Consider the following 72,089-nt stretch of genomic DNA (forward strand, 5'->3'; position numbering starts at 1 on the left):
AGTTGATTTCAAGATATTTTGATATGAGAAATCGGGCCTTAAAGGTCGAAATAAGACATAATTATGGTTTATGATTAAATGATTTATTGAAGGACTAAGATGAAAAAGGGGCACACTTAAGGTAAAGGGACCAACTTTATAACATGTGAAAAGGTAAAATATAATTTAGATTTAATTAAATTAATTAATTAAATGCTTAAAAGAGAATAGAAATGCAAGATGCAAAACACACTAAGGTGAGTGCTAAACTAAGTGTTAAATTGTACCACCCTAGCAAGGGTGTACAATTTATGATAGTACAACAACATGGTGGTATTGTGAAAACCTGTCAATATCGCCCAAGGAGATCGCCAAAAGCTTCAACCTACAAGAATTGATCCAAAAATACCCAAAGATCCTCAAAATGCCTTCCAACGGGACATAGATATAGGCTCTAAAAGAGAAACCAATGTCAGTGGGCGCATGCAGAAGTGTTACTTTTCCTTCCAAGCACAAGCATAATGCTCAAACGATCACTTATAGACTGCCAGATTCGCAGGATGCTAGCGCATCGTACAGATGTCTTCGCGCTGCAATAGGGTCTCGAGGATTACAAGTCAACAAAGTTAGTAAGATTCTAGTTTGAAGTTGACAAAGCGATCCAAGTCGACAAAAGGGAAATGGTGGAGGAACATGACATTTGATGATGTGGAGGAAGGTGTCATTTGTTGTGTTGAATTATACAAGGTATGATTTTTGATATTACATTTTGCCCCCACTTTAGCAAGCATGTCTGTGCTAAGAGATGCAAAGCTAAAGTAGAGGAAGATAAAGAAAAGAGTCATGATGAGAACGCAAAATTTCTTTGATCAGATGATGTTTCCCCCAGTGGGATGAAGCTAAGATTTGAAATATATATGTGCTAACTATTGCATTGCAAACATTCTAGCTACAAACTAACATGTCAGATGATAAGATAAAAGATAGATTAAGATAGATAATAGATAAGATAACATAACAGAAAAAAACCTCGCTTTGGAGGAAAGCCCCTTATTATGAAAAGATATAAGATAAGCAACCACCATCATATGAGATGCACCATTATGGATAGCAAAGTGTGTTATGATAGATAGTCATACAATAGGGCAATGATGTATGCCAGTATGGGTAATCATATGATAGGGAAAGATTTTGTCGACATGGGTAGCGATATGCTAGATAGCCATGTGATTGGTTGATCAGAGAAATATTTGATAAGTAGATAGATTGGCCCCTACAAAGGTAGACAAAAGAGATAGATCAAATGGTTTGGCCTTGATGGGGATTACCTAGCCTGCTCAACACTCCACCTAGCTGGTGTTGCTCAACTCCACCAACTCACCAAGCCTAGTTGCATTCTATACCTCCAAGTCCTTCTCAATCTCTACTAAAACTTTATTCTTGACCTTTCTAAGGTGTTTTCTTTAGGTGTTTTGGTTAGCAACCCTACCAACTCACTCTGCTTCCCAGGTGCTCAAATCTGGCCTCCTCGCCTCAACTTGAAAAATTGACCTCCAACTATTGTGAGATGTTGTAGAGGTGTAGAGAGGTCTTCTAACATGTTTTTAGTGCATTTGGAGTCCATTGGTAGTTTGTAACCTTGAGGTTTCTTACCGATTTCACAATCTTGCCTTGAAAAGGGTTATAAGGAATGAGCCCTGATTAGGCCTCCAAAATCGGTTTTCTAGGGCTTGAGGGGAAACGAATCAAAGGAACCCCAAAAAATTTTGTATTTTATTCAATGATACATCTATCCCTAAAGGATTTTTGTAGTTTTAGGCCCTGGTCTAACCGTACAATGTCTGAGCCCCAAAATGAGCATTTGAAGGGTTTATAAGGCCTTTAACTGGCAGTGAATGAAAACATTGGGGTTTTATAATTAAATGGATTTTTCAAGGCTCCTCCCTACATATAAAATTCTTCCCCAACCCCATGGACTCCTCCAGACTCTGAAATAGTGATCTTGCACTCACCCCTCCACTTTACACCACTTTTTCACCTTATTTTCTCTAGTCGGGTTGCTCATGGACTCACCTAGAATAAGGGGGCAGTCATGTTTAAACACTTCTCCATCACTTGAACTTTCATATGTACAATGTATAGGAGGTTTCCAACCATGTCCCAACTAGTCGTGATGGCAGCACGTGTGAGACTCATGGGGCAACCATATTTACAAGAAAATTGCTAGTTACAAGCCAAAACTGGTTGTTTACAAACTTGAACAAGAAAACACCTATGTACATTATTTCAAAAGCTCTAAAATGAACCAACAGTACAAAAAAACACAAGAGTAACTCAATCCATTTCTGGATCAATGGATTCAATCCATATTCTATTGCAAAATTGAGTAAAACAAGCCAAAATGCTATCAACAAGACTGAAAATGAGTAGTTTCAGTTGTTGAACTTACAAAACACACTTCACCAACCTTGGTAAATGTGAAAGAGAGGGTTTATATATATTTCCCATGTCTAGAGTCCTTTCAAGGCATTGGGAAATCCCTAACTCCACTGCTAACCAATTTCAAGACAAAAGTTGTCATGACAACTTTTTGCAACTTTGTGATTTTTGCACTTTTGGTCTCTTCAACCTATGAGACCTATTTCAAATCATCACATATGAAATTTCAAACATGTCTAAGACCTATTAACCCTCTCTAATGATTTTACCAACATTTGACACTTTTGACCAACAAAAAGGCCAAATACCTACTCAAACTAACTATTTACACAAAAATGCAAACCTAAGTAAAATGAACTCAACCTAGGCCTATATTGACACAATATACTCACTCTTGGACCCTCCTAGAGTCCTTATTCACCACTAACTTTGCTAGGATCAGTACAATCCAAAATTGTGAAAGTTAAATTTCCTAAGTCCTAGGTGCTCCTGCACCATTCTCCCAACAAAAGAAGTTCATGTCACCTCTTTGGGAACCAGATTCTGATCAATCCCAAGATTCTTAAGCTTTGAATCAAGTACCCATGTGGCTTCAACATCATCCATACCCTACCATTTGATGAGGTGCTCCCAATAGGTTTGATGCATTGTCCTCTTGGCGATCCTTGAACTCAACACCTTCTCGGCCTTTGGATTTGGTTTGGCTGGTAAATGAAGGTTATTCACATCATTTGAAACCTCTGAGTGATTGCAATCTGAACCTTAAATTTTTCCCTTGTAGGCAATCAAGTCTACTATATTGAAAATTTGTGACAATCCTATGTCACTAGGTAGATCCACCTTGTAGGTATTTTCTCCATACTTGGTTAGAATGGTACATGAACCTATCCTTCACATTTGTAACTTGTTAGGCACTCCTTGCTATAGCCTTGCTTTGTTTAGGTGCACCATAACAAGATCTCCCACTTGAAATTGTAGATTTTTCCTCTTTTCATCCACTTTTTGCTGGAGTTTGCTTGTGTTCTCCATCAATGCTTGCTTGACTGATTCATGGACTTCCTTCATGGATTGAGAAAATTCCTCTACGTATCCACTCCTTGTTGCTGTACTTCCTAAATCTCTCAACTCCAAAATGCCTCTTGGGTGCACTCCATAGACCACTTAAAAAGGGCTCTTGTCGATAGTCCTATTCATGGTGCCATTGTATACATATTCAACTTGTGAGAGTACTTGATCCCCATGTCTGACCATATTCCTTAGTAAGGCACCTTAATAAGTTTCCCAAGCTCCTATTCACCACTTCGGTGTGCCCATCTGTTTGAGAATGATAGGCTGATCCAAAAGAGAGGTTGGTGCCAAGCTTTTTCCAAAGTGTCTTCCAAAAATGACTCATAAACTTTGAGTCTCTATCTAAAACAATGTTCATGGGTAAGCCATGTATCCTTACTACCTCTTTGAAGAACAATTGAGCAATTTGGCATGCATCATGAGTAGTCTTGCAAGGCACAAAGTGAGCCATTTTGCTAAATCTGTCCACAATCAGATAAATGTTGTCATATCCCTGGTTTGTCCTTGGCAAACCTACTACAAAGTCCATACTAATGCATTCCCAAGGCCTGTTCAGTATGGGAAGAGGTTGGTATAAACCGGTATTTGTAGAAGTACCTTTTGCTTTTTGGCAAACTATGCAATTCTCCACATACTTCTTCACATCTTGATTCATTCTTGGCCAACAGTAGTACCTCTGAACCAACTCTTGAGTCTTATTCCCTCCAAAATGTCCACTAAGGTTTCCATTATGCTTCTCTTGTATGATATTTTCTCTCATTGAGCCTCTAGCCACACAAAGCTGCCCACCTCTAAACAAGAGTCCATTTTGCAAGGTAAAATCAGAATACTCACTATGGAAGTGATTTTGATATTCCTTACACACCTTGTAGGCATTTGAGAAGTCTTCATCCTCTTGGTATAAGCCTTTAAAACTGTCAACACCTATCCTTTTCAATTGGATTTTTTGGACTGTCAAAAGTCTTCTACGCAATGCATCAGCTACCCAGTTTAGCTGCCCTTTCTTGTGCTTAATGGTGAATGTATAGGATTGCATGTACTCCACCCATTTCATGTTTTTATGACTGAGTTTGTCTTGTGAGTTGAGAAAACTCAATGCTTGGTTATCCGTATAGACTACAATTTTTTTAGGGAGGAGATAGTGTCTTCTTTTTCTCAAATCCTGCACTAAAGCATACAACTCAAGATCATAAGAAGAGTGTTTCTTCTTGGAATCACTTAGCTTCTCACTATGGAAAGTACTGGTCTTTCTTCTTGGCTTAGGACAACACCTACTACAACATTTCTTGTATCACATTCCACAATGAAAAGTTTCTCAAAACTAGGCAACACTAGCACCGATTAAGTAGCTATCTTTTCCTTCAAAGTTTCAAAACCTTTGTTTGCTGCTTCAGTCCATTGAAATTTTTCCTTCATTCCACCTCTAATGGTGTCTAACATTGGTGCACATATAGCACTAAATTGCCTTATGAACTTCCTATAGTACTGAGCTAGTCCATGGAAGCTTCTCACCTCTGTTGCTGACTTAGGAGTAGGCCAATTCACAATGGCTTCAACCTTGCTGGGATCCATCATGAGGTTTCCTTGAGACAACATAAACCCAAGGTAAACCAACTCCTACTTGACAAACTCACACTTATCCAAGTTCATGGTTAGCTTTTCATCATACAATTTTTGTAATACATCTTGCAAATGAGAAATATGATCTACCCTATCCTTACTGAAAATGAGAATGTCATCTATATATACCACAACAAATTTACCTATGAAGTCTTTCATCACCTCATTCATGAGCCTCGTGAATGTGCTTGGAGCATTAGATAAGCCAAATGGCATTACAAGCCACTCATAGAGGCCCTATGTTGTCTTGAATGTTGTTTTCCATTCATCACCCTCCTTAATCCCAATTTGGTGATATCCACTCTTAAGGTCAATCTTGGTAAAGTACTTGGCTTCCCCTAAACAATCCATGAGGTCTTCTATTCTAGGAATAGGAAACCTATATCTGATGGTGATCCTATTTATGGCTCTAGAATCAATACACAAACTCCAAGTACCACCTTTCTTTGGGGATAACATGGTAGGGACAACACAAGGACTAATGTTTTTCCTAATCAAGCCTTGATCTAAGAGCTCTTGGAATTGTTTAGCAATCTTAATGTTTTGTTGGGGAGTCATCTTGTACGCTTCCTTATTAGGTAAGGATGCTCCAAGAATGAAGTCTATTTGATGGCTTATGGTTCTTTTAGGAGGTAATGTGGCTAGTTGCCCATCGCTTACTATGCCTTTGAATTTCTTCAACAAATCTTGCACCTATTTTGGAAAATATTGCTACTCTTTCTTGTCTTCCTCTTTAGGCTTCATCACTAGTGCAAACCGTACTCCTTCACCTTCCTCAAGTGTCTTTAAGAACTATTTTTCACTTACCAAAAGAACATTAGGCCTTGCTACCCTTTTTTCACCTTCCTCAAGGATAGATAGAATCTTGAATGCGACTCCATCTTTCTTGAATGAGTATGCATTATTGGCTCCATCACGGATAGCTTGTCTATCAAATTTCCATGGTCTTCCTGTAAAGCAGAAAAATCAAACCCTAGTCGTTCTCCCCTCCCCAACTCCAAGGAGAGAGAAGGGAGAGTCACTAGGGTTGATGGTTTTCACTTAGGAGAGACTTTACTTTCAAAAGAGGGGTTGAAACCCACAAGATCCAATCCCACGCAATGCAAGATTGGATGCTAAATGAGTTTCAAGGGTTAAGACATCAAGGATACCCTCTTTTGTAAAGAATGTAGATAGAAAGATTGAACTAGGAATGCATGTAAAGCAAGAAAGATTCTCTTATAAATAGAGATAGAGATATGGGATGAAGCTGCGGACCTGGAATTAGCAGTAAAATGTCGAGACGGTGCTGTTCTGCAAATTTGAGCGAAAGTTGATGGGACGATGGCACTCGGCGTGCACAAGGTCCTCCGAAAAATCCACGAAACGAAGGGGGATCTATTCGTCTTTACACAAGGATTCCAGATCTTCAATTACAACCGCGTACCTGCAACCTACACATAGAAAAGAGAGGATGATTGGGGGGTTAGGGATGAGGGGTTTGCCTTTAGGTCAAACCCCGATTTTGGAATTAACCAAGAAATGAGAATGCAGTAAATGTAAATGTTTGTAATGTAAACAAGTACTAATACCTTGTTGTAGGAATTTTTGTATTCTTACATGCGAAGGTGTAATGTATGTAGTATGTGATCTCCTCTTCAATGGTTGAATCCTTGTCTTGAATGCAACACTTAGCCTTGAATGGAGACTTAGAATGCTCAATTGCTTGAAGGAATGCTTGAATGCTTGAATGTTTGAATGTTTGAATGTTTGAATATCGCTTCCGTGTCTTGTACACATATGTCCTTCCCTCCCAAAATGGGAGAGGAAATTTAGTTTATATACTTGTCAATTAGGGATGATAGACTGATTTTCCCGACCTTAGGCCGACCAGGAAACATTATTTTCCAATTTGCAAACTTAAAGACCCGATGCCCACAAGAGACTAGGCCCAAAATAGGGCCAGGGACCAGGGCACTGGGCGCCATGGTCCTGGGGGACCAGGGCACTGGGCGCCATGGTCCCACCTCCCGGGATAGCAGGGTGCAGAAAAATGCAGTTTTTGATGTCATGAACAAGTTTCGGGGTCTCCATTCAGATTCTGTGTTGCATCACCATCGTGAAGACCCAAATGCAGTCAAAATTGCAAGTGTCGCAATTTTAGGATGCTACACTTCCTAATAGGAGATGGCATGCATCCATGGGTAGGACATCACATTACACCTTGTCCTTATACCTTCCAATGGTAAAATCAACCCATTCTTGCTCATTGACTAGTACATGTGGGCCTTTGTTCAACCAAGTGACTCTATAGGGATTTTTGTGAGGTATCCTTTGCAATTTGAGCTTACTCACTACCTCTTCTGATACAATATTGTCTGTAGACCCTGAATCTATGATCACCTTGCACACTTTATCCATAACCTTGCATTTGATTCTAAATAAGGACCTTCTTTGGCTAGGCTCTTCTCTAACTGATTCTTTGATCAAAGTTCTCCTTATCATCAAGTTGTCACCCACTTTTGACTTTAAGGCAACCTTAGAAGTCTTGCTGCTTGAAGTCTCTTCTTGAAGGTAGTTTACTCTTCTTTCACCACCTTGTGATGATGATCCCTTCTCTGGACACCTATATGCTGGATAGCCAAGTTGGTTACAATGGTAACACTTCATTGTTGCAAAATATGAGGAACCTCTACCTTGTCCACTAGATCTTCCTCTGGAACCACTGCTTGATCCCCTTCCTTTATTGAATCCTCCTCTACTTGTGCCACTCTCTTTCTGCTCTATGAGTTTAGACTCACCTTGTGTTCTTTGCTCACTACTTCTTCCTCCAAACCCTCCCCTATGGCCTCTATTGTCATTTCCTCTACCCCTGCCCCTATTGCTACTTGTGTCATTTTTTCTTTTTAGTTTTTCCTCCACCTTAAGGGAAATTTGATAGGTTTGATGGACTTTTTTTGGACTCATTAAGCTGATTTCTTCTTGGATATTCCACCATACGCCATTGAGGTACCTAGCAACCTTGAGACTCTCTTCTTCAACCACATGAGACCTAAGGCTAAGTTTGTGAAACTCCTCTGTGTAGCTGCTGACATCAAGGTCTTTTTGTCTTAGGTTTTTCCTCTTCCTATGAATTTGCACTTCATAGTCATTAGGGAGGTAGACTTCTTTAATCTTGATTAACATCCCTTGCGAAGAAGAGATGGGTGCTTTGCCCATTTTCTTCCTCTCATCTTGCACAAATTGCCACCATGCGAGAGTAGCTCCTCTCATCCTAGACTTGGCTACTTTGACTCTTTGAGCTTCAGTTATACGTTCACATTAAAAGTGGTTCTCCATACCTTCTATCCACTCTAGGACCACTTCTACTTCCATCTTACCAGTAAACAATGGCAATCCTTCTAGTGATTTACCACTCAAAGCTTTCAATGCTTTCAGGAAAGGCTCTTGCTCTAGGACAAGATCTGGTTTAGGCACTTTGTCCATCTCCAACACTTCTTTACCCTTCCCTTATGCTCCTTCAACCTTTACTAGCACTTCATCAGCCTTGGTTTCAATTGCACCAAGCTTACTCTCCAATTCAATCAACTTCCCTTTCAAAAGTCTATTCTCTTCCTCCTGATCAAATACTTTCCTTGCCAACTCTGCATTGGTCACCATGATGTTGTCTCCTACTAATTCCACTGAGGACATCAACTCTCTTAGCCCAAATCTTATAGGCTCTGATACCAATTTGATGGGGATTACCTAGTCTGCTCAACGCTCCACCTAGCTAGTGTTGCTCAACTCCACCAACTCACCAAGCCTAGTTACATTCTAGACCTCCAAGTCCTTCTCAATATCTACTAGGCATTGATTCTTGACCTTTCTAAGGTGTTTGATTCAGGTGTTTTTGTTAGGAACCCTACCAACTCACTATGCTTCCCAAGTGCTCAATTCTGGCCTCCTGGCCTCAACTTGACAAATTGATCTCCAACTATTGTGGGATGTTGCAGAGGTGTAGAGAGCTCTTCTAACATGTTTTTAGTGCATTTGGAGTCCATTGGTGGTTTTCAACCTTGAGTTTTCTTACCAATTTCACAATCTTGCTTGGAAAAGGGTTATAAGGAATGAGCCCCAATTAGGCCTCCAAAACTGCTTTTCTAGGGCTTGAGGGGAAATGACTCAAAGGACCCCAAAAAAAGTTTGTCTTTTCTTCAATGATACACCTATCCCTAAATGATTTCTATGCTTTTAGGCCATGGTCTAACTGTACAATGTGTGAACCCCAAAATGAGGGTTTGAAGGGTTTATAAGGCCTTTAACTGCCAATGAATGAGCACATTGGGGTTTTGCCATTAAATGGATTTTTCAAGGCTCCTCCCTACATAGAAAAGTTTTCCCCAACCCCATGGAATCCCCCAAACTCTGAAATAGTGATCTTGAACTCACCCTTGCACTTTACACCACTTTTTCACCTTATTTTCTCTAGTCGGGTTGCTCCTGGACTCACCTAGAATAAGGGGGAAGTCATGTTTAAACACTTCTCCAATATTTGAACCTACATATGTATAATGTACATGAGGTTTCCAACCATGTCCCAACTGGTCATGATGGCAGCACGTGTGAGACTCATGGGGCAACCATATTTACAAGAAAATTGTTATTTACAAGCCAAAACTGGTTGTTTACAAACTTGAACAAGAAAAAACCTATGTACAATATTTAAAAACCTCTAAAATGAACCAAAAGTACAAAAACACAAAAGAGTAACTCAATCCATTTTTGGATCAATGGATTCAATCCATATTCTATTGCAAAATTGAGTAAAACAAGCCAAAATGTTGTCAACAAGACTGAAAATGAGTAGTTTCAGTTGTTGAACTTACAAAACACACTTCACCAACCTTGGTAAATGTGCAAGAGAGGGTTTATATATATTTCCCATGTGTGGAGTCCTTTCATGGAATTGGGAAATCCCTAACTCCACCACTACACAATTTCAGGACAAAAGTTGTCATGACGACTTTTTGCAACTTTGTGATTTTTGCACTTTTGGTCTCTTCAACCTATGAGACCTATTTCAAATCATCACATATGACATTTCAAATAGGTCTAAGACCTATTTAACCCTCTCTGATGATTTTACCAACATTTGACACTTTTGACCAACAAAAAGGCCAAATACCTACTCAAACTCACTATTTACACAAAAATGCAAACCTAAGTAAATTGAACTCAACCTAGGCCTATATTGACACAAAATACTCACTCTTGGACCCTCCTAGAGTCCTTATTCACCACTAACTTTCCTAGGGTTAGTACAAGACAAAATTGTGAAAGTTAAATTGCCGAAGTCCTAGGTGCTCCCGCACCAGGCCCCCATCTAGGCAAAAAAGATCAAGTGGTTTATCCCCCACCCAGGAAGACATGAAAAATTGAATGATAAGAAACATAAATGCAAGAGGTTAAATAAAAAATGAAGATCATGCAAAAATCTAGGTATGATGGCCCCCCCTTAGAATGACACATGAAAGCTATGTTATTCTTAGGACAAGAGTAGTTTTAGCACATAAACATGGCGAGATGTTTTTGTGCAATGCCACCATTAGGTGGTGACACGTAAATGTCCATGACATCAATGATGAATTCAAGAGGACAAAGGGATTGGATAGTTTGGCATAAGAACCCATAGCAGTAAAACAAATATGTAATACAATTGTGATATGGGTATAACATCATAGTGCCAAAGTTCTCAGATCTAAAGAAGAGCACATGAAGACAAAGATAAAATAAAAACTTGGATCAACATGGAAGAAGGCCAGAAATGTCCCAATGCTTTGTATCATTCCCGAATATCTAAATGCAAGATATGATGAATAAAATAAGTAGAGACACAAATAGAAGAAGATATACGATAGAAAATCTCTAGTATTTGAGTACCTATTGATTAATTTGGGTCTTCTAGGAGAGAACAACAGATAAATATAGTCAACCTCCTGTATCCAAGTACCTACGGAGTGACCTGGGTCCTCCACAAGGGAACAAACATATAAAGAAAGAACTAAGTAACACAATCATGTACACACAAAAAAAAATGGAGATAAAAGATAAAGATCCTATAGGTCACCCCTTAGGAGATCATCATCCTCATAATCAAGATCATAAGGAGAAGGAGGGTGAGATTGAAGTAGGAAAATGACAAGAGTGGAACCAAGTGCTTCACTTGTAGCAAGGGCAGGGGACAAAGAAGCAACAACATCTACGTCCAGAAGCTCTGAGGAAGTAAGGGTCAAAGAGCATGAAAAGATCGTGAACAATGTCGGGTTGTCCGCTAAGGAGTTAAACATGCAACCCTATGTAGAGGAATCAAGTGACTCACTTGGAGAAGATGAAACATGAATAGGACTGTCGGCCTCCGAAAGAGGGATAGTGACAAAATCAAAAGAAGGTGGAGCCTTCTCAACCACACACACAGAAATAGGAAAACTAGCAAGCATTGAAATAGGAAGAGAATGGATGAAGAGCATACCTGTGAGGATTTTCACCATTGAAACTCTAGGACAGGGCCCTACTCAAACTTGCATTTGGGTTAAATAGGAGCAACTGGTCTCCGATCAACCATAGTAGGTTGGAGGGCCCCAAGAAAACTCTGATGCAAGAACACCTACAAAACATGGAGAGCATATAGAGTGGCACTAGACACCACCTGAGTATGCAACAGGTCAATAGGCTAAGACAATGGAGGTATGTTTGGTAGAGAGGTGATGACGAGCAACTCCAAAGAAGGAATGATGAAGACCTAAACCCGCTTAGGGGGAGGTTCATCGATAGGACCCGAAGCACTAAAAGTAGAACTGAAGATGATGCAGAAACATGAGAACACAATAAATAGAAGTTGAAGTGACATAATTGGGTGCTACAGAGGCAGTAGTAGGTTGTAGAGCAGCCTCACATTCATGAGCCATGGCCCATCAATAGTTCTTATGCTAACACACATGCCGATTATGACAAAGATGAGGGCCACCAATGAAAACTTGAGAGCACTCAGAAGAATCATGCTCCATGGGAGAGATCTCTGAAACTTTGTTAGGAATAGGAGAAGGCCCATCCAGGGAAAAATGAGGTGGATCCAAGATAGGCACCACATTCATGGGTAAAAGTACAAAGTTGTGTCACACTTTTATAAAGGATATGGTCAATGTTGATTCAACTTTTTAAATTTAATCAATAGAAAGTGAAATATATGTTTTGAATTTTGAAATGATGTAAACTGATAAAACTTATATTCTTATGTCTATTTTATGTTTTTAATTTTAACAAAAACTTAAAAATTTATTTGAATGTATTTTTTTATAAAGTAAATTGGTGCAGGACCACCTATCGAGCACCCATGAAGACAAGGTGCACTAGAGTCACTGTTAGGCCCTCATGGAGAATAAATGAGTAATGAATTCAAAAAGGTATTTAAGGTCTTAAAAAAATGTAATCATGGCCATTAGAGCCAATAAATGCAATGAAAAGGTCAAAAAGTGTAAAATTGTCAAAATTGGCAATTAGGCCTAGAAAGGGCTAAAATTGGGTTTTGAAGGGTAGAATAGGTTTGTGAGGAATAAAATCATGTAATAATGTTTAAAAAGTTCATTTAAGGACCATTTGGGTTGGGTAGGATGATTAGTTTCCAAAGTATCAAGTTGACAAATGAAATTGTCAATCTTGACAACTTTTGAGCAACTTTTGAGCAACTTTTGTTGCAACTTTGCAAAAAAGGGTAGTTATGGGTAGTTATAAGGTGGATTTCAGTCTTGGAGGCCCAAATACATTATAAAAGGGTGAGAACTGATGCAAACATGGGCGGTGTACATGAGTTTTGAATTTTGATCAATAAAACTTGTATTTTGCTGCACTTTTCTACCATTTTAACGAGACAATCAGATCTCTCATTGGTTTTGATGAATTTCATGTTTATATATTGAAATTTTCTTGATTATAGGTGATAGAGGAATGACTTAAATTTACTTTGGATGTGGTGGCATTCATTTTCATTGTGTTTTATCAAAGTTCTTGGCATTTTACTAAAAACTACCATAACCCTGGCTTAGGGTAACCAGTGGCTTCATAAATGTGATATATTTTGTTTTTATGCTTAACCAATCCTCATTTTGGGTAGAGATGAGGCGAAGGGTGTATACTACCTATCCATGGTGTGTTTAGGGTGTCATGCAAGGGTTTGGTAAATGCTACATGATGGTTTCAGATTGTTAGGACTGTCACAGGTGCAATTTGACTATCACAATCAAGTGAAGAAGGCTTTGTTTTATATGACAAAGTGTGTGATGGCCAGGAGGGCTTAGGGGAGTGTTGGTTGGTGTGTTTAAAACCTTTCTAAGGTGTTGGAGAAAGTGGAGTGACCAAGGAAGGGCTTAAACCAGTGGGTTTCCAAAGATAGTAGCATACTATCATAGTGTGATAGAATGACAATCACAGAAAAATGCAGCGTGATGCGTGGGCCATATCTTGGAGTTAAACGATTGGATTGGTTTAAAGTTTGGATATGTTGTTCAAAATCAAGTTCTTTAGAATCGCACCAAAGCGATTGAGGGTTTTTGATCCGATTCAAAAGTTATATACATATGTGTATAGGTATATCTAAGAGGACAACAAGAAGGTAACTTTGGTTTTATTTAATCAAAGTGTTAAACATTTTTGTCTTGTGAACCTAGTTTGGAGTCTAGTGGATTGTAGGAATTTCTAATACAATGTGGGAAGGTTATACCTTGGTGTTAGGGTATTGATTAGGGTCCAAAGGAGTGAGTAGGTTATCAAACCTTGAGAGGGAAGTCTTAGACAATTGATGAGATGATCAATCATGATCAATAGGAGTTGGAATGGGGAGTTTGTAACACCTAGCATGTAGAAGGATCCTCTGGAGTGTCACCTTGAGTGACCGAACCTTTTAGAGGTCTAGAGTAGGGGATCCCTCTGCATCATAAATACTATAATTTAGTTGTTGAAAAAATGTTGAAATTGAAGTTACACAAGCCACCACACTTTATTTAGTAAATTTTACCTTTTTTTCTTGAATTTTTTTTTGTATACTGATAACTTGAAATTTTAGTGCATCGATATATTTTTTACTATTTTTTATAAATATATATTTTTCAATAAATTTGAAAAGTTGTGTGCTGAAATATAACTCTTTTTGATTCCCACCACCTTTCTTCTTAATTATTTATCTAAATTAGAAAAGAATTATATCAACTTGACATAGCTTCTTTTCTCTACTGCATCATTTTTTTTTTGAATTTTTTTAATAAATTTTAGTATTTTTCCTTGACAAGATAGTCAACCTTATATTTTAGTGTTGATGACCTACTTTCAATAAAAATAAAATATAAAGATTTAAAACTAATTAAAATATTAAAAGATATATATTTTGGAAAAATAACTTATAGATCTATAAAAGGGTATTTTCCCATTTCAAAAAAACTATTATTTATAAGAGTAGGAGTTGTTGAAACATCGAGTTTTATTATTTTTTGTAATTAGACCAAAAGTAGTATAAAATATGCAATTAGTAGACACTTCCAATTGGAATTTTTTTGGCCCATATATAAATTACCTATAATGAATCTATATAGACCATATGTTTGACTAAAATTAATTTTTAGTTAGAATTACTAAAATTCACTTGGGCTGATAAGTTAGCCTGAAACTTGACACAATTTTGTGCTTTTACCCTCACAACAACTAGTTCTCTACTCTGCTTCATGTAGGCAGCAACGGGAGGAATAGAGGGTGCCAACTCGGGCTGTGAAATGGGAACAAGAAGTGATGAGTGAATGCGAGAAGAAAGCCTCTCTTTCTCATAGTGAGAGGGTTAAGCAATATCAGCCATGATTGGGAGCTCGAAGGGAGGGCGGGCCACAGACTTTGATAGCGCAGACACCATTTCTTTGTCTGCACTGGGTGCAGTCGCAGGCATAGAGGACACCACCTGAGGCTATGTAGTCTTAGTCCGATGAGATGGTTTGTTTAGAGGAACATGCTTAGCCTCATCCCTCTATGATGAGGGAACATGGGGAACCACCCACTCCAACATGAGAATAGACAGAGCAGAGGGCGATGCAGGAAGAGGTAATGAATAACTAGGATAAGATGATTTAGGGGCCAACTCCCTTGTCTTGTATTGATAATATGCATGGTACATCAATTCACCACGGGGAAGAATGGACCCCATTGGAGTAGGCCAAGGGTTGATATCTAGTATCTTGGATGACATGAACCAAAACCTCATGAGGAAACTTAAGACATTTATGATAGTCAAGGGACCGCATCCATACCAACCAATCGGGGAATTCCTAGTTTAACTCAAAATAGATCCGATTTAGGGATGATCATAAATATAGAGGACACAACCTTGGGTCCCACAAGGAGCATCAAGGTAATGCTACCCAAAGAAGGTATATAAAAAACATCATTCATCCTCAGAGTTTCTTGACATTCATCATATGTAGGCCTATGCTAACCATTCATGAGTAGAGTCTCCTTTGTGATAACATCAACTTTGCAGAATGGGTCAATCATCACACTTGTGATAGTTTGATGGTTCAACTTCGTAGGGATGTGCAAAGGAGAAAGCTCTCCATAATATAGAGCACCCAGAGGGGTGAATTTGATAGCACTATGTTAGACACGTTCCCCTTCTTGCTAGGGGGTGTATACAAAAAGAGGAGTAACGGTGACCATGTTCACAAATGGACCATCATCCGAAGAAGGATTTGATGCAGAAATTAAATTTATTGAATTTCATGCGAACACATTGGTGTAGATCTACAAGTCCCTGTTAGTTTTATCAACAAATTTGTTCAACTAATGTTTTTGCATATCAACTTTAATCGCACCACCGTCAATATGGTCTTGGAAAATATTCGATAACATCACTCAGTGTCATGACCAGGCACACGATGGTAGTGATAAAATTTTGATCCGTCATACCAATGCAAGTAGGGTCTTTTATTGAGAAGCAATCGAACCTTAGGAAGGGTAATCAGATTATCTTTTATTAATCACTGCATTATGCTTAGGTAGGAGTCATTCAATTTAGTGAAAAATGTATTCTGTTGTGATCCCTAGTGAAAAATATAGACCCTTCCGTGGACGTTCCTGCAAAAGACTCATTGTGAAGGTTCGAAGTAGAATCTCTGAACTATGACATGGTGTGATAGTCGTCCGTGAGTGCAGAACACATATTAGCAAATTTTTGGTACCGATTAAGGGATAGCTTCTCCATCAATACCGACTGTAGATTGGTGATGACAATCCTCTATAGATCTCTATCTAACAAGGAAAAGGGGATCCTAGTAGAGATTGACTGATACCTCGAGATAAAATTTGTAACCTTTTCATTGGGTTTTTACATATAGTGAACAAGGTGAGTGATAGTGACCCTACTGCCAATGTTAGCCTAAAACCGTCTAAGAAATAGATCCATGTGTTGGTCAAAGGTACAAATGGAATGATCTGGAAAGGAGCTATACCACTCTAACGTGGTTAACTTAAGGAATCGTGAGAATAGTTTGAGTAGCACAAAATCCAAGTTGTGGTAATCACTATATATGGTCATGAAAGAATCAATGTGCACATTAGGGTCCCCATAACCATTGAAACTATCAAATGTCAATGATTTAGCCACAGGAGGAAGGATGGTGTTCATGATAGTGATGTCGAGGGGACTTATTCTATAATATGCAAGCATATTGACCAAAAGTGGAGGCTGGGTTTTTGAGCTGCAACTGCAACTGCCCCATGTTCTGTAAGATAGTCTTCAAGACAGGATTAGTAGGAAAAGGAGGTGGAGGTGGGCCAAATACACCACCACCTCCATGAGCACCTCCAAGAGAACCAATGCCACCACCCCCACTAACAGAGGTAGTACTAGTGCTGACCGTAGAGATATAAGTTACAGCAGAGGCAGAGGTCAAACTACTTGACATACCCATATACCCTAAGGGAGTGGTAGAGGCATTGATGCTAGGAATATTAGAATCCACCATATGCTTGTTCAACCTTAGTATGTCAATGTCGATCTGAGAACTAGAGGTGTCAAACTAGCTATCCTGAGGGGGGTGCATATGCCAAGGGAATGTGGCTTTTAATGATCATAGATAATTCCCTCAACATCTCTAGACCTTTTCTGTCCAAGATGAGCATATCTCTCAAGGTATTATATACATTCCAGCTTGAGGGAGGACATTCTCTCAATTAAGGAACCCTTTGAAATCTCTTAGGTTCTCCTCTAGAGATTGAATCCGGTCAAAGTCAATAGTGATAGTGGAATCATGATCAACAACCAGAGGAGGAGAATGTGGTAGAGAGTTCGTCAGGAAGTTGTTGTAAGAACTAGTAGCTGACGAGCCTCCCATGAAAGGTATCTAGGGGGTATAAGAGGGGAAAGGGACACATGAGTTAGGATGAGGCTTTTAGATCATCGCGTTGAGTAGTGGAGGGTTGTAACGATCAAGAGGGAAACTCCATCTGGATGTCCTCCTGACTACAATTATTATGATAGTCTAGGTCGTAAAGCTCATAGACAAGTCTTGCGATGCTGAGACCACACTATAGGGACACGAATGGTTTTTTCTTCTAATAAAGTTTAATAAAGATGAAGAAACAAGTCCAAATGCTAAAGCAAAGATGCAAAGGATTCTTTTTTTTTTGTTAAGTTAGATTTTAGTTAGATGTATGCAATGGTCTAAATGATAAATATACAATGAAAAAATAAAATTTGTTTCACGTCGAGTTCACCAAAATGTAGAGGAGGAGATTTGTTACCCTCAAGGTAATGAACCTCAAGAAGATAACCCACCATTCGCTACCTGATATAAACTGGCACTAAAGGTGAGCCAATGGATACAAATGCAAAAATAAACTATCAAACCACAAATAGAGTTGTCGAACAACTCTGCTTAATGTATGTCTTTAGGACAAGCACATAAAACCAGGACACTAATACAATGTTTTATCGTCCTATACAGATAGAGTACAAAATCCATACAAGAGCAACATATGTGATTATAATATTAAATAAACATGGATACCGATAAGCTAAGCTACCAACACAAAATGAAAATGTTAAAACTAAGTAAAATAAGTGAGGGAAAACTTACAATCGGTCCACGATTAAAGCCTCTCGCAAGATGATAACTTTCCTACAATTATGGACGTGCACACAAACGAGAAAGAAAATGTTAGGGGTTGTGTTTTGGAGTCTTCCTCAGTCGGACCCCCGCTTTGGTGTTTCCACCTCCATGGACAACCCAGATAGTAGCAATGGGGAAAATAAAATGATAAAGATGAAAGAGATATAATTATAATGATAGATAGATTAGAGAAAAAGAATATGAATACACAAATGAATTAGGAAAGGTAAGTGAAATCTCGTTCCAATACTTGTGAAGATGACACTGTGATTTGTTCAAGAGAATGCAACAATGGTGGTGTTGTGAAAACCTATCAATATACCCCAATGAGATCGCCAAAATATTCAACCTGCAAGAATTAATCCAAAAATGACAAAAGATCCTCAAAATGCCTTCCAACGGGAGAAATAATATAGGCTATGAAAGAGAAACTGACGTCGGTGGGCACATGCAAAGGCGTTACTATTCCTTCTGTGTGCATGCATAACGCTCAAATGGCCACCTACAAACTATTAGATACACGGGACACTAGCGCACCACGTGGATGTCTTTGCACCATGCTAGAGTCCCAAGGATGACAGGTTGACAGAGTTGGTAAGATTCCTATTTGATGATGACAAAGTGATCCAGGTGGACAAAAGGACAAAGGTAGTGTTACACAATCTCTGATGATGGGGAGGAAGGTGCAATTTGTTGCGTTGAATTATACAAGGTGCAATTTTTATTTTACATAGGGGAGTGAAGATTATAGTTTATAGGTCTCCCTTTGAGCCTAATTTTAACAATAAAATTTTTTGTGTTGTTCAGCCAAGTATGGAGGGTGTGTTATCAAGTTGGTAGATGAGTTGACATGACAGTAACTTAGAAGTAGGTTAGTTCTACTTTGAGATCAATAGATTCTTGTAAGTTTAATCTACCTAGAGTGAAGATTATAGTTTATAGGTTTGACTTTGACCCCAAGTTTGCTTTGGACAAAATGAAATTGTGATTACAACAATTGAAATTGAGTACATTCAATAGAAAATAACCTGTATGTGTGTGTGTGTGTGTGTGTACACACACACACACATATATAGGGAAGGTCCAATGCTTCACCTTTGTGAGCATCACCTAGATACAATGAGTGTTAAGTGAACCATTCATTCTCATTAGAGATAGGTTCTTGTGAACCACTACTCATGAAACATGAGTCAGTGAATTTCTCTCAAAAATGACCCAGTTGAATCCTGATATCAATATCATAACTTTAATTTTAATTCTAATCTTGAATATATATTTTACTATAGCCCTAATCATAATTCTCATTCTAATCTTACTTTTAATTATAACCATAATCCTAAGTATATAATTAAAAAATAATAATTGTAATCTTAACCAAGTAATTATAAGTCTTAACATTAGAACTAATGTTAACCATTATTTTAATCGTAGTTTGTACGATTTGGTGGCCTTCATTGAGCTAAATAGCATCTTCAGCGTTGTTATTTTGAGTTTACTTCCAATATCAATGGGAGAATGCAGAATGGTCTGTGGAACTACCTAGCCCGTGGACCAAATTGTAAGGTTTATTTATTGTTAGAGCATTTATAGACGCCATACTTTTAGTCTACAAATGAAGCCCTGCCCCAACAACAATGTTTTTTTTTTTGCGAAAAATTATTATAATAGTTTTACAATAATATTATTAAATATCACTTTTAGATCTGCCAATAGTGGCATGTTGTGATGGTTAAGTTGTTGTGTTGTTGTTCTTGCCATCAAGGTTCATAGCTCCGGGTTAAAAGAGTTACTTAACTCAAGGAAATCTAAATAAAACAATGTGATTTGATGACAACAGGCATATATAATAAATTTTAATAGAGCATTCTTTTCTCTCTCTGGTGCACTTCATTTTAAAATTCATGAGACGTTTAGATTTTTTTGGTTTGCTGTGAACTTGCCTTAGTATTATTTGTAATAAAAAATATTTGTTGTGGATGCAAGTAAGGAGAGTGTGTTATTTAGTTGATAGATGAACTGGTATGAGATAGGAACTTAGAAGTAGGTTAATTCTAGTTTGAGATTAATAAACACTTGTAAGATTAATCTATTCCAATTTTAGTAGGGAATGAAGATTATAGTTTTGATTAGTACAATTGAAGTTGAGTGTGTTCAATGTATAATAACTCTTCAATATATTAAATTATATCTCTTAATATTTTTTTAGAAGTAAAATAAAATAAATCTGAAATAAATATTTTTTTTGTAAGAATGACAGCTTTTGAAATAATATGTATTTACTATTTATCTAGATTTGATTTGAAGAACTATTTCTATTTAACTTTAACTCTAATCTTAATTTTAATTCTACCCCTAACTGTAACTCTAGTTATAATCTTGAACCCCAATTTTTAATCTAATCTTAAATATAACTTTAACTATAACTTTAATAATAATTATAATTCTAATCTTAATTTTAATAATAACCATAATCCTAAATCTATAATACAGAAATACAGCTATAATTATAATCCTAACCCTAAATATATGTCTAACATTAGAAGTAATGTTATAGATTTGGTGGGCTTCAAAGAGCTATATACCATCTTCCCGCTGTTATTTTGAGTTTACCTCCAATATCAATGGGCGAATGCAGAATGATCTATACAACTGCCCAGGCTATGGATAAAATTGTTAGTGATGCCTTATCGCCCTTCCATTGGTAAACTTTAAATACTATTTTAACATGGTAAGACAAGCAGAAAATGCTTCAAAATAATTTGTTCGCTTTGTTGGAATCCAGACTTTCTAAATTTTATGGTGGATTGTAGTCAAAGTTTCGAGTATAATAAAGGATGCCATCATTTGTAGGAAATTGAAGATTTTTTAATCTTCACTTTTAGTTGCTCTTTCAAAATATTTAACTGTAATAATGTATTGGGTTTTTGGCCTTAGTTGCATTCCGTTGACTTTAAATGCAATAAATGATCTATCTGTAATGTTGGCAAAAATAGATCGTTCCCAAAACAATTCAGGAATTCTAGCACTTTAAAGTGTCTCACTAATATCAAAGGAAAAATCCAGAGCCATGGCTGGAAGAACGTGGCAAGTAGAGAATACTGTAAAGCTGATTATTTTATTTCCCATGTTAATAATGGTTCCTATTAGACCAGATCCTGAGGCCAGACTTTTAGCCTTCGGATGCAGCACCAGACCCAGCAACAACGCCACAGTCTCTGAAAAAAATATGAACGCGGCTCTGGCAGCCGTAGTGGAAGATGTCGTTCCATCTGGAGTTGCTACAAAAAATGTGGTGGAAGGAACAGATCTCACAGATTCAATATACGTTCTGGCGCAGTGCAGAAAGGATAAGTCTTCTGCTGATTGCGTTGACTGCATAAAGGCTGCAGAAAAACAAGTTCGCAACTGTTTCAATGATAAATATTGTGGCGGCAGGGCAACCTACGACGGCTGTTATCTGCGTTTGGAGAACTCTAATTTTTACACTAAGTACGCCGACACGGGAAATAAAAAGGTGTGCGGTGATACCAATGCACCCACCTCCAATTTAATTTCGGCAATTGGTCAAAGTTTGATAAGCGATCTGTGCACTGCAACTCCAGGAATAAAGGATTATTTGCTGCCCAGACGAGAAAAAGCCCGTCTAATACGACTATCTACGGACTTGCCTCCTGTCTGCGATCTCTCGAAAAGGATTTCTATAAAACTTGCCTGAGAATTGCTCAAACCAACATAAATAAGTGTTTTCCTAGCTCCGAGGGACGGGCTATTGACGCTGGCTGCTACTTGCGATACGATTCCAAACCCATTTTTCTATGGGACGTGTCTATTCTGGTTCTAAAATGACAGTATGGATTGACTAACAAGCGTGTTAATCATGCGTTTTCCATTGTCGATTTTGTATTAAATGACTGTGATTACTTCGACCTTTTCCAAACAATGCGACTACAGAATTGACACGTTATTGTCATCAATTGAAGAGCTTGCAATTTTGTTAACGCTTTTGACACTTTTCCATAGAAGCAAGATTGAGTTTACAATTTCAGAAATGCAGTTTCATAAAATCACCTCATGAATCACTTTTCTTTAAATTATTTGTCAGACAGTTACTCCTGTTTACAATGATTTATTGACAGTTGAGATATTATCCGTTTTGCTTTTCAGTGAAGAAGGTAAGTTTTCGAAAGTCGATAATAATTGGTGATGTGGGAGGGATATTCCTACTTGGCCTTCTAACTTGTCTCGTCTTTGGGAAGCAGATAATGTGGGCGAGCCAGATAAAATGTGAACTCTTAAAGGCTAAATTTGATGTATTATAGATAATGAAGCAATGTCTTGCAAGTCAATTCGATCTTCATTAACTTACTAATATAACAAATATTTGGAACAGCGGATGTTGAAGTAGAAACGGAACTCCGTGGGCCAGAGGATATTAATTTCAAGGTACTGCAAAGGCAACTAAAAATTTTGATGAAGCAAATAAACTTGGAGAAGGAGGGTTTGGTGAAGTATTTAAGGTAAATTATCATTTATTAGCTGTCCATATTAGGCTTCTGCGTTGATGTATTCATATAATGGGTTGCTTGATATTTGCAGGGTACGTTGAAAAATGACAAATTTGTGGCAGTAAAGAAGCTGACATTAGGTCGCTCGGTCCACCCAATTTCTGAACTCGAAAGAGAAGTGAAAGTCATTTCTAATGTTCATCACAGAAATCTTGTGCGTTTACTTGGATGTTGATCCAGAGGATATTTTCACCAAAAATTGAAGTATCTCCAAAGCTCCAAGAATCAGCATCATGGTAAAGTTCTTGAGATCCTAAATCCAATGCAACTTGAATGGACAAAAAAGGAGTCCATACGTCCGAGTTATGACCGGTCAAAGTTTAGTCAAACCATGTATAAAGACTTTCAAAAGGTAAAAAAATAAAAAAATAATCATCCCAAAAGTGATCAACAATGGGTTTCAAATTAAAGAGCTCGTCAAGAGCTTTCCCACGGCGTTTATTTTATCAAAAACGGAGTCCGTATGGAAAAGTTATGACAATTTGAAATTTGGAGGGAAAAGTATGATTTGATGATGTCAGCATGATGTCATCATACTGTTAGGGCGTTTAAAACTATTTATGGGTTTTGAACCCATAACCTCATGCAACCAACTACACCTCTCCACCATTGGAGCCAATGGGAGCTGAACTCCCAACCAACGGTCACCTAAAATCAAAGATAACCACTGCGCTATTAATAGCACATGGGATAATTTTGGAGGCTATTCTACTTATCCAAACATAATCCGCATAACTTTATTTAAATAAGGTTAGTTATTAAAAGAAAACTCTTAATAATGGAATAAAATCAAAACCATAAAATAGAAAAGGGGATATTTACGGGATTATTTTCCCAAGGGGGATTATTTTATAGTTTGAGGGTTTTAGCCTAATTATGGCTAATTTTATGTATAAAAGGGGGTATTAGGCCTTTGAAAAATCATCCAGGTGATGAGAAGGAGATTATGAACTTGAAGGCTTGTTGATTATTCCTGCACATTGGAGAATAATGTTGCCATTGTGCTTGAAGGGAATATCTTGTAACACTTGTAATTGATTTTGGAGCTAATCGGATCGGTCCCCCTATTGGAGCAGGACCCGGAGACGTAGTCCGATCCACGGACGAACTCCGTTATCAATTGTGTTTTGTCTTCTGTCTTTCTACTCTCTTTCTTTCAGTTCATTACCTTTATTATGCTTTGTTCATTTAAGCATTATTATGTTAATTCGCTCAGATTAAAGCTTTGAATTAACTTGTGTAATATTGTTAAGCATTTGTCTGTAATTGTCATAGATCCTAATCAGATCAAGTTTGGTATCAGAGCTTTGTTTGACTAGTATTGCAGAATTGAATGCTAACAAGATCCAGGATTCAACGAGGCGAAGGCAAACTTGAAGAATATAATCCCGAGATCGGAAAATGAAGAACTAATCCACCATCATAGATGGAAGGAAAAGGTGGTGAAGAAGGTTCCGAAGATAAGAGTATTCAGAAGACTCTTCAGAATTTGGAAACCATTGTACAAGTTTTAGTACAGGAGAGAGAGGACAAGAAGCGAAGACGTGCAGCTCGTGAGAACAAAGGAAAAAGACCAGGAGGTGACCCTGAGCCTCCAAAAACACCCCCATCTCCTTCTTCTCCTTCTTCCCCATCTTCTCCCTCTTCTACTCATTCTGAGTCTTCTTCTCTTTTCAACAGTTCACATAAGCCTAAGATTAAATTGGATGTAAAATTTGATCTACCAAAGTATTGTGGGGAATTAAATGCTGAAAAATTAGATGATTGGATTCAACAGGTTGAAGTCTATTGTAGAGTCCAAAACCTCTTAGATGATGCTGATAGGATCCAGTTAGCTACTCTTCAGTTAGGAGGTACAGCTCTAACCTGGTGGGAGAGTAGAATTCGGGATGGGTCCTCACAACATGGTAAAATCAACTTAACTTGGTCAGACTTTGTTAATGCTCTCAAGAAGCAATTCTATCCCCTAGGCCATATGCAATAGCTAATGATGAGCTGGCAACTTTTTAGGCAAGGGAAAGGTCAGTCTGTCCAGGATTACACCCATGAATTTAGAAAGAAGGCTATTGCATTAAATGTTGCATTGTATACTCAGGACACGTTGCTTAAGTACATAGGTGGTCTTCACTCTTATCTGAGACATTCAATTTTAGTCTTGAATCCTAGTAACTTTGATGAAGTCTGTGTCCAAGCCACACACCTAGAGTCAAGAGGTAAGGGTTCTTTTATTGATAAGTCTGATAAGAAGCCATCTAAGTCTGAGAACAAATCCCAAAACAAAGGGAAGGGGAAAAAGATAGCTACAATGAAGAAAGAGGGTGAAAAACCCACATGCTCACATTGCAAGAAAGAAGGGCATGATGATTCTAGGTGCTGGAAGCTGCACCCTGAAAAGAGGCCAAAGAGATATGGTGGAAAAAAAGACAAACAAAAGACTGTTGCTATAGTTCAACAGGATCTTAGATCTGACTCTGGAGATGAGACAAAGATCGTTGCTGCTGGAATCCAAGGTAAAGAAAAAGGTAGATCTCTCTCATCAGCTACAAGTTCTTCTAATATAAGTGCAAGTACAAGTAAAGATTCTACTCCTAAGAATGATAAGCAAAGGAATGAATTATTTCATATTCGGGTTGTTATCAAACATACTAAAGTTGATACATTATTTGATACGGGTTCTCAAGTTAACTTGATATCTGAAGAAATTGTTAAAAAGCTTAACTTGACTACAACACCTCATCCGAAACCATACCCTCTGGGATGGGTTTGCAATGATGCACGATTGCAAGTAACTAAACAATGTAAGATAAGATTTGCTATCACTGCAAACTTTGTAGATGAGGTAGAAGCTGATGTAGTCCCTTTAGATATTTGTGGTCTTGTACTTGGGAGTCCCTATTTGTATGATCGACAGGCTATCTTCTATAGAGGGGAGAACAAATACCATCTTTTTAAAGATAAGGTTGAATACATTGTACGGGCACATAAGGTAAAGACTAATCTTGCACTAGTTAATGCGGGTCAGATGAAAAGGTTAGTCAACTCTAGTAAGAACTTTGTATTAATGCTTGTAAAAGCCAAAGAGGAAGAAACATCTGAGGCATTTAAAGGATGTGATCCTAAACATAAGGCTGAAATGGTCAAAGTTGTTTCCGCTTACGATGACTTGTTTCAGGAACCAAAAGGATTGCCTCCTAAGAGAGAGATACAACATGAGATCCAGTTGCAGCAGGATGTGCCACTTCCAAACATTGGCATGTACCGGTTATCAGTCTTGCAAAATGAAGATATCAAAAAGCAGGTTCAAGAGTTGGTTGAGAAAGGAGTTATTCGTCCTAGTACATCTCCTTGCGGTTCTCCTATTGTGTTGGTTCCAAAGAAAGATGGGACTTGGAGAATGTGCATCGACTACAGGGCTCTGAACAAGATAATGGTAAAGAACAGGTATCCTCTTCCTAGAATTGATGATTTACTTGATCAGTTGAAACATGCTATCTATTTCACTAAGCTAGACCTGCGTAGTGGATATCATCAAATTCAAACTGCAGAAAATTATATTTGGAAAACTGCTTTTAAGACTAAACAAGGACTGTTTGAGTGGTTGGTTATGCCCTTCGGGCTTTGTAATGCACCAGCTACATTCATGAGAGTCATGAATGATGTCTTTCGTCCTTTTATTGATGATTTTGTCATAGTCTACCTAGATGATATTCTTGTATTCAGCAAGTCTTGGGAAGATCATGTAATTCATGTTAAAAAAATCCTTGATGTATTAAGGAAAGAAAAACTTTTTGTAAAGATGTCTAAATGCGAGTTCGCTAAGACATCCTTAGTGTACCTAGGCTATGTCGTAGGGAATGGTCAACTAAAAGTAGACCCTGCAAAGGTCGATTGTATTGTAAAATGGCCTAAGCCAAGTACAGTCACAGAAGTCAGGAGTTTTTTAGGTGCAGTTCAGTACTGGAGGAAGTTCATTACAAACTTCTCTTTTATTGCTTCATCATTGCACACATTGACCAGTACAAAGGCAACTTTTTAGTGGGGAGGTCCACAACAGAAGGCTTTTGACACTTTGAAGGAAAAGTTGAGCACCGCAACAGTTCTGGCTTTACTAGATTTACATCAACCATTTGAGATTGAGATAGATGCTAGTGGGTTTGCCATGGGAGCTGTACTCATGCAAGGAGGTAAACCAGTCTGCTACCACTCTGAAACTTTTTCGGGAGTAGTAAGTAACTATCCCACTTATGATAAGGAACTTTATGCTTTAGTTCAGAGTGTTAAGAAATGGAAACACTACTTAATGGGCAAAGAAACTGTAATCCACACTGATCATCAGCCACTTCAGTATTTGCACTCACAGTCTAAACTACAAAAAAGTAGGCATTTTAGGTGGATGGGTTTTCTTCAACAATTTCATTTGGTCATTAAGTATAAGAAGGGTGCCCATAATAAAGTAGCAAATATTCTCTCTAGGCCTCCAGTTAAGAATGCTTTGATAATCCTTAAAAATAGTTCCATGCTTTGTGAAAGTTTTTAGGAACAATATGCTAATGATGAGAACTTTAAGGACATATATGCAGCTCTAATCTAGGGTAAACATGTAGAAGAAAAAGATTACTATGTGCAGGATAACTTGTTGTACCACTTGGGTAAATTGTGTATTCCTAAAGATGAGCAGGCACAGGTGATTCGAGAAGAACATACCTCTTTGATTGCAGGGCATTTCGAGGTAAGTAAAACATTGGTTCAATTACAGAAGTATTGTTACTGGCCTCGTATGCAAGAAACTGTTACAAAGTATATAAAGGGATGTGTAATGTGTGCAACCAGTAAACCAAGTAACAGGAAATTGGGTTTGTACACACCATTACTTGTACCATCCCATCCATGGGAAAGTGTGTCTATGGACTTTGTGGGAGGTTTACCTATGTCTAGGAAGGGACATGATTATTTGTATGTTGTTGTTGATCGATTCAGCAAAATGTGTATTCTAATGCCTTGTAAGAAACAGGTCACTGCTGAACTAACAGCTCATATGTACTTCCAATTTGTATGGGTTCATTTTGGGTTACCTACTTCTATTGTATCGGATTGAGATTCTCGATTCTTAGGGGAATTTTGGACATCTTTGTGGGGACTCATGGACACCAAGTTAAAGAAGAGTACAACCTTCCATCTGCAGACTGACGAACAGACAGAGGTAGTCAATAGGACAGTTGTTCATCTGCTTAGAGGTTACTGTAGAAAGCATCCTAAGTTGTGGGATGAGAATCTTCATTATGTGCAACATGCTTACAACCATGCAGCACATTCTTCTACAAAGAGGTCTCTTTTTGAGACTTGCTTCGGCTATTTGCCAAAGACACCAATGGACTTTGCTTTTGGAAAGGACAATGTTATAGATGGACACCATGATGCAGAAAGGGCTTTAAAGTTCATCCAGAAGGTCCAAGCAATCCATCAGGCAGTAGAAGCACAATTGGAGCAGAGCCAAGCAAAATACAAGACTCGCCATGACAAGCATCGCATAGATCATCATTTTCAGGTTGGTGACCGTGTTTGGTTACATATCAGCAAGGAAAGAATGCAAGGTGAAGGAAGGAAGTTGAAGCCAATCAAATATGGTCCTTTTGAGATCTTGGAAAAGATCGGTACCAATGCCTTCCGCCTTAATCTTCCTCCATACATGCAGATTTACTCGGTTGTCAATGTTGAGAATCTAAAGTTGTATGAACCTCCAATGATCTTGGATGAAGACACTGACATACAGGTTCCATCAGTTGATGATCTCTCACCAGAGTACATGTCAGAGTTGCCGGAAGATGTTATCCTTGACAAGAATGTCAGAACATCACGAAGAGGACCAATTGAATACCTCCAAGTGGGACTAAAGGGGATGCATCCAAGAAAGGCAAGATGGATGGAAATTGGTAAAGTGAGGGAACTTTACCCTCACTTAATTTCCAAGTAATCAAACTTTCGGAGGTCCGAAAGCTCTCCAGTGGGGAGGCTTGATCCAGGGGATATTTTCACCAAAAATTGAAGTATCTCCAAAGCTCCAAGAATCAGCATCATGGTAAAGTTCTTGAGATCCTAAATCCAATGCAACTTGAATGGACAGAAAAGGAGTCCATACGTCCGAGTTATGACCGGTCAAATTTTAGTCAAACCATGTATAAAGACTCTCAAAAGGTAAAAAAATAATCATCCCAAAAGTGATCAACAATGGGTTTCAAATTAAAGAGCTCGTCAAGAGCTTTCCCACGGCATTTATTTTATCAAAAACAGAGTCCGTATGGAAAAGTTATGACAATTTGAAATTTGGAGGGAAAAGTATGATTTGATGATGTCAGCATGATGTCATCGTACTGTTAGGGCGTTTAAAACTATTTATGGGTTTTGAACCCATAACCTCATGCAACCAACTACACCTCTCCACCATTGGAGCCAATGGTAGTTGAACTCCCAACCAGCGGTCACCTAAAATCAAAGATGACCACTGCACTATTAATAGCACATGGGATAATTTTGGAGGCTATTCTACTTATCCAAACATAATCCGCATAACTTTATTTAAATAAGGTTAGTTATTAAAAGCAAACCCTTAATAATGGAATAAAATCAAAACCATAAAATAGAAAAGGGGATATTTACGGGATTATTTTCCCAAGGGGGATTATTTTATAGTTTGAGGGTTTTAGCCTAATTATGGCTAATTTTATGTATAAAAGGGGGTATTAGGCCTTTGAAAAATCATCCAGGTGATGAGAAGGAGATTATGAACTTGAAGGCTTGTTGATTATTCCTACACATTGGAGAATAATGTTGCCATTGTGCTTGAAGGGAATATCTTGTAACACTTGTAATTGATTTTGGAGCTAATCGGATCGGTCCCCCTATTGGAGCAGGACTCGGAGACGTAGTCTGACCCGCGGACGAACTCCGTTATCAATTGTGTTTTGTCTTCTGTCTTTCTACTCTCTTTCTTTCAGTTCATTACCTTTATTATGCTTTGTTCATTTAAGCATTATTATGTTAATTCACTCAGATTAAAGCTTTGAATTAACTTGTGTAATATTGTTAAGCATTTGTCTGTAATTGTCAAAGATCCTAATCAGATCAGATGTTGCAAACAAAGGCCAAGAAATACTCCTGATTTATGAGTACATGCCCAATAGCAGCCTTGACAAAATATTATTTGGTTTGCTATTCCTTAACTATCCTCTTTTCTTTCTTTCATCTGTTAAAACAAACATGATAGGTTTTGAAAGTCTGATTAATTGTCCTACATTTAGAAAAAAAATATCTGATTAATTGTCCTACATGTAGGAAAAAATAAGAGACTTTTGAGTTGGAAGGAAAGGTTCAACATTATTCTGGGCACTGCTCGTGGTCTGGCCTATCTCCATGAGGAGTTCCATGTCTGTATCATCCATCGTGATATTAGATCAAGCAATATATTACTTGACAACTTTCAAGCAAAAATAGCGATTTTGGGCTGGCAAGACTTCTTCCAAATGATAAAACCCATGTTAGCACAAGAGTTGCAGGAACACTGTGAGGAAACTCTTACTTTATCTACTGTTTTTCTAATTTCAAAGTCTTCAATAGAGATAGTAAGACCATATTTTTGGATTTTGCAGAGGATACACAGCTCCTGAATACTGTAACCGTGGGCAATTAACAGAGAAATCTGACACCTATAGCTTTGGCGTAGTGGTTCTTGAAATTGTCAGTGGTAGAAAAAGCATTGACTTGAAGCAACCACCTGATATGGAATATCTTCTTCAATGGGTATTTTAAAATTCTAATAATATTCTTTTAATCCTTTAATCCCATTATTCTCTCCCTTAGAAATCTTAATCATTTGCTTAAAAAACTTATTGCAGGTTTGGAGCCTATACAAGGATAACAAGGTTTTAGAGGTGGTAGAAAGCGAAAAGGAGATGGAAGGGTATAACAAAGAAGAGCTGTTGAGGGTGATAAACCTTGCACTTCAATGCATACAAGCTTCTGTCAGACATAGGCCATGAATGTCTGAGGTCGTGAGAATACTGTTAAGTAAAGATGAGATTAATTTTCAGAAATCTCTGCAACCATCATTTAAAAACGCGGGGTACGAAGACTACACAAAATGAAATGTAACAATTACAAAATCCCTTACTGTTCAATAAAAGTAGCCATTTCTCTTGTTGATAGACACATGGAGGGTAACAAGGATGGACTGTTAATATCTAATCGATTACATAATTCCTCCTTCCTATTTTCGAATGGCATTTAAAATATTCTAATATATTTTGTCCCTTTAATTTATTTATCTTTATATATAATCATAAAATTTTCTAAAGAGACGTGTAACGAAGTGAGAGATCTTGGCGCTCAGCAATTTTATTTTTATTATACTTACTAAAATTAATTGAGAAAATAAAAAATTGTGGTTTCATTTAAAGAAAAAATATGTTAGAACTAATTTTGTAAAGATTTAGGTTGTAAGATAGTAATGCTATGAAAACTCTATTTCTTATTGATAAAAACTTTTTGACTCAATACAAACTTCATATACAAAGTAACATTGAGAAAATGTGTGAAATTTCTTATATTATAATAGTTAGCATACTGAAGTAGACTTGACATTGCAAATAAAATTGTAGTTGTGAATAGATATATGTCTAAACAAGATAAAAAATACTAGAATAATATAAATAAGGTTATTAGAAACTTATATGGTGCATTAGCTTATGCAATTTGTTATGAAGAGAGAAATGTGTAAAATAAACTTATGAATTTATAAAAAAAATTATGAATTCTAATTAGGATGAAGATCAACTTGTAGATATGTATTTAATATTTTTTGGAGTAGTAAGTTGGATGACAAAAAATGATAGGTAATGGTTGCATTATATAGAACATATGCTTAGTACATCGTAGCTATTCATGCATGTGCACAAGTAATGTGGATAAAAATTACATGCATTGACAATGATAATAAAAATGAAATTATCTAGCCAAGAATAGCATATTAGGATACAATATATCTTTTCAATAGGAATACTTGTAAAAAAATGTGGACTAATAGAAAATGTTGATGTATACAAGAATGTTGTTGTTTCATGAACAAAGTTACAAGTATTTCAAAAAATATATTTTACTATAGAATATTAATGAGCATAATTACTCTCCAAAATTTACAATTTAGAAGTATATGCCCCTATATAAAGTATTCAACATGTGAAAGAATATTTTTTAGGGGACCCAAAACCCCTTACAACAGGTTTTGGAGGGACCCAAAAACTTCAAATTTTACCACGATCTGGAACCCGCAATACATCGCTACCATAGAGAATAAACCATGAAAACCAGCAGCCCAAACACAGTTGAGCTGACAAAAGCCAGCCAAACACTAACATTGCCACAGACAAAAAGAACCAACCATACACTTAAGATATAATCAATACAAATCATGTTGGCCACACCAACTAGGCTATAGCCTCAAAATTAAGAGAAAATGATGAGGGTTAGCAGGCACCCTTAGCCAAACAGTAGGGATGTTCCCGACTCCCTTCAATTGAGACAAAGACTTCAGACAGCAAAAAGCATGACTATCCCATAACCAAAAACAACCACAATCTCAACTGGGCCCTTGAAAACTATCAGCTACCAACCACACAAGATAAGACAAGGCGAATAAAACAAGCTGACTAGAAACAAAGAGATTTTGAAAGGCTTCCCTAACCTTAAAATTGGGTTTTGAAATAGCTCCCAGAACCACATCAAAGGGTTTTGAAGTGGTACCCTTAACCACCTTGAGCTGAAAAAGAGGCCTAATCAAGATAGCATCCATACAAGCACACACCACCACACTCTCCACCCCTATAGGAGAAAACATAAAAGAGCTTGAAAGCAAATATCCAACAACCAGAAAATCACCTACCTCAAGAGAAAGATCCTCTAAAATAGAAGAGGAAGCACCTCAATCTGAGAAAACATTGTCCCCCAACACTACCACCTCAATAAGGAGCAAAGGGGTGAAGAGAACAATGAGCCCACACTTGGATCCAATCCAAACAAGAGTCAGAATCTCCAAGGCCTCCCTCCAACTTCTGCCAACAAGAATCACAACCACCGTCTCCACCTTAATATAAAACTATATATTTCCAATACCCATCATCTTAACCTCAATATGAGATAGGACCACCTCAAAAGGAAATATTGAAAATAAACCAGATGGCTGAGAAAAGAGTGATAGAAATAGGAGCAATAGGGAAGATAGGGAAGAAACAATAATAGGGCATAAGGTCCCCAATAGCCCCATAGCTCAAAACCAAGAAGGAGGAAGAACCCCCCAAGCACAAACCAAAAGGCCAATAGAAACATTGGAATCTAAGGCAAAACCAACTAGATCCCAAATATCCTTGCTACAACCAAGAACAACCCTTTCCCAACACCCCATTCCTCAGCCAAGAGCATCTCCACAAGATAAACAACCATCATGAAGAATCAAGTCCCAGAATAGAAACACGTCCCTCTGGGGGAGAGGAAAGAGGGCAGGAGCAACCAAATAGAAAAACTGCCACCCAAGGAGAGAAACCACAAGCCTCCTAACCCACCAATCAGAGTAGTGGAAAACAAAGGAAGAAACCCACAAACCGTAGAAAGCATGGCACAGAAGTGAAAAAGTTGCAAGATAGGCACATCCCGTAGCACCGAGGTCCCCCCCACCACCATCCACAGTCGATAAATCAAGACACCACCATTGACTAGGAAGGAAGCCCTGCAAGAGCCAAGGCACATGGAAGAATAGGGTGAAAGAAAAGAGTGTTGCAATTGCCATCTTAATCCCTTGCATCATCTCCATCTGCAGAAGAAACCCTTGAACTCCCACTCTCGCTCATCTACTAAACATAATGTTGTACATGTGAAAATAATGCTAGTAAAGTATAAGATTCATTATTCTATAAGAGAAAGGTTGAGTTTTGTGCAATAAAGAAAATTTTTGTTGTGCTAGGATTTTTATCCAAAAAGGATTTTCCATGGTGAAAATATTGTATTGAGTCTCTAATTTTTACTTATTCTATTGGTTTTAATTAGAGTAAAACAGGTTTTGAAGGGACCCTAAACACTTAAAAAAAAGGAGAAAACCAAACGAAAACCAAAAGTTGCCCAACAACTAAACAAAAGGAAATAAGAGGGTCGACATGCTTGAAATTGTACTGAAGATTCTTTAATATTTTTGTAGCTTCTACATTCTTGCGAATAAATTCTTCATTGATTTTCACAAGATCATGGATAATATGGGCTTGGTCCTTACCTTTATCATGGTTGTGTGTTCTTGATGAGGGGCCAAGAGAAGCTCTTGCGTCGGTGCGATGTTGATCTACAATATAATTCTTCCTTTTGTCCCCCATAGTAGCAGAAAGAGGGCCAAAGACACCCTCAATCAAACCACTAAGGGTCTATACCTTTTCATTCAGTTGTTTAATATCTTTAGTACTGATTTGCATAGTAGTTCTGCTCACAACCACAACATCACTAAGCTTATCATGTACTTTATTATTGGTCTCTTCTAGATGCCTTATATTATCGTCGTGATCTATCTTCATAGTTTTCACATCCTTGGCTACATTTTGAATAAGAGAAAGCATTTTATCAATGTTGCCCAAATTAGAGATCCTATTCAAACTATTCTGCCCTGAATCCACTTTGTTAATAAGGTATTAACCCTGTCCTTAAGCAAGTTGATTTCAGACATCATCCATTTGAAAAAGTTATTTTGTCCCTCCATCACATCCTTTGCCACCTTTAGCATGTCCTTTATCCCGATGGAAAAGGACTCCTTTCCCATTTTTGTGGGGGTACCTTTCTCTATTTCAATAAGGATTTTCATGTGGAATTCCATCTCATGTGGGTCCATCTTAGAATCAGGGATGTCAACCTTTTCCTCTACCTCCTCATCCTTCATCTTTTTGACATTTACACTTGATCTCTCCAAATTATTCTTCACATGGGGGTACTGGTCTTCCTTTTGTCCCCAACCATAGAATGAGACAAATTAGGACTTTTTTTCTTCTCTTTATCCTTTTCTGTGCTTTGAATATTTAGAAGAAATTCCCACTTGAGATTTAACCTTCTTAGCATAATTTGGTGTTTGGGTGTCTGGAATGTGCTCCACTGAGGGCACATAATCTGAGTCTTCTTTATCAGATTCATACCCATAAGACCAATTGGGGGCAGAATTAACCTTCTTAGGGTATTTGTGATTACCAAAATGGTAGTAAGCTTCATCATCAGATACTTATTCTATTGATTCTTTAGAACTTATATGCACTAGTTCTATTGTATGACTTCATTTAATTTAATTTTCCTTTACAATTAAAAAAATATTCCGTGGTTTGAAATAATATAATTCAAAATTTAAACTATTCAAACTATAGTTGTAGCTATAACTTAATAATTAGAAAAATTGTCTTTCTACAATTACAAACTATCAAATACCAATATCTAGAATTCAATAATACATCTTTAATAACATCTTCAAAACAAATCTCATCATAACATTGTAATATCACTAAATTTATTCATTTTATACAAATATTAAGTGAATTTTTAATGCTTAAAAAAATATTTTTTCCTTTGTGTTACAAGTAAGATAATTGCATTAGTAAAAATAGATAAATATTAATTAAAATATTATTTCAACAAAAAATTATAAAATCTTAATTTTTATAATTTTGTTTGAATATATAATCTTAATTTTTATGTTTCATTACTTTTGTTGGAGAGCCATCCACTATGTATGTATTATGTTGTCTTATAGATAATTTATAGTAGCTATCCTTTTTGCTTTGTTTGTACTCTTCATAATATCAAAGCCATGTTAGTAGAGTTAGGCTAGGTTAGGATAGGAGCCCCAAATACACTCTAAAAATAAATAATTCATGCTAGATTTCACTTCTAATTTATTCACAATTTTTTTTATCAAATTATCTATACTCATCATATCACTTTTTAACCTTATTAATAATGATTTATAATAATCTTATAATGTACTTTCAGAGAATGCACAGCCTTAATATTATCAACATAAATAAAGATGCATATTGTCTAAAAAATTCTTGATCTCTAATGAAATTATTGATATTACTATTTAAAAAGGGGAAATAAAAAATTCATATTACTAGAAGTAAATTATAGTTGTGGTCCAACCAATTGCCTCCAAAAGTTAATATATAAATCTACCAATGGTTGAGTGTAGTGGGATACAACAATAATATGATGGACAACATTGTGCAGTTGAAAGAAAACCTTCACTTCTTATAGCCCTCCTTGACTATCAGTGTAAATTATGTCTCATAATTACACTTTACTTATGTTGACTTGGGATAATGCATTCATTGTAGTTTGCATATGAAACACTTAGGGAATTGTGCATCTAGGGAAGATGGTTGTAGAAAAAATTCCACCTTTTGTGGTGTTATCTTGTTATCAAATTCCATCTTCAGTGGGTGATCCACCTTTAGTGAAATTATTTAATATTTCTCCTGACTACTCATGTATCTCATTGGGCTACATGTCATGATTGTGTGCTCTCATTTCCGTATGGTCTTGCCTTTATAAGTAGGATCATGTACATTGTATGTAATTTAATTGATCAATTTTTTCATCTTGGTGAGAATACACTTTGTTCTTGTCTATTTTTGTCCCTCTTGTGTTGTGCTATTCATTGGCCTCTAGATCTTGGTTGTTATAGGCAAATACTTACATGGTATAAGAGCCATTAGAATGTCAATGGTTTTTTATTTGAGAAAAAATTAATGTAATTTAGGGTTTTGTATTTTGTATCTCTCTATTGTATGTCAAATTTGGATCCTATTGGGTCAAATCTAAGGTCACTATTAGATTGTGGAGGTTCAATAAAGTCATAATCACCTTTTGTTTTATCCAAATTCCACACCAAAGCCCATTTGAAGGTGGAGGGTGGTTACCTTACCCAGGAGCAATCTATAATTCTGAAGCACTTTGGGCAAAATCTGACATTGCCATGCTCTCAAAAGGCCCACAAACCCTAAGATTGTCTATTCATTTGCCAAAATTGGAGCAATTGATCTGGAGATTAAAATGTTTTTGTCTCCTCCATTCTTAGTTGATGGTATGGATACATGTCAAACTAGTACAGTTCGCAAAAAAATTATAAAGTTTTTTGTTTGAAAAAATATGCATTGAAAAGAGTTCTATTTTAAAGTTAAAAAAAAATAACTTGGGGGGACCTTTTTTGTTTGTTTTGTTTTCTCCAAAAAATGAAATATATATTATTTTGAAAAAGTACAATTTTGGCACCTGCAGGTACCACAATGTACCTTGTAGGTACTTACATACCTGCAGGTATGTAGGTACTATTGGGCTCGACACTAGTTGTTTATGGTAAAAATGGAATAACAATATTGAAAGACTAAATAGATTCAACCACAAAACCCTAGCCTAACAACAACAAAGATCCACCATAACACATGAAGATTACCTAAGACAATGTAAATCTACAAAATCACAAAGATTATACCATCACATGTCCAATAGGGTTTGGATCTCTATTTTTCCTATCTCCATTGATCTTTCTTGATATATTTGCTCTCAGATTTTATGTGTGCACAAGAGCTCAACAAAGAACAAAAATGTGGTTGCAAGTAGGCTTGATCACATATTAAAGTTCGAAAACATAGTTGAGATCTTGATAATGAAGGAAGCATCTCCTTATATAGAAGACACTATAAGAAATGGAGGGATAAGATTAAGAGGTGTAAAAGATAAATGGTCGGCTAGGATTAGAGGGTAGGTAAAGAAAATAAGAAAATAATGAGAGGGTAGGTAATGTAGGAATTAAGAGATGAATGACATGTGTCATAGGTAGAAAAGGCTAATGAATTAATTAAATAAATAAAGATTTATTTAATTAATAGAAGAAGTCGGATCAATTAAATAAATAAAAAGTATTTATTTAATTTAGGAAAAAGGTAATTTAAATAAATAAAAGTATTTATTTAAATGAGAAATAAGGCTAGAAGAGGATAAATGAATTAATTAAATAAATAAAAATTCATTTAATTAATAGAAGAATTAGGCTAAAATAATTAAATAAATAAATATATTTAATTAATTAGACAAGACAATTTTAGGTGTCTACATTTTGCCTCTCTTTGAGAGAATGCAACTTGTCACGTTGTTTTAAAGAAATAAAATGAACTGATACAAAGTTGCCCCAAGATGGGAATGATATGCCCCCTTGAGAGATTGGATGAAAATGTCTGAAAAGATCGCAGACAATCTCTCGATAAGAAAGAAAGGCTGGAAAGGACTGACAAGATAGGATAGAGTGACATAGTCATGAGATAAAGAAGTCTAACTGGGGAGACTAGGGCTAGGGTAGCCTATAAGATAGACTAGGAGGGAAAACATCCTCATTGTCATCCACACACCTAAGAGATCATATTGCAGAGAGAGAAGAGAGTAGTCAACAGTGATGGCATTGGTACATAGATTCGATCATGTTCGCTGATATCAGAGGCCAGCAGATGCAGGAGAGTTGGTAAGTACAACAAAACTTCCTTGTACCTTGTTGCATTAATTGTTGTCATAAATGCATTTCAAGTAGTGTAATAAATGTGCTTTAGGTAGGTTGCAAAAAAATGTCAAGCAGAGGGAAAAAATGCTAAGGCATGTCTGCGTTGGTGCCAGGCGCGTCTGGGTAGGCTAGGCGTGTTTGTGTTGGTGCCAAGTGCGTCTATGATTGTAATAGCATCTATGTTCAATGCAAATGTGTCTATGAAATGCAGGCGTGTGTCTATTTAGGGCGGGCACATTTGTGTCTTCAAGGTCCAATCGGTAGTTCTGTGATAAACATATGTTGTTGTTTGGATAAGTTGTTGAGAGGATACACTCAAACAGGTCCTCTAGGGAAGACTAGGGTAGCAGATAGGGCTAGGATTGACAATTATGTGATAGAACATACGTTACCAATCAGGAAACTACTCAAGAGGATACACTCAAGCAAAGGCCCTAGGATAGGATAGATCGAGGCACTTTCTGATGAACAAGGAATACCAAAGAAATTGATAATTATGTGATAGAACATATGTTGCCAATTAGATAAGGCTGAAATTGACAATTTTGTGATAGAATATACATTGTCAATTGGATAAGCTACTCAAGAGGATACACTCAAGTAGGTGCCCTAAAAGATAGGATCAAAGTAGCACTTTGTGATGAACAAGGAGTACCACTAGGATAAAAGAACAACACTTTGTGATGAACAGGGAGTACTACTAGGATAGAAAGTAGCACTTTGTGATGAATAGGGAGTACTACTAGGATAGAAAGCAATACTTTATGATGAACAGGGAGCACTATTAGGATAGAAAGCATTAGTTTGTGATAAACAAGGAGTACCACTAGGATTGAAATAGTTGATTTGCTTGACTGTAGGAGGACCTACCTATGCTCGAGTCATGGGAGAGATTCCTTTCGACTCAAAGTTTACAAGCAGAGCTGACATTCGAGGATAGAGTACTAGTTGAGGCTATGGGCCTGTGATATATTATGTATGTGCCTGAGTTTTGGGTGAATATGGGGTTGTTGACTTCATTAGCTGAGAGATGACACTTAGAGACATGTATGTTTCATTTGCCGATGGGTGAGATGATAGTCACCTTAGATGATGTATACTAGATACTGAGGATACTGATCATTGGGGAGTTGGTTCCTTACGATATAGGACTGGAGATGAGGGCAAGACATGTGGTGTGGGACACCATGATAGCTAGAACATTGGCACTACCGACGGTGCTGGCAGGAGTGATCAGTAGATTCCTCTGTCCGGATAGGCTGACATGAGGGTTGGCTGTGGGATGGGGGAGGACACTAGAGACCTTGGTGACTGAGCACACTAGGTTTGCATGGGGGTCGTGTCTATGACACACTTGTATTATGAGATACATCAGTTTGTGTATCACAAATGAACGCGATTAGGATGCGAAGTGACATTATTGTAGGTATGGGCATATGAGAATTTGTCGGTTACACGACCGATATATTTTAGAGGCAGGGGACATGAGTGCAGTTTTGTACACCTTTATGATATGATTACATGACAACCATGGATTGGGAGGCTAGAGTATTGGCACTAGGTGATTGATGAGATAGATAGTGTCATATGGAGTCCTTACTTAGACTGTGAGGAGTGGGAGGATGATGAAGTGGAGTTCTCATATGTATTCAGGAGCAGGTATCTGATTGGTTCGACACCGTATATTATTGAGCGGCAGTTGATAGACAGGGTATGCAGGCAGTTCGACAGGATACAACGGATGCCACAAGGGTCGAGGATGTATGCATGGACACTGAGGGATCAGGTGTATTTAGGTCCATTATTGTCTTATGATTAGGCAGTGACATAGCTACAGGAGATGGTTCCCATGCCTTGAGACATATGGGTCGATGTAGAGGATGCAGGGATGGATGCATAGTATACTGGATATTCGACAGAGCATCCATTTCCATGGTTGATGGATCCAGGGGAGCCGATAGATGGAAACGGTGGGGGTGATGGAGATGATAGTGGAGATGGCGGAGGTAGAGGCCGATGGTAGAGGCGAGGGGCAGTGGTAGAGAGGAGAGTGGCTAAGAGGAGAGATGGTGGAGAGGAGAGATAGGCTCAACAGGCTCATGTAGTGAGGGGTAGAGGTGGATTGTCATTACAGGTGCTAGCAGCACAGGTTCCCAAACAGGTACAAGGATGGGGACAGGAACAGGAGTAGCCACAGGAGCATCCATAGGGATAGGGTGAGGGGACAAAGGAGGAGGATGAGCTACTATCCTTCAAGGAGATCTGCCAGGGACAGGCAGATGAGATCCATGATCTGAAGAGGGATACAGCTAGACTTAGGAGACAACTCAGGGACATTGAGCAAGAGAGGGATCAGGCTATTCAGTGCTATAAAGAGGCTAAGATAGCACTAAGGGCAGGGAGGCAAGTAGCAGAGGACACATAGGCTGAATACACATATGTTTAACATGCAGGAGAGAAGATAGCCTACTGGTGAGACCTGTATTATGGAGTGGTGCCACCAGATCAGCGAGCTAGAAGCTTCCAGAGACCATCGCGAACTACGAAGACCTCTGGAGGGAGAGACAGGAGACAGGCATCTAGCGGTGGGGTCATGGGTCCTCCACCACCATTATATAGAGGGGGCAGAATAGATGATCTTGCGGTGGGTCTTTCTAGGGCTCAAACTCCATTGACGCTAGCTGGCTCTGAGGGAGGGAGATCATAATAGCCTTAGAGGGGTCCCTATGTATCAGTTTTTGTACCATTTTTGTATGATGATGAAGACACCTTTGGGTGATTGTAGCCATAAGTTTTTTGACATCATTGTATCATGACACATGATGTTTTGAGATATATATATATATGAGATGATTCACCTTTGCGATAGCTATATGCATGTGTACCTATGTGATGTTTATGATATGGATGCAAATGTGTACATGATGGAATGCAATTTTTTTTTTGTCCTTCTATGTTTTTACATGTTATGCATGATGCAAATGTGAATGTATGAAATGCAAATGAATATGATAATGCAAATAACTATTTACATGATGAGAATGTAAAATGTGCTAGCATGTGTTGTGTGTAGGATGTGATGCAATTTTGATATTTATATGTATGTATGAAATGCTAATATGTAATAATGTAGGTGTAAAATACATGAAATGTAAATATTTTTGGCATGTCATTATACTTAGTCATGTGATAGTAGAGTACACGAACTCAAAAAGGATGATGGAGGTCAATCAAGAAAGGAGGATCGAAGATAGAAGATATGGAAGTGAAAGAGCTTCTTGTGCTATTATCATCATTGAGCTTTATTATGGCAAATAGTTTATGACAATTGAGACATATGTTTGACCCAAAAAGTCATTGTACTCGTTTGCATGGAGATCAAGTAGTTTCAAACAAGGAATGCCCCAGTTCACACTAGACTCACAATGTCCTCATATCCTTGGACAAGTCATAGCATTACTAAGAGATGATCCATAGACAACAAAGAAAAATATGTGATGATACCCCATCCTTGCCTTTCTAGTCAAAGACATCCTGGAGATAAAATCTCTAGTCAAAGACATCCTGGAAAAGATAAAAGACATGTCACCAAAAGATAAGATCAAAAGAAAACCAAGACTCAACACCAACATTCACTGTAGTCCTCAAGTTTAGTGTCTCTTGTCACTTGTATAAGTCTATTTGATTGTTGTAACAATGTTTACTTTCACAAAAGGATAGATAGCACTAAACCATAATGTTGTTTGAGTCTTTTGAAAGATTTGATTTATTGAAGCCCATTGTTGTTGTTGTGTCTCGTTTGAAACTAACTCAATCCATGAAACTAATACTTTATGGTGGAGAAGAAAAAACTTTATTGCGGATTAGCAATGCAAGTGTTGCTTTATTGTGGATCTTGCGCGGATAGACTGGAGAAGACTGGAATAAACTATACACCTTGGAACATGTGATTCTCTTAGTCCCACACCCATCACTAGACGTAGGATTTACCTTAGCCACAGATAGGAGCTGATTTATTATGGATGGAAAGGGGTGAAAAGGAATGTTTATTATGAATGGCTAACCAATCTTAGGTAGATCAATAACAAGCCATGATGGGAAGGGGTAAGTTTATTATGGACGGATAGGTTGTGAGTGTGTGCAAAGTGAAAGATGAAATGTAATCCTGAAGGAGGGAGGATCAATGTCTCTCTACATATGGCACCGGTCACCCGGTTTTCACCATGGTACTTGTCCAGGGTGCCACCGAAGTGGTTTTCACCGTTGGACGAAATGTTTTTCTATTACTTTTTTTTTTCAATTTTTTTGTATATTTTTTGTGTCACAAGGCGCCTGTTTGCTAGGTTTTCACCAAGTAACGATTGTTTTATTTTTATGATTTTTTTATATTTTTTAATTTTTTGATACTTTTTGTATTTTTGAATTTTTTGGTTTTTTATTTATTTTTGAATTAGGATATTCTGAAGAGCTATGTGTAAAACCTACGAATGTGCATGTTGTTGATAGGATTCTCCAAAGGTTTGCCCTCTAGAGTTGAAATTTGATATGCACCGGATCCATAAACTGTTTTAATGATGTAAGAACCAAGCTAGTTTGGTTTGAACTTTCCCTTCTTCTCTCTATCTTGCTGATTTTTAGGATTTTTTTTTAGAACTAAGTCACCTACCTCTAATGTGTGAGGCTTTATCTTATGATTATGGCTGCATTGTTCCTTGATTGAATGATGTGTAGCTCAAGTGACTGTCTCCCTTGATAAAGAAACTAAGATAGAATTACTAGCATGTGGACTACATAGGCACATATGCATGTCACCTAAAGAAGTTTGGGGATCCCTGATAACAAAGTCCCTAGAGGAAGCTCCCTTAAAGGTTCATGATGTATCTCCAGAAGGGAAAGGATGTGCACAACAAGTGAATGAGTGATAAAGGCTTATGATTGCGAAAAGAAGTGAAAGTACGATAGTATGATGGAGACTTAGGATCAACAAGTATGCTTTTTGACTTATAATTGTAGAACTTTTGCCCCGAGTTATTTTGATACTAGGGGAGATCATCTCTTGCTCTTTTCTCTTGATAGGATTTTTATCCTTAACCTTGATTTTTGTAGAGTGGAATAGCTTTTGATTTTGATTTGGACTAAAGGACTTTTCTTTATTTTTGACTTCTAAATTTTTTTGTTTATAGCTTGATTTTTCATCCCCAATTAGTAAGGGATTTTATGATTCTTGTTGGTCCAAGTCTAGGAGCGAAGTGGAAATGGAACGGGTGGATGAAATGGTAAGGCTATGTGAGTTATCAAGGGGATTGGTGATACACTCAACAGATTCTTTGTCGGAACCACTCTTAGGACTATTGATATCAGTAGTTGCTTGCACCACTAGAGGAGATTTCCATGCAGACTTAATAGCCACAACACTAGGTGGTTCACACCCAATTCCTTGCAAATTATTTATAGATTGTACCTATCGATTGAATACCTTAGGAGATAGTGCGATTTGATCAACATGAAAGATATAATCACCATATCCCATGTCTTTAATCTTGAACTTTTCTTTGATCTCTGTTTGTTTTGATGTAGAAGCTTTCAAGGATTCTGGATCAACATATGCTGATGAAGGAATAGCCTCTCGATTGATTGGGATTGTTATTTATGATGTAGGTCACATATTGTTGCAATATATGAATGGATTTGGATCAGCTTTGACGGTCATTTCAACTCCATTGTGTGGGAACTTGATACATTGATAATATGTAGATGGGACTGCACTCATCTCACGAATCCATGGATGTCCTAGCAATATGTTGTATGTGAGCTCTATATCAAGGACTTGACAAACCACATCCTTCGTAACTGGCCTAACTTTTAGAGGTAAAGTGATTGTGCCCTTGGATGAGTGCTCTTCGTCATCATATGCTTTAATGGTGATTTCATGTGTAGAATTCACAACCTTTTCAGAATATCCCAATTTCTTAGTAGTGTTCAATGTCCAAATGTTCAGACCTTCTCCTCCATCTATCAGAACTCATTTTATTCGATGTTTGTGCAGGAAGGCTTCAATGTGTAAAGGTGAATTATGCGGTCGGCTTACACAGGCGTCGCCAGCTTTAGTGAATGTGAGAGAATGTGGAACGAAAAGGTATCCCACCATGGCTTGAAACTGGTCCATGTCCAGATCAGTGGGGACAGTAGTGTCTCTCAAAGTTTAATCAAAGATTTCTTTATGTGCAGGGGATATGCGTAAAAGCTCTAGGATGGAGATAAGCGCAAGTGTCTTCCCTAACTGTTCTACCAGATCGTACTCTGGTTTGGTTGTTGAGGAAGTGGTGTTTTTAGCTAGAGCACCTTGCAATATGACCTTACCTTGACGAGTTGTAACATTACATTCAGAGGTAGGTTCAGAAGAAGATCCAATTCCTTTTAGGACAAGTTTAGGTCTTTAGGTAAAATTTTCATGCGTTTTGTCCTTGATGATAATGGTAGAGACATAAGTATCCATCGAAATGTGATTGATAGTTGAATCATAGTTATAGGATGCCCTGGTATAGTTTGTCTACTCATCTGTGGCTTTGGATTTTCCCTTGTCATGTTTTTAGAATGGTTCCTTAAACATCTCATGTTCTTGATTGGATGAATGTCCTTCAATCTCAATGTCACCTCTATCAATAAGATCTTGTATAATGTTCTTCAGTAGATGATAATTTCCCAGTTTATGTCCCTTGCTCTTTTGATATTCACAGTACTCATCATCATTCCACCAATTTGGTTTGACCTTTGGTTCATATGGAGGATTGTCGGGAATTGTTATTATCTTGTTTGCCACTAGCTTCTTGAAAGCTGATTCAAGTGGTTCTCCCAATGGGGTATATTTCCTTCTTGGTTTGGAAGTTGTTTGAGTATTCACTTGGTTGCTTGTAGAACTTGATCCAAAAAGAATGATTTTGGGTCGGTTTCTTGTAGAACTTGATCCAAAAAGAATGATTTTGGGTCGCACTGTATTAGCATCAACAACACCATCATTTACTGTGTTCTTGTTTTTGTTCCAAAATCGTGGCTTGTCTTTTTCTTTAAAGTCCTCTTTGTTTTCTTTGAATATCTTAATGACTCCTTATTCAATTAAGACCTTCTATGTCACTAAGCCTTTCTCAATGACGTCCTTGAAGGTGGACAAACAAGCTTTTCTCAAGTCATAACCAATGTCTTTGTTGACATTCTGGGTGAACATCTCTGCCATTTGTTTTTGTCGAATTTCACAAGGGAATCTGCTAGCTAGATTTCTCCATCTTTGTAAAAATGATGAAAAAGACTCCCCATCCTTTTGTTTGGTGTTGCATAGAGTGGTAACTAATATATCTGTCTCTATGTTGTATGAGAAATGTTGGATAAAAGCCTCTGCTAAATCACCCCATGACTGAATTCCAGGTGGGAGTTGTGAGAACCATTCCATAGCTTGATCACCTAAGCTTTGTGGGAATAATCTCATCAAATATGTTTCTTTCGATGCTACCTCAATGCAAGCTATCAAAAACTATCTTATATGTGCCTTAGGGTCTCCTTTGTCTCTGTACTTATAAAACTTAGGCATCATGAAATGTGTAGGAAAAGGCGGCATTGGAATGTTTTTGTCAAATGGATAAGGACATATGTCTCTCATTGTGTAAGCTGCCTTTGGTGTATTTATGTCCTCCATTTTCTTTTGTAAGTCCTTAATTTGTTGTTTCAAATTGTTCTTAGGTGGAGACCGACTTCTTGGACCATATCCCATACCTGAGGCACCGGGTGGAGGAGGAGCATGTTGCATATATGGATGGTATTGATCATACACATGTTCATATGGAGGATGTCTATAGTGATGTTGTGTATAGGAACCACCTGGTATAGAGTCATGATGAGGAATGGAGTATATGTTTTGTCCATGTATACCATACTCTACAGGCATGTCATGAGTTTGTTCTAGTGTGTTGCCCCCAAATTTAATGTGGCATTTCCTTGTGTCTAAATTTTAAGCATGCCTTTGGATATCCAATTGCTTTGGTGGTTGGTCCTTAGCATTGGTATGTGATTGAGTATATTTTTTCTGAATAAGACTTCCATAATGGTTTGCGAAGATGAGTATCATAAGCTTGACCATGTGTATGTGGGACTTCAGGTTTTTGAAACAAAGATGATGGTGATTCAGGCACAAAATGTGGTCCTCTATTACCTCCACTATTAGGCCTCCTTTGATCCTTGTTGAGTTGAGGTTCTTGCAAAGGTCAATGTTCCATTATTTGAGACATGTCAAAATCATGAGGAATCTTGGCTCCACTTTGTGCCATCACTTGTAAGAAATATTGTCTATCTCTCCTCATTATTTCCTCAACGAATCAATTGAAATGAGGATCCATAATGGAGTCTTCCACTTCTGCTGAATGTAGGAAAAAGTTGTCCACATTATCATTGTGTGTATCATTGTTGTTTGTATTATCCTTGTTCTCAATATTTTGAGTGTTTTTATAAGCATCCATGTCAGGTAATGTGGTATGATCATAATTGAAGAAGATATCATTGTCATACTCATAGGCACTCATGTTTGCGGACTCTTGAGCCTCCTTAACTTCTCTCCTAGATTCTTTGGAACAGGTTTCAACCATGAACTAGGTTGTGACCAAGATGTGTAAGACTAGATGAAAATGGAAAGAGTATGGAAGACCAAGAGTTGAATGGAATGTAAATGAATCTGAGGTGTACTTGCAATGTCCAAAGTGTAAGACCAAGTATGTGTTGGCAAATGCACACTCCAATGAGAAATTGTAGGTGATTGAAGGTTTTATCATTGATGGCAACCTTGCAATCATATGATACTGGCAAGACAAATATACTGGCACTGGCAATGAAAAAATCTATATCGAGACACAAAACACCGGCAGTGAAAGGAAGGATACCGACACCCTGGCCGATAGGAATTTTGTTGATAATGTATTTTGTAATTAATTGTAAAATCATTGTAAGCCGACATGGTGAGTTGTAATATGACTCATATATGTATGAGATCATTGTAGAACATTTTGTATTAAGGAGATAGGTGAAATTATGCAAACCTAATATGCGAATTATAGATTAAGGTTTATGTATGTAGCAGAGCTAAAACCGGTACTAGATGTGGCATAACAGATGCTAATTTGAAGCAGTACAAGCCATTAGATTAATATAACCCATCTTTGTAAGTCAATGTGACTTCTTTTGTATTTGAGCAGTGAGCTCTAGTCACTTGGCCTTCTTGCATGTGCAGTCCCCTATTGTAAAAGTAATATTCTCCTATTGGCCAGTAAGCGAATATTGTGGGTCCCAAATCCCACCGAGGTTTTTCCCACACCAGATTTCTTCGTTAAAATACTATGTTATGGTGTGCTTCTCATGTGGTTATTGTTATTCTTATTTACTGCATTATTTTTGTTTTACTGGTACACAGTATTGATATGCTTTACATGTTTTAAATCAAGTAAATTCATTAACCAGTTAGATACTGATTCACCCCCCCCTCTCAGTATCTTTGGGAATCCTAACAATTGGTATTAGAGCCTGGTCCTCTATTTTTAGAAGCCTAATAGCTTGAGGAAGATCTTATCACCGGTAGAGATGGAAAACTTGAAGAAAAAATTGGAAACAACTCTTTCAGACTATGATGCAGGAAAAGTAAAGAATATCAAACTTGAAGATGATCTAAAGGATGCTCAGTATATTATTCAAGCACTTCAAGAAAATCTTACCATTGCAAGAAATAAGAGAAGAGAACTTTGTAAAAAGATGCAGAATGAGAATGATGAAAAGGAAACTCTTAATGATCTAGTAAACAAACTAAGACAAGAAAACAGTACAACAAAGAATGAGATGCAAGATATGACTATGAGATTTTGCAAAGAAATTGAAGATAGGAAGAAAAATGAAGAAGACTTAACTAGAAGACTGAATGATGCTACAAATGAAAACACAAGACTTAGTCATGAAAATGATATGTTGAATACAGATTTGATGCATACACAAAATGACACAAATAAACTCATGAGATAGAAAGGAATCTTGGAAAGAGAACTAGCTACTGCAAATCTACACAAGGAGAAATTCAAGAAAATCTCAGAAGAACTTGGTGACATGTTGAAGAATCAGAAACCTAATGGTGACACAAATGGCCTTAGCTTTGAAGTTGGTGAAAGCTCTGGTACTACAAACACACATGATCATAGCAAACCGGTAAGGAAACCAAATGCTTATAAATTTAATGGCAAACACTTTAACTGTAACAAGTATGGTCATAGAGAAAATTAGTGTAGATCTAGAAATTATCAGAGCACTAATACACCCACCGGTCAATGTTCTAAATGCAACAAAGTTGGTCATAATTCAGAGAATTGCAAAATGAATGTAAGATGTTATGTTTGTGGGAGATTTGGACACTTATCTAATCATTGCAGAACACAAACAAACATAGGATATGGGAAAGCTATTCAGAAGAAACAATGTGACCTGTTATGCTTGTAACAAGATTGGACATATTGAAAATTTTTGTAGAAGTAAGGCACCACCAACAAATAATAATGGTGCTAGTTTGAAAGGTAAAGAAAAGGTTGAAGAGGTAAATCAAGAATTCTCAAAACAATGGATCAGAAAGTTAGTTCAAAATGTTGATGGGAATACTCCTCCACCGGCAGAACAAAGTAACACTCCACTGGCAGGAGACTCCTCATCTAACTAAAGGAAAATCCTCTAAGGATTTAGCAACAAATGAAATACATGCTATTATTCCCTTGGTTGATGGTCAAAAGTTGAAATTACCTCTATACCGGTAGATGAGTTAAGTTGTAACTTAACCAACAAGCATTAAATGTGGTGGTTGGTGAAAATAACATTATAAAGCAAGTGTTTTGGCTCCATTTTTCATTCACCGAGCATTCAAATCTTCAAGAGCACTAAAATTCCCGAGTGAAGAAGTGAAGCAATCTATCAAATCATTCATCCTCAAGGTAGATTAAGGTATTTATAGCTATGGCATCTTCATCCACTCCTAAATTTATTGCAAACCCTACTGTTGTTGAAGTTGTTAAGTGACCTAGACCCATTTTCTAGTTAGTTCCCAAAATTGCTAAGAAATATGATAGCATAGGTGCATTCTCTCAAATACCTAAAGGGTAGTATATGCTAAAGACCCTAGAATGTATATACACTGTCATATTGATGAACTAGGTGATGATGAAATTAAAAATATGTATAAGACTATAATCTGTGATGAATTCGGAAATGTCAAACTTGAACCTAAGATAATAGAAACCTTAGGTTTCACTAAAATTCTTAATATCCTGGATTTCCCCAAGGATATCATAAGGATTGTGTTGAGTAGAGTACATGGTGAATTTTTCTAGTTAGACTCTATTCATAAAATCACAAAAGAAGTAGTAAGAGTAGTAACAAGGTTACCCTCCACCGGCAATAGACTGACAAAACTAAGAAGGTCTCGAATGACTTAGTGATGAACGTAGCTGGTGCAACGTTTGATAAGAGATCTCTAAGGGTAAACGATGTAAAGGATATAAATATTAGATTTATCAGTATGATCTTAGGTTACAAGGCTACACATGCAAATAGGTTAAACTTAGTTTCTAGCCCATGTATTAAGAGTGCCTATGATATGGTAAATGATAATGCAAGGATAGACATATGTGAATGGATTAAGGATGAGCTAATAGACAATCTAGGAAAGATCAAAAAGGAAAAGAAAGGAACATTTAGATTTGGAAACCTACTTGTTTGTTTGATGCTATACATAACCAAACAAGTACCCAGTATTGGTTTTAGAGATTTTGGATTTGATATACCAGTAGGAAAACAACTAGCAGAACTACTGAACAATATGGGAGAGAACAGGGAGAAAAACATAAATGAGCATTTTCAAGCACTAAAGGCTCGAATGAAAATAAGAGTAAGGCTATCACAAGCTATTGTGGACAAATATCAAAAGGAAATCTGTTTTGTGATAAAGAAAGATGAAATTTGGATGGAGGCAGTTATTCCTAGAACCATCTGGGTAACTGAAATGCTCTATGAGATAGATGATAACATCATAGAAACTTATGCAAAAGACCTCCTGGAAGCTCCTAAGGAACCGGAAGAGAAAGTATTTGGTAGTGTTGAAACTATAGAGAGCCAAATTCAATCAAGGAAAAGAGTTAAGAAGGTTGAGGCAACTGTTAGAAAAGGAACCCAACAGGCAAAAGCAATTAAAGAAGATATGCTAAAACAAACTGGTATAACTGAAAGTGAGTTGGAAGGACTTCAATCAGAAACTCACCTTTCACCGGTTGGAACTTCTCCAGAAAGTGACATAGCTACTATATTCAAGAGAGTTGAAAGGAAAAGAAAACCTTCGCCAACACCTTCTCCTACACCAAAATGGACAAGACAAAAGCGACAGGCAGTGAGGCCTCCAACAAAGAAAATAACTCCAAAGAAAAAGAAGATGACTCCTAAGAAGAAGACAAAACAAACTATTGCTCCTATTGATAAACTTCTTAGTGAAATTACAAAGGATGGTAAATTGAAGAACATCAGCAAACTGTATGACACACTATCCACTGATGACAAAGAAAAAGTAGAGAACAGTGTAATCTTACACTTGGATATTTTCAAGAAATTTTTGATGCAAGTTGCTGATGAAATACCAGATGATCTATATAATAGACTAGAAGCTAGAAGGGTAGCCATTATTGAACTAGATAAGAAAATAAAGATTAAAAAACTACTTGCAGTGCACCCCGTTAACTCACCTGATGAGATAGATCAATTAATCTCTGAGGCTAACCGATCAGTATTCTCAACTGCTGATCAGCATGTAGCACGAATGGCAGGAAGAATGAATGAGGTAACAGAGGAAACAACAGATGCATGGGATATATTCCTAGTAGAAAAAGAGAAACATGAAGAGTATCATAAACCTAAAATCATCAAAGTATATCAAAAAGATAGGGATAAGGGAAAAGGTAAGGTAGGTAGACCTCCCTATATAAAGATAACTGATAACTTACCCCCACTGCCCTTAGATACTCCACCGGTAGACACTACTGACAATCAACCGACAACTGAGAGTATGGATACACCACATGAGGATACAAATCCTAATTCTGAGGTGTTATATATAATGAACATTGACACTCAGGAAGTCAATATTGTGGTGGATAAGGAATCAACTGAGAAGATAGATGTGGCAACAGAGCCACCGGTAGGAAATGTTATAGTTGAAAACATTGGAATTGGGGAACAACAACAAACTGAAGGATCAAATGAACCCCCGGACACTGGAAAGGCAAAGACCACAGATGTATCTACTGAGTCATCGGCAATAGGCAACACATAGGTAAAATTAGCAGTGAAAACCACAGAGAAATAGGTAGAGCAATAGGCACCTACACAAAATGTACCACTGGCTACATCTGAAAAACCCAAGCCTTTGGTAGTGGAAATGCAAACTCAAATAGATCCTCCAGAGAAAGAAGAAAGCAAAGCTATCACCACAACCGGTGGACTATAGATTGTGAAAATAGTTGGACAATCATCCGGCAAATCAATGACTGAATTCAGGCCAAAAAATGTAACCGAGGTACTCTTGGACTCAATAAAGAAAATAATAGAATGCAATGCACAAGCTTATAAGGCTATAGATGGCACTTTACCAATTTTGAAGATGATAGCTCCAAAGTGTAACATAGATAATAAAGATTCTTTGAGACAATTAGACACATGGTCTAAGTATATAACCGGCAACCTAATAACACTGGATCAAATAAATGAGGATAAATTTAAGGAAAGGATTATAAAAGAAAAAGAGAAATTCTTTGAGGATATTGTAAAGAAGAATAAGGGAGAAATAGACACCCTTTTACCGGAACTTGGAGAAATAATTTTTGACTTCAAGAAACTGTATAGGGATACTTGCAAAACAAATGTTCTAACAAAGGATCTTGACAAGGAGATCAACAAAATACAAGAGAAGATAAATAATATTGCTGATAATCTGATTGGAACATTAGACTCATTTTTGGGATTAGAGAAGAAAATTGTAGAGCAGGAAGAGAAAATCAAGAAACTGGAAAATGAAAAATAGGGAATAAAGGACAAAGCAAAGGACTTAAAATGCAGAATTAGTCCAAGACTAGAATACCTCATTTCTTTGAGAAAATAAATATCTGAGGCTCTGGTTCCCAGACTAAAGACACCGAAAGAGAAAATGCACATACTCACCGGTACAGTGAAGAGAACATAAGAGACCATAAAAGACTACAAAACATTCAACAATGGCATAAATTTAATTTTGACAGATATTTTTCAGATTGTAACCAACCGGTTACAAGAATCCAAGCAGGACTCCACTGACAGTGAATGACAAACTTTGGCATTGATGTCAAAGGGGGATATTGTTGGAAAATGCACACTTCAACAAGAAATTGTAGGTGATTGAAGGTTTTATCATTGATGGCAACCTTGCAATCATATGATACCGGCAAGACAAATATACCGACACTAAAAATGACAAACTCTATACCGGCACACAGAACATCGACAGTGAAAGGAAGGATACCGACACCCTGGCCAATAGGAATTTTGTTGATAATGTATTTTGTAATTAGTTGTAAAATCATTGTAAGCCAACATGGCGAGTTGTAATATGACTCATATATGTATGAGATCATTGTAGAACATTTTGTATTAAGGAGATAGGCGAAATTATGCAGACCTAATATGTGAATTATAGGTTAAGGTTTATGTATGTAGCAGAGCTAAAAATGGTACTGGATCTGGCATAGAAGATGCTAATCTGAAGCAGTACAAGCCATTGGATTAATATAATCCATCTTTGTAAGTTAGTGTGACTTCTTTTGTATTTGAGAAGTGAGCTCTAGGCACTTGGCTTTCCTGCATGTGTAGGCCCCTATTGTAAAAGTAATATTCTCTTATTGGCCAGTAAGTGAATATTGTGGGTCACAAATCCCACCAAGGTTTTTCCCACACCAAATTTCCTCGTTAAAATACTGTGTTATGGTGTGCTTCTCATGTGGTTATTGTTATTCTTGTTTACTGCATTATTTTTGTTTTACTGGTACATAGTATTGATATACTTTACATGTTTTAAATCAAGTAAAATCATTAACCGGTTAGATACTGATTCACCCCCCCGTTTGAGTATCTTTGGGAATCCTAACAATATGTATGTAGTAAAGTAGGCGTAGCTTCCAAAGAGATGATAGTTTCTCTTGATGAGGTAAGTTGACCTTGACTCTAAGTAAGACCAAATGAGACCTAAAGGTGATAGACCTTGATGAGAGACCACTTATCAAAATGTTGTTTTATGTGGTGTGTTGACAAAGTAAGATGAGGACAAGCAAGTGACCTTTCGACTCAAGTTTAGGAAAATGTGAATATAATGCAAGGTGTAAAGAAATGATGAACTTTGTCAAACCCAGAAATAGGCTGACTTCTAGATGAAAACCCAAACAAATAAACTAGGAAGCTCAATAAGTCTGAAACTAACTACTCTTGTTTTTGCCAGACTGCAAGTTTTTCCAATTCTGAACATAGACGTCCCTGTATACTTCATAGACGCAGTTAAATGACACAAACACTATTTAACACTACACATACGCGTTTCTAAGATTTTATGAATGTAATGTTGCTTGTAATAACACAAACGAATTCCTTCCCTTCACAGACATGGCTAAATGACACAAACGATGTTTAGCACTGCACATATGCGTTTCGAGAAACTGAGTGAAATTTTTTCCAATTTTGTAAAGTTGTTGTTGTGACCAAATCTGAATTTTTTACTTTTTTTCGTGACAAGAGGACACAATGTTTATGAGGACTCAATGTTTGCAAGTGTTTAGACCCAAAATGACTCAAAGAAAAGTGTGTTGTTTGATGTAAAAATGTATTGCATACACTTGAAGACACAAAAGATAGAATGTTTTGATGTTTGATATTGAATGTTCAAAAGAAGACAAACACAATTCTTATGGTTCACTAGGACAATAGTTGTTGATCCCACATGGGGTTCCCCCAAGGCTATGCTATTCAGAGTGGATACTTAGATGCTTGAACCCACTGACTCCACCCTCAGCACTCACTTCTCTAGGGAAGCCAAGCATCAATCCCCATGAAAACTCTCCGTCATGAACTTTGTATCTTTACTAAGAACCGTATGTGTGTGGGCTGCTCCAGAAGCCTGACCTCTTGCCCTAACAACTAGAAAGATTTTGGCTTTCTAAAACAAAAAGGTGCTAGTAAGGGCATCTGCTCGTGTGGCCATACATGTAGCACTTTCAGCTCTATAAATACAGAAGGCTCCCAGACGGTAGGGGTTATACCCTACAACTGATCAAATAAATTTGATCAAATGGGTTTATAGGGAGACATAGTATCGGTATGAACTAATTAGCACACGTTACCCATGGCTTTCACCATAGATATAATTATTTATAGTGGTTCAGAAGAGGTGGGTTTTCCTCGCTACCACTTGGGTCGTTCTCTCCTCACTAGTAGTCCTAATCACCACACGAGGAGATAGACCCTCTAGAGATTAAACAAAAAGAGCCTATTTCTCAAGACATAAAAGACACTGGTTCAATTTTAGTGCACCAATTGAAGTATTTGGTAATCTATGAAAACAAGGCACACAATGAAGATCAAAAGAAAACCCTTGCCAAAATTTTGCAACAAAGATTTGTTAGTAGTTTTTTAATAATACCCCTCCTGCAAGCACACAAGTTAGGTAAATTTTAGATCCAAAAGACTTTGTGAAAAGGGGGCCTTCGACAAGACGTATTTGCTTCAAGGACAAGCTGCACAAATTTTGTTAGCTAGATCAAAAGATGTTAGCCCGAAATAAACCAGATCTGAAATCCAAATGATGAAATGAAGCCTCAAAATTGGATTGAAAACTAGAAAATGTGAGATCAGAAACACAGATGCGGCAGAAAATTAGAAACGTGCCTAAAACCCTCACAGACGCCCCTAGATAACACAGATGCGATTTGAAAATAGAGACACAACCCTACAATCTACAAAATAAAATAAAATAATATCAAACACAGATGTGATTACGGAGGTCACAGATGCGGTAGAAAATCAAAAACATGATTCCAGAATGCGCAGACGCAGAAATGTCGAAATGTTGTCGAGAATGTCAGATCTGCAACTTCAAAAATACAAAATTTGCAACAAAAGATGTTAAATGCAAAAGGGACAAGAGTCCCACCGGGCTTGCCAAAATGTTTATGGTAAAAATAGAATAACAATATTGAAATACTAAATAGATTCAACCACGAAACCCTAGCCTAACAACAACAAAGATCCACCATAACATATGAAGATTACCTAAGACAATGTAAATCTACAAAATCACATAGATTATACCATCACATGTCCAATAGGGTTTGGATCTCCATTCTTCCTATCTCCATTGATCTTGCTTGATATATTTCCTCTTAGATTTTATGTGTGCACAAGAGCTCAACAAAAAATGGAAATGTGGTTGCAAGAAGGTTTGATCGCATATGAAATTTTGAAAGCGTAGTTGAGATCTTGATAATAAAGGAAGCATCTTCTTATATAGAAGACACTATAAGAAATGGAATGATAAGATTGATAGGTGTAAAAGATAAATGGTCGGATAGGATTAGAGGGTAGGTAAAGAAAATAAGAAAATAATGAGAGGGTAGGTAATGTAGGAATTAAGAGATGAATGACATGTGTCATAGGTAGAAAAGGCTAATGAATTAATTAAATAAATAAATATTTATTTAATTAATAGAAGAAGTGGGATCAATTAAATAAATAAAAAATATTTATTTAATTTAGGAAAAAGATAATTTAAATTAAAAAATATTTATTTAAATGAGAAACAAGGCTAGAAGAGGATAAATGAATTAATTAAATAAATGAAGATTCATTTAATTAATTGAAGAATTAGGCTAAAATAATTAAATAAATAAAGATATTTATTTAATTAGACAGGGCAATTTTAGGTGTCTACACTAACTAAGGAGCAATTTAAAATGTATACCTCTGTATGCATGCTCTTATGTGTTATGCATGTCATCCCCCTATATACAACTTTTGATGGTCCTTGCAGATCTAGCATACGTACTTACACACCACACCTTATGTAGCCTTTGAGTACACAAAATTTGTAACTTACTATTGTTGTAGTGGGCAACATATTATTTTTTAGTTTTTAATTTTCATTTTCATTGCTGTTTAAGTTTTCTAATTTATTATTATTATTACTATGAAATAAATACTTAATTTCATTATAATTTTTAAATTATTCATTATATATTTCATATTTTAATTATAACTAAGATTTGTAATATCAAATTCATATGTTAAATAATTAATATATTTAAAAAATTATTGATTTTGAAATGGGCAAAGCGAGAGGAGCGGGAAGGGGAGGTGTGAGGGTGTTTGCAGGTAGCTACAACAGCGAAGAGAGGAAGGCGAGTGCATAGAGGAAGATGAAATCTCCCCCTTTCCGCCTTTTTTTATGGCCTCCTTTTGGCTGGATGTGGCCACGAGAGGAAGATTCTGCAAGCGACGAGGGTGTGGTGAGAGCGCTGTGGGCGTGGAGACTTAGAATTTTTTGGGTTTTGTAGCTGATGCAACCTATGGCCATGTGGATGATTTAGTGTGGCTTTCTTTGGTGATGGATGGGATGTTTGTTCCCAGCCTTGGTCATGGAGATGGGAGTGGTGGCCGGGGTCGGTTCTGCCCTGTTTTGGGCCTATGGGGGTGTTTTGGTTCTTCCTTTTGGGGTGGTGTTTGGGATTCTTCATCTTCTTGTGGGATCTTGCTTTTTTGCGTGATGATGGTTGCGCAACCTGGGGTTTCTTCACTTCCTGATATTTGGCTGGCTGTGAATGATGTTGGGCTTTGTGAAAGTTGTTCCAGCCCTATTCTAGATATTTTCCCGTGGATTTTTTTGAGGGCTTATTTTGTGGACCCAATTTCTTTTTTTCCCACTACGATGGTATGTTGGAGGGTTATCTCTTCCTTCTCTATCCATGTGCTTCCATGTTTATCTTGTTCTTTTTTTTTTTTTGGGTCACTTTGGATTCCCTTCGGTCTGTGCTTTCTCTGAGGTTGGAGTCTGGTGTATTTTGGTTATATCTATTGACTCCTATATAAATAGCATACATTTGTCACAATAGATTTGGTCCTTTCATTACCTTGTGCCAAAGGAGCAACAAGGGTCATCCAAAGAGAGTCTAACATAACACAAAGCATATCAAGTAGGACATTATAAGGGAAGAACATCACAAACAAAAGAGAATCCATTGTACAATTGAGGATACCTCTCAATCTTTCTCAACATCTTTTAGGGATGGTAGACAAGACGCAAGAGGAGCCACATCAAGCATGGTAGATGGAGGTACTGCAAGCTCCAAAAAATGATCATATATATTATCAGAATCATTTGTATCCACATTGTTACCATCAACAACATTATTAGCATCAACATCATTATCCAAATTAATCATAATAGGATCTTTAATGCAAATAAGAAATGAATCAATGACAATTTTAGTTTTTGACATGGTTGATTAAGATGAACTTCATCTCATAAATTAGGAAAAGGTTGGAAAAATGGGATCAATTCAACATTTGTCATCTTAGGGGAGGAAATGGTTTAAGAAGGAGGCTCATGAGCATTGACACAAAGTCTTCATCGAGGGTGTCTCGCACTACAATTTTTCTCTTGGTTCATCTTGAAAATTTGTAATGTCCCCATTTTGAAATAGGATTTCATAATAAATACTAATGACAAAATCAAATATAATAGAATAAAATTAAAATTAAAATATAAAAGAGTAAAATTAAAATAATTAAAATTTATTTAAGTTTAATGAATAACCAAAGGCATGGAATGAAAGGTTTTAACTCCCTCAAACATGAGATATGAAAGGGACAAGAGAACTTCATATAAAGGGGGGATATGGATGAAGGAAGAAAGAATGGAGCATGTGAATTGAGGAAGAATTAAGGGAAGAAGAAAGGAATGGGAAGTAATTATGGAAGTGACTCTTCCAAAAGGGTACAGAATTATGAAGGGTTGTACTCTTCCAAAGGGTTCTAATTGTGAAAGGTTGTCACTCTTGCCAAAAGGCAGAGATGATGAAAAGATGTGACCTCTTCATCACATTGGAAGAAATAAATAGGAATAAGTATCAAATGGAATTTGGGGGAATGAAGTGGAATTAGAGGAGATATAGAGTAGATTTAGAGTAGAAGTATATGGAGGGATATGGAATAAGATTTGAGAACAAAAGAAGAAAATAAGATATGAAGAGCTTAAATGGGATATATGCATAATTGAAAAGTAGTAAAGATATATTTGAGAAGTGATAGATAGGTGAAGATTAAATAAGAAGTGAAAGGGCAATATTTGTTTCCCAGTAAATGTACCATTTCATAACTAAAGGGTGTGACCCTTTTTCTCCATAAAGGGCATAAAGTGAAGAACACATCATTTGAAGAAGGATAGAACCAAGAAAAAGATCAATTGATCCATTCAAGGGAGCATCAAGCTTCATAACTAATTTTACAATAATAAAGAGAGGAAGCCAACATACTTGATAATAGTAAGGGCAAGATTTAGGGAAATCCCAAAAGGGGACATTACAGTTCATATCAGAGCTAACATCCTTCTAGCCTATGAAATATGAAGAGATTTTGAGGATTGAATGAGAAACAATGGATAATGAAAAGTTCTTAAAACAAACTTGTTTTGAAGATTCAAGATGATAAGAATGTGGATGCTAATAGAAACTACATATTAAGTGTATAAAGGAAAACAATTGAGCTAAGTGAGAAACAACATATATTAATGAAGGTTGTATATCTTCCAAGAGATGTAATAATTCATTTAAATGTAAGCCAATTGAGCATTAATGAATTTAAGATACCTATAACAAAAGATAAGGTAGACAAAAGCCAACTTATTTAAAAGGTTAATAAGAAATGAATGAGGAAAACAAATACAAAGCAATTGAAATTGCAAAAAGAGCAATAGCTACAAGAGAAACATAATTGGCAATCCTGGGAGAAAAAAAGATTCTCTATGAAACATGAAAATAAACAAATTCAAACCAATGAACAATTAAGGAATGTATGATATTGAAATTCTTAGAAAATAATTTTTGTTAAGCAACAAGGAAAAGCCCCATAATATATAAATTAAAATAATAGGAATTACACCAAGGATCAAAAACTGAATATCTAGTTCCAACTACCATAACTATGTACATTTGCATATAAAGAGTATGACCATGAAAATTGGTCATTTCAACCAAGAAACAATTTGGTACTGAAGTATAGTGTCATGAATAGATGACATGTGTAGCTAGACAATACTTTAGGCAACTAATCCAGAAAATGAGAAAATTCAGCTATCTCCTCAATAAGCTTGTCATTCTAATTGCCACAGTGCTGAAGAAATTGGGAAGTATCCCCCCATGCAGCATCATGAACAGAAGGGCCAGAAAACACAATCCCCTTTCATCTTGTCTGCCTGAAGGCTGGTGTATGCAACATCTTCTTGACCTTTGGGGCCACAAATCTCCCTCCCCTATTACACCCTTCCAATATTTTCAATTGTGTTCAGTGGCATGCCAAATTTATGAGATGAATATCAATAAAATTCTTGATATCCTACAAAAACATAAAATTGAGTAATGAAAAGTAATTTTGTCCAAAATTAGGTGGATTTCGAAGCCAAACCAAGTTCTCTGGCAAGGTAGTGATTGGATGACATTTCCCTTATGGTCTATGAATGACTCATCAATTGATCACTTATGAAAAGTCGATTTCCCTCCTTGAGTTCAACTACCATTTTGCTAACAAGTTAGCCAAATGATTAGCCTCCTTATAACAGTGACCCACCTTGTAATTAGAGAACCCGAGGAGAAGTTTCTAGACTTCTAACAAGACATGTTGAAGTTGTCAGTTAACTACTTTCTTGGAAATAATAGTAGAAATAATAATTTGTGAATCCCCCTGTATATGGATGAAATTTATATTATACTACAAATCCAATCTGATACCAAGCAATAGTGTGTTTTCTTTTAGTAAATTATTTGTGTCATTCGAGAGAATTGGCCACTTGGCAATTATTATTTTTCCTTTATGATCTCTAAGCACACAACCGACACCTAATTTTCTTGGATTGTCCCTTAAGGAGCCATCCACATTTAACTTGACAAAATTTCCTTGAGGAGAAGTCCATTTAGCGGTGGCCCTAATAGAAATTTTAGGAACATTATTGATTAGACTAAATTTGAATGGCAATGAAATATGAGACCATAAAGAAATATTGGGAATTAGAAAGAGAAAATATGGAAGATAGTGATTTAGACCTAGAGGTGTATACTTTCACATTCTCTGAGATCGAAGTTTCAATCTGATCTATGAGTTTTTTGAAGTGGGAGTTCTTGGTTCCTAAAAATTATTTTATTTCTTTCCCACCACAAACACCAAACTACTATGGAAGGAGAAATTTGTTAGAAATGTATTTTTGATTGTCCTTGATGTCAAACCTGGTGATCTAGATTGGTCGGGATATAGTAAGACAACATATGTATGTATGAAGGAGATTCAGAATAGTGGAAGATAGGTATGTATGTATGAAGGTGATGTAGAATAGTGGAAGATAGGTATGTATGTATGAAGATGAAGAACCTTGTTTTTATGTGATGAAGATAGTTTTACAGAGACAATTGTTTAGATATGTTTTTCGAAAGGATGATTGCTCTAAAAATGTATGATCGGACGGTATGTGGATATGTTTTTCATATTGACCAAGTGTTGGAGTCGGTTGTGGCAATTGAATTTGGTGTTCCAGAAGCATATTCAATGATGATGGTGTTCGATAGTGTTTGCAGTGCTCCGCATTCGTCCACATTTTGGTTTCTAATGATGATCTTTTGGCAATATGTTTTCATGACCTTAACTTCTTTGTATCAAGTTGGATCATTTTCTTGTGCTTTGGAATCATGTTTTTCAGAAGTTTGAGGATATGATCATTCTGGGTCTAGCCAACCTTGAATATTTTTGGTTTTTATTTTTCTCTAGTGCTTGTAGCATGTAATTTGACTATTGAAAGATTCTTGAAAGAAAACATGTAGAAGACCGATGGAGAACTATTCTTGGGGAAAGTGTTCTTGAAGCTGACTTGGTGCATATATATATATATATATATATATATATATATATATATATACATATATATACATATATATACATATATACATATACATATACATATATGTATGTATGTATATGTATATATATGTATGTATATATGTATGTAAATATATGCATACATATATATATACTTATATATGTATGTATATATGTGTGTGTGTATACATACATACATACATACATATACATATATACATATATATGTATGGATATATATGTGTGTATGTATGTATATATATATATATATATATTACATATATATATACATATATGTGTGTGTGTGTATACATATATACATATATATACATACATACATATATACATATACATATATATATATGTGTGCGTGTGTGTGTGTGTGTGTGTGTATGTATATACATACATATATACATATACAGATATACATATATACATATATATGTAGCGTCCTAAAATTGCGACACTTGCAATTTCGACTGCATTTCGGTCTTCATGATGGCGACGCAACACGCAACCTGAATGGAGACCCCAAAACTTGCTCACGACACTGAAAATGCATTTTTCAAGCACCCTGGCCTGAACCTCCTTGCACCCTGATGTCCCGGGAGGTGGGACCAGAGCGCCCAGCGCCCTGGTCCCTCAGGACCAGGGCGCCCTGGTCCCTGGGTCCTATTTTGGGCCCGGTTTCCTAAGTGATATCGGGTCTTTTTTATTGCAATTTGGAAATATACTTCCCTGGTCGGCCTAAGGTCGGGAAAATCAGTCTATCAGCCCTAAATGACAAGTATATAAACTACATTTTCCTCTTTCATTCGATATGATGGAAAAGGCGTGGAAACTACACTCAAGCATTCAAGCATTCAAGCATTCAAGCAATTGATCATTCCAAGTCTCCATTCAAGGCTAAGTGTTGCATTCAAGTCAAGGATTCAACCATTGAAGAGGAGATCACTTATTACATGCTACATACTACAACATACAACATCTAAACCTTTGCACATAAGGATACAAACATCCTTAGAACAAGGTATTAGTACTTGTTTTACATTACAGTCATTTACATTTTACAGCTCTTGCTCATTTCTTGGTTAATTCCAAAACCGGGGTTTGACCTAAAGGCAAACCCCTAATCCCTAACCCCCCAATCGTCTTCGCTTTTCTGTGTGTAGGTTGTAGGTACGCGGCTGAAATTGAAGATCTGGAATCCTTGTGCAGAGATGAACAGATCCCCCTTCGTTTCGCGGATTTTTCTGAGGACCGTGGCGCCGGGCGCCATCGTCCCGACAACTTTTGCTCAAATTTGCAGGACAGCGCCGTATCGACATTTTACTGCTAATTCCAGGTCCGCAGCTTCATCCTATGACCCGAACTCAGTTTATAAGCGAATCTTTATGACTTTCTATGCATCCTTAGCTTAATTTCCTTAATCAACATTCTTTACAAAAGAGGGTAGCCTTGCTTTCCTAACCCTTGAAATTCATTTAGCATCCAATCTTGCATTACGTGGGATTGGATCTTATGAGTTTCAACCCCTCTTTTGAATGTAAAGTCTTTCCCCTAAGTGAAAACCCATCGAATCCTAGCGAACCTCCCTTCTCTCTCCTTGGAGTTAGAAGAGGGGAGAACAACTAGGGTTCGACCGCGATTTTCCGCTTTACATTTTGGTGAACCTGACGTGAAACATCCTTTCTGATTTTTCATGCTTAGATCTGAAAAAATTGATTACATTTCCATGTTTGATCTTTTGTAAAGTTTTAGAGGTGATTGCATTAAAACCCTAAAATTTCTTTTTAGTAATTAAACTTGCGAAATGTCTAAATGTTAATGCTTGTTTCAGATCTGTCCTTCTATTACAAATTATCAATTCATATTTGTGCTTTAATTCTGAAAATTAAGTGGTTAAAAGTCAAAACCCTAATTTTTGAAACCCTCTTGATTCAACCTTTGTCCGACAATTTGACCGATCAAAACATCTCCAAATCAGCTATAACTTTGGATTCCGCAATAAAATCACAATATCTTTCATCCCTGAAAATTTGGAAAAAAGTTGCGAGGACCGTGTTGCACTCCGAGCGCCATCGTCCCCGACATTTTTTCCAAAATTTCGGGAGCGAGATCTTGCTGTATTTTCCTGCTAAAATCCAGAATTTTGGCTGATTTTGTCAATTATAACACTTTCAAAATTACAGTCAAAGTTGGTCTTGTGATTGCGTGGTCTAAGGCTCCTAATCATTCAAAAATTATCGAAACTGAAATTTTGTGTCAAAATTGTGTTCTTACTGTCTTAGATCTGAAAAGTGTATTTGCATTCATTCGAAATTTCAGTGCTTTATTCAAATATTTGCATTTTGTGACTTTTGAAATTAAGTGCCTAATTACAACAACTTTGATTTCTGCTTTCAAAATTGAATTTTGTGTGAAATTGAGTCAATTTTCAAATTTCAAAATCTGCATTGCTCTTGACATTCCCTCTAAAATCATAAAATTCAAAATTTCAGTTTCCCTCTCTTTTTCAAAATTCAAATTTTGCATTTTTTGACAATCTTGATAGGGTTCAATTTTGAATTTGCAACTTTAATTTGGCCTATCTACAGATCGTAAAATCCCTCAATTTTTTCGGATTAGCTCTAAAATCATCATACCTTTCATCCCTGCAAATTTCGAAAAAAGTTGCAAGGACCGTGTTGCACTCCGAGCGCCACAGTCCCAGACATTTTTTTTGAAATTTCGGGAGACTGTTGTGATTGCATTTAACAGCTTAAATCTGGAAGATTGGCTGGTTTTACTGAAAATTGCTATCTCTAAAATCAAAATCTTTTCTCTCTCTCTAGTGCATGAGTTTTACAACAATAAGCCCTACTTACACTATTCCCGTTAGACGAAGCCGTAGAATTAAGTCTTTCCGAGGTTTAACTACTGAGGAGATGGAACCTAATTTGAGTAGTCTTTTTAACGAGGACATGGGTAATTCCTCTAATCCTCCTAATGATGAAGAAGCTCCCCATGAAGTTTCTGTTGAACAACTTTCCAAATTGGATAACCAATTTGACGATTTTCACCAATGGATGTCTCATGAGTATCCCGATAGTCAAGCTCTTCCTTTAATTGAGGGTCTAAAACGTATGCTTCAAAGTGATAAGAATGGAATTGATGTTTTGCGTGGTATTTCACACATTGTGAATTCGAACGTGATGCCTATGAAGAGTTGTGCTGAATCTTTAGGTTATACACAACCTCCTACACAAGTCAATCATTCTATTCCTTTGACCACTTCTATTGCTAGTATACCTACCTTTACATCAAACATCATGGCTACCTCTATACAAGACATTCCTCCCGTTATTACCAGTCATGGGGGCAATCCTCCTTCTTCAATTAACCCTATTCCTTCATTCAATCCGACTTCTTCATTCATTCCTTCAATAAGTGTTCCTATTACATATTCACAAATGAACATGACACAAGGGGGCAATTCATTTAACCATTCCATTCCTCCTTGTAGTGTTCCTCCTATCCAATCATCCCCTATGGTTGACTATCATAGGGTCCCACCACCTTACTCTTTACCATCTTTTAATAACATCACACCTCCATCTCAATCTAACACACCTAATATGAACTCTTCGACTGAAGCTACCATTAATAATCTTGCACAAACTGTCTCTTCTTTACAACAACAAATTGCCTCTATGAATCAATCTAAGTTTAGTGTGCCCACATTTGATGTTGCGAGTCCACTTTCTCTTGACATTGTTCGAGCTATTCCTCCTAAGCATGTTGAAATCCCGCATTTGGAACTTTATAATGGTAAAGGAGATCCTCTAACACATGTTAAGACTTGTCAAACAATATAACCTGATTTTGCTTATGACCAAAGGTTGCTTGCAAAACTATTCACTAGAACATTAAGAGACAAAGCCCTACAATGGTATTGCTCGTTGCCTTCTTATTCTATTACTTCTTTCGAACAACTTGCAAATGCTTTCATTCAACAATTTCAAAACAATATAAGTCCTAAAGTTACTTTGATTGATTTAATGCATTGTAAACAAGGTGTTAAAGAAAAAGTGACTGATTTCATTGGTAGATATAAGCATTTGTATGCTCAAATTTCTTTTCCAGTGCCTAATAATGATATTCAAAGAATCTTTATTTCTAATTTGCAAAAAGATATTCGAGACAAACTTCTATTTTCTGAGTTTACTTCTTTCCAACAGTTGTGCGCTACTCTTCACAATTATCAACTGACTGTGAGTCAAATGGAACAATCACATCCTATGGCTCCGAGTGATAAGGGTGATAGCAGTCAACAACCATTTGGGAAGTTTAAACCGAACAGAGATTCCATCAAATTCAATGAAAACATCATCAACAACAATGTGAATGCAGCATCAGGTGTGCCTCCTATTTCTAAATTTTTCAAGAAAGAAAGAAAGTATACTCCTTTGAACGAATCATTGCATGATATTATGAATAAGTTATTGGGACAAAATGTGCTTACCCTTCCTCCTATAAGACAAATTGATCCTGCAAAGATTACTTCACCTTATTTTGATCACAAAGCTTTTTGTCACTTTCATCGTCAGCCTGGGCATGATACTGAAAAATGTTTTTCTCTAAAGGGTAAAATTCAAGATTTGATGGATAATAATACTATTTCTGTTTCTGGAGTGAATGATAAAGGCAACACATCTGTAGCTCCTCCTAACCAAAATCTTCAGATTTTTACTGATCCATTACCTTCTCATACTTCTCATACTTCTAATGTGATTGAGGCTAATGATTCCTCTCTCTCATCTGATGGTCTTGTGTCTATGACTCCGAATGTGATTAACTTTGTAGAGCAGCAAGAAAACCCTAAAGAACCTTCCATCACATTTGATTCCAGTGAAACCATTAGGGCACCTGATGGTCCTTTATACATAGTCGCAAAAGTCAAGAATATGCCTTGCCGTGGAGTGCTTATTGATCCTTCGTGCATGGTTAATGTTATTACTGAAGAATTTCTTTTTACTTTGCAATTGAATCAAGTGATCTATGACAAAACAGATGTGATTGTGAAATTATTTGATGCATTTTCTTCTCCTGCAATTGGTTCTATTACATTGCCTATTGAGGTCCATAACAAATCTCTTGATGTGAACTTTGCTATTATTCCTTCTTCCGAACAATTTCGTGTGAAGCTTGGCTATCCTTGGCTATCTTCCATGAAAGCTATTGCTTCTCCTATTCATAAGTGTTTGAAATTTCCCCATAATGGTGAAGTTGTTACTGTCAATCATAGTCTCTTTAAACCAGCTGAAAGAACCTCTAGTGTTCCTATTGATTACTTTTGGCCTAAACAATTCCAATCTCTTCCTCCGCGAAGTGATCATCTTTTCAAATCTTATCAAAAGTGGAAAACAGATATGATCCTATCTCTAAGTGAACCTAGAACACCTAAACTTGACATTCCTATCATTCTTGAGAAGGAAATTCTTCCTTTGAAAGACACAACTAATGTCTTTCCCCAAGAAGATTCTCAACCCGTCCCCATGGATGTGACTATGTCTATACCTAATAAATCTTTTAAAAGTAGACCTATACCTCCTCATCATGATGGACTTGGCCTTCTTCCTAAACCAAAAACTCCTCCTTTATATAGAGCAGTTCCTCCTCCTGCCTTCTATAGAGAGAAGAGACCTTCTTCTTCTCCTATTATCCAGCCTAAGAGACCACAACCTAAACACCCAAGTGATAGGGATGAGAACATTCCTCCTCTATCTTCTACACTTCCTACTAAGACTAGATGTAATCGTTCTGCACGGGAACGCCGACGAAAGCGTCGTCTTAGGGCTCAAGCAGCTGCTTCTCAAACTTTGCAATCTCCACAAACACCTTCAACAAACATTATTCCATTTTCCCCTCAGCCGGATATTGAGCCTAAATCTCCTAAACATAAGATGCATGATGGTCTTGATCCTGTGCGAGTTAAAGATCCTATTTTTATAAATCTTGATGATGATATAGATGAAAATATTACTCCTCTTGCTTCTGATAGCGAATATGAACTTGTTGATGTTAATAACCATTTATCTAATGAATTTTCTAAAGCACTTATCCTAGCTCCTAGACAAGAACAATGTGGCTTGGAACATGAACATAGCCCTTGTTTGGATCTTGTGATAGCTCCATCTGCTGTGTTGGATGTTCCTCCTCTAGCGTGTTCCCTGCCTTCTCGAAACATTGATCAGCAAGATCGGGGGGTAGATGACATGCTAGACTAGTTACATTAGCATAGCAGACTCTCTCCCCCTCTCTTTTGTTACTTCTTCTATATGTTATTCTCATTCTTCTATTTGTCGTCCTTAGTGTTGTCTACTTGAGGACGATGCAAAGCATTGAGATCTCTCTAGTCTCTCTCATGTTGACTCAAAAGACACATGTGTTCCCTTCTTCTAGGTGACCTTCCTTGATTGGGGAATGAAGAACAATTATGCATACATACATATGATATATATACATGACTTATCATACAGCATACTGACCCCGAGGAAAGCGAAGTCACCTCATGCTTTGTGTTTTGTGTCTATTATCCTTGGGCTTATCTCACACTTGGGGGCTAAATCCTTGCGATAACGTGCTCCTTTTTCCTTTCTCATTTCTTATGTGTATCACTACGTTAAAACAATCACCCCCGTTGAGGCGTGTGCGATCGCTTTAACGTAGGGGGGCATACACCCTGTCTATCCTTTCAAAGATACTTGAAAATTTCTTGGCAAACTTAGCTTTGTCTTGAAGATTTTTGGTATTTCTTTTGCATGACTCATAGTGAGGGAATCTTACTACTGACAGTCATGGTTCTTCCTCGTGATCTTCCCTTTTACTTTGTCAATCGAAGTCGTAAGATCCATAGTCCACTGGGGGCTTGGTGTATCTTGCCTCCTTGACGTGGTGAAAGTTTTTCAACGTTGTTTCCTTGTACTTTACCGGAAGTATGAGCATACATACTCCCGCTAAATTGGGGGCTAAATGTAGCGTCCTAAAATTGCGACACTTACAATTTCGACTGCATTTCGGTCTTCACGATGGCGACGCAACACGCAACCTGAATGGAGACCCCAAAACTTGCTCACGACACTGAAAACTGCATTTTTCAAGCACCCTGGCCTAAACCTCCTTGCACCCTGATGTCCTGGGAGGTGGGACCAGAGCGCCCAGCGCCCTGGTCCCTCAGGACCAGGGCGCCCAGCGCCCTGGTCCCTGGGTCCTATTTTGGGCCCGGTTTCCTAAGTGATATCGGGTCTTTTTGATTGCAATTTGGAAATATACTTCCCTGGTCGGCCTAAGGTCGGGAAAATCAGTCTATCAGCCCTAAATGACAAGTATATAAACTACATTTTCCTCTTTCATTCGATATGATGGAAAAGGCGTGGAAACTACACTCAAGCATTCAAGCATTCAAGCATTCAAGCATTCAAGCAATTGATCATTCCAAGTCTCCATTCAAGGCTAAGTGTTGCATTCAAGTCAAGGATTCAACCATTGAAGAGGAGATCACTTATTACATGCTACATACTACAACATACAACATCTAAACCTTTGCACATAAGGATACAAACATCCTTAGAACAAGGTATTAGTACTTGTTTTACATTACAGTCATTTACATTTTACAGCTCTTGCTCATTTCTTGGTTAATTCCAAAACCGGGGTTTGACCTAAAGGCAAACCCCTAATCCCTAGCCCCCCAATCGTCTTCGCTTTTCTGTGTGTAGGTTGCAGGTACGTGGCTGAAATTGAAGATCTGGAATCCTTGTGCAGAGACGAACAGATCCCCCTTCGTTTCGCGGATTTTTCGGAGGACCGTGGCGCCGGGCGCCATCGTCCCGACAACTTTTGCTCAAATTTGCAGGACAGCGCCGTATCAACATTTTACTGCTAATTCCAGGTCCGCAGCTTCATCCTATGACCCGAACTCAGTTTATAAGCAAATCTTTATGACTTTCTATGCATCCTTAGCTTAATTTCCTTAATCAACATTCTTTACAAAAGAGGGTAGCCTTGCTTTCCTAACCCTTGAAATTCATTTAGCATCCAATCTTGCATTACGTGGGATTGGATCTTATGAGTTTCAACCCCTCTTTTGAATGTAAAGTCTTTCCCCTAAGTGAAAACCCATCGAATCCTAGCGAACCTCCCTTCTCTCTCCTTGGAGTTAGAAGAGGGGAGAACAACTAGGGTTCGACCGCGATTTTCCGCTTTACAATATATATACATATATACATATATAGATATATATATGTATATATATGTGTGTGTATGTACATATATATGTATGTATATGTATATGTATGTATATGTGTGTGTGTGTGTACACACACACACACACACACACACACACACACACACATATATATATATGTAATGGTTTGCTCTGTATGAAAAAGGAGAGAGAGTGTTTGTGTATTGTGGTTCTTGAGTGTGTTGTATATGTGGTGTAGAAATGCAAAATTGGTGCGACATTGAAAGTATGTGTGATTAGAGCAAGAAGATTACAAAAGAGTTGCAGAGATTTTTGATTGGATTTGTTGCAAGTAGTAGTTTAGTTCTCTACTCACTTATTAGGAACTAAACCTATGCATATGTAGATGCAATTTTCTTGGTTCATATTGGTTTCTATCTCTTGGCAGTGAGCTTCTATAATCTAGGCAATGAGCTTTGTAATCTCATATAACTAGTTATATTATCTTGAGAGTTAACCCTCTCCATAGTTTTTCCCATTTGAGTTTTCCCTGTATAAAACTTTGGTGTCTCTCTTATGGTTGTGTATCTCTTGCATTTCAATTATGTTGCATGCATTACTTTTGTGGTAAGATTAATTGAGAATAAAATAAGTTTCAGAAGTTCATTTTTTGAAAGGGAATATTGAATCACCCCCCCTTTTAGTGTTCTAGACTATTCAATAAAATATGTCAAAGTACTACAAAAAAGGAATCTTTATGATGGAGATGTCAGTGTTCTAGTAACGCTCCATAGGAATTTTGTAATGGACCATACCAATGAGACTTATTTTCCAGCCAAACCCAACAAGACTGAGAAAATGGGTATTGAATTAACTAATGAATTGTTTTTTCAAGGTGTTGATTACAAAGAACACACTTGAATTCTTGAGAAATGCCAAGTTTTATTAAGCATGAACTAGTAAGAATTTTGTCATTAAAAGCCATGATAATGAAGCTGCCTTAGGTAGAGTAACATCATTGCAACAGAAGGAATATGCCCTTTCTTTGATTGGAATATCTCTAAATCTCACTGACTTATAGCCCTTCTTAGCTAAATACTGACCAAACTTAGTGATGCAGGAGCACCGAAGTAGTTTAAACTGGTTGGAGTAGTTAGGGGTGGAATTGCTTGGAGATCGTTTGCATTTCTTCATGTTTGAGAGTTTAGCATTATGGATTTGGATTTATCACCTTGAGTTCGTTGTCTTTATCATGTTCAAGATTCATGGCATTTGGATTTGATTTCGATGAGATATCGATTCTGGTATTGGCCCGATGTTGGTATGTTCTTACCAGTTGATCTTGTAGTGTTTGGAGCGAAGGTGAATCAGGTTGCGGGTGGGTTTCGTAACTTGCAGATCATTGAGCAATTTTGTTTTGGGTCTTGACCGATATTTTTCGGAGGTCTGTGTGAATTTTTATGCATTTCAAGATGTTCTTGGTGATTTGGGCAACCATGTTATTGTTTACATGTTTCATCATGAACCTGTTGGTCTTTGGCCGACTTGATCGAGTTGTTATTGCTTATGGATGGTATAAAGGGAAGTTTTGAGAATCATTTTAGGGGACGGAGGTTCGACGAAGAAGAGATAGAGCGAAGATGTAGTTTCTAGAGAGATTCTAGTCTGAGAAGTCTAGATGGACTGAGGTTCGGATCAGTGCAGACTATTACCAAAGGCCTATTTGTCAAGCATAAGATCTGCGGATCTTAGATTTATGTTGTAAGGAATTTTTGTAATCTTGGGGTATGGTCCAACATGTGTAGTTGCTAAAGGAATATGTAATTTATTAAATGGTTGTAATGATTGATTTATCTGGTTACCGGTTATATCATGTGTTACTTCTACCAGTTAGGGTTTCTCTTTATCTATTTATTGGTTATATCTGTTGTTGTCTTACTCATTGTCAATATCTAGTATGGTGTTTTGTGTTATATGCTACAAGGTGGGGATGTCCTTCATTGGATCTCCCTACCTTGAATGCGTCAAATGGTAGGATCAGTGCAGAACATTGCATACTATTACCGGAGGCCTATTTGTCAAGCAGAAGATCTGTGGATCTTAGATTTGTGTTGTGCTCAGATTCTTTTATAATCTTGGAATGTGGTCTAGCATGTGTAGCC

General features: G+C 37.1%; 2 protein-coding genes across 2 annotated transcripts; both read left to right on the plus strand.

Moving 5' to 3' along the window:
• Positions 1-21,333: 21,333 nt before the first annotated feature.
• Positions 21,334-23,006, plus strand: LOC131065161 (cysteine-rich receptor-like protein kinase 3). Its single transcript, XM_057999598.1, has 5 exons — positions 21,334-21,939; positions 22,116-22,166; positions 22,369-22,438; positions 22,657-22,709; positions 22,863-23,006. The coding sequence occupies exons 1-5, from the start codon at positions 21,334-21,336 to the stop codon at positions 23,004-23,006; spliced, it is 924 nt and encodes a 307-aa protein (XP_057855581.1).
• Positions 23,007-24,257: 1,251 nt separating this feature from the next.
• On the plus strand, positions 24,258-27,926 carry LOC131859338 (uncharacterized). The gene is made up of 4 exons (XM_059212964.1): positions 24,258-24,700; positions 24,842-26,759; positions 26,868-27,146; positions 27,423-27,926. Exons 1-4 carry the CDS (start codon positions 24,258-24,260, stop codon positions 27,924-27,926), a joined length of 3,144 nt encoding a protein of 1,047 aa, XP_059068947.1.
• The last annotated feature ends 44,163 nt before the right edge of the window (positions 27,927-72,089 follow it).

Source organism: Cryptomeria japonica, chromosome 10 (genome assembly GCF_030272615.1).
Source record: "Cryptomeria japonica chromosome 10, Sugi_1.0, whole genome shotgun sequence".
Lineage (NCBI taxonomy): Eukaryota > Viridiplantae > Streptophyta > Pinopsida > Cupressales > Cupressaceae > Cryptomeria > Cryptomeria japonica.

What these genes read in the sequence shown, in the direction of transcription:
- LOC131859338 (XM_059212964.1), top strand. Translation starts at nt 24,258, where the DNA reads ATGGAAGGAAAAGGTGGTGAAGAAGGTTCCGAAGATAAGAGTATTCAG. An exon ending in GGAGGTACAGCTCTAACCTG is followed by an intron (nt 24,701 to 24,841) that starts GTGGGAGAGTAG and finishes GCAACTTTTTAG; the next exon opens with GCAAGGGAAAGGTCAGTCTG. An exon ending in AGCCAAGTACAGTCACAGAA is followed by an intron (nt 26,760 to 26,867) that starts GTCAGGAGTTTT and finishes GCAACTTTTTAG; the next exon opens with TGGGGAGGTCCACAACAGAA.
- LOC131065161 (XM_057999598.1), top strand. Translation starts at nt 21,334, where the DNA reads ATGGCTGGAAGAACGTGGCAAGTAGAGAATACTGTAAAGCTGATTATT. An exon ending in CGTTTTCCATTGTCGATTTT is followed by an intron (nt 22,167 to 22,368) that starts GTATTAAATGAC and finishes ATTATTTGTCAG; the next exon opens with ACAGTTACTCCTGTTTACAA. An exon ending in TTTGCTTTTCAGTGAAGAAG is followed by an intron (nt 22,439 to 22,656) that starts GTAAGTTTTCGA and finishes TATTTGGAACAG; the next exon opens with CGGATGTTGAAGTAGAAACG.